Consider the following 72089-nt stretch of genomic DNA (forward strand, 5'->3'; position numbering starts at 1 on the left):
TGGTGTATTTGAACCCATGGATCCAAGGAAATGGAAATTCATGACAATTAGGGTTTACCCGAATTGTAACACTATATAAAGATCTTATTCTTGACAAAATCTGTGACTAGTATCATCTAGAGAGGGCTAGCAGATTTTCATGAAGTGTAGAATTCTCTCAAGTTATTCGAAGTGTATTTGGTGTTGTGTGAACCATTTGAGGTGTCACACTTGGGGCACTAGGCACTCAAGCTTCATGAAGACTTTCTACATCAAAGAGGTATGTATTCTATCTTGTTATATTTATTGTTTTGTATGCTAGATTAGGATAATACCTTGGAAGTTCTTATTTGCATGTATAATAGAGAAAACATAGATCCAAGGTATTTAGAGTTGCATGTACACTTAGGAGTGTTAGAATGCTCAAAACCCAATAGTGGTATCAGAGCCTAGGCTTGTTTTCTTGTTATACTTGCAAAAAGAAGCTGGAAAATCGAGTTTTGATGCTGTCTGCCTAGTAGACTCGCCGAGTCCAAGGCAAAAAGCATCCAACTCGCCGAGTTTGTTCGTGCACTCGACGAGTTGGACCCCCAGACAGCATAAATTCGACTTTTTTGGCTGGAATTGGACTAGGAACATTACCCTAAGATGTTTTTGAACTTATAAACTTGTTTTTGATGTGGTAATGTTCATGCTAATCCAATTTCAAAGATAATTGTCAATAGATTCATGTTTTGTATTAGTTTAAGGTTTAGACTAATTACATGAAAAAGTTTGATTTGCATTATCTTATTCTTATGAGTTGCTTAGATTAATAGAAAAGTTGAGTGAAATAGTTGTTTTCAATCCAAATTAATCTAAGAGTTGATTCTAAAATGTGTTTTTGTAACTTGTCCTCAAGTTATATGAAAAGTCACATTTAAGTTTCATAAAACTCATAAAAGTTGGCAAAGGTTACAAAATGAAGAGTCTAGTTCTAATTAAATGGTGTTATGACTCCATAATTTGTCCTCAAGTTATGGAGGACCAAGAGTCTCTTCATTAAATAATAAATTAAAAAAAAAGTGTAACCTTAATTAATTCCATAAGTTATAAAATAAAGAAAAGTTAATTCTTTTATTAGTTTAAAGTCTTCCATAACTTGTCCTCAAGTTATGGAACTTGAAGAGTTTTTGGATTAAAACTACTTTAAACACATAAGTGATGGAATTAATTAGTTTTGAATAGTTTCAAAACTTGCCCTCAAGTTTTGGAATTTGTAAAGTTTTCTCTTATGAATACTTTAATTCCAAGTTAGCCCTTAGAATTTTAAAGAGTTAAAATTCAACCCTTATACTTTATAATATTATAAGTTAATAATATATATATATATATATGTATAAGAGTAAAGTCAGTCTTACCGCTAGTACGCCTCATTCACGAAGCCGGTCTATAAGGTGGGTATAAGGTTATTGCCTATAAAATGGCAACTTAATGGGTGTCCACTCTCACCCACCGCTTGCTTGACTGGTGGAGGGTCGTTAGCCGAACGGGTTTGACAGGACTAGAATTCTCCCTTCATTAAAAGTATTAATGATAAATACTAAGTAACTAAACTCTTAATAATACCCAATCTTAGTTACTTAGGAAAATGTGAATAAGGTGCTAATCCATGAAATTACACTTTGCACTTTGTTTAAGTCGGTTAGTGGAGCGTGTGTGGTTAACCGGCACACTAACTTGTATTTAACAAGGTAGTCAAAGGGTAACTTAATGTTTATCATAGTATCGATGGAGCGTGTGTGGTTAACCGGCACATCGATTGAGGGGTAAACACTTAAGGGTACCAAGTAATTTGCATGGTTACTTCACACCTTGTTTTGTGATCCTCGACATCCTAGTCACAAAACCTGAAGGGCACACTCGAGATTGAAACATGCCATTGAACAGTTCAATGAATCTCAAAAGATCTAGGAGTTTCAAAACCAATTAAAACCTAATAATACATTTCGTTTATCTTGGTGGAAATTGGTGAATCGTCATTCACCCACCTTCAAATATTTTATAGCTTAGATTACGGCATACCTCTTCTAAGTTATAAAATAGTTTGTTGGGTCCTAGCCTTAATATTTCATATTGGGTGTCATATTAAGGACTTAAGATCAACTATCTTGAATATCTCCCAAAAGATGTCTGGTTTAGACATTTGTGATCTTCCCAAATCTCTTGAAACAAGCTTTCCTAATGAAGATGATGTCCCATGGATATCATACTTCTTCACCTCTTCAAATTATTCTCCCTAACCCACAAGTTCTTGAAAAGTTTAAGGTCACTCAGGCCCTATTGGCAAGGCAAGGTCTAGGTGTGGTCACATCTTGGAGATGTAGTCACATATTGACAAGCCGGGAGAGTTGGGTGTCAAAGTCTTGAGAAAGTTGGTGGTTCAACTACTTTCTAAGTCACATAGTGAGTTCCTTTGGGACACCTATGAACCAGACTATGACAAGACCCTTAATGATCTTATATATTTGTTAAGATCAACTTTCTTAAAACTTGATGGACATTGACAATAGTGACACAGGAAATCCAGAAAAGCATTCTCTTCCCAATGGAAATGGATCGGCCATAGTCAACTCGGTTGACCAAATGGTAAAGAGAAAAGCTAAGTCAGTGATAGTCCCGTGTACCATTATCAAAAGGTCCATATGTTTATATTGCCAAAGAAAGGGGCATTGGTTGTGAAGCTGCTAAATTTACCTAAGGATGTTAAAGTCAATAAGATTGACTCTACTTCGGGTAAAGTCCTCTATCTAACTCTGTTAAGTTTCCATTCTGAGATTCTTGATACATGATGTGACTGGGTCACATGGTGATGTTTTATGAATCAAAGAAAAGTAAAGGAACTTAAAGAAAGAATATGTTGAATCTGATCGCATAGATGGATATCTATCGCGTAGTTTGAAGATCGGATTCTTGAGCTACTTCTTAGGAGTTATGATATATTGCTTAGGAATAGATAACAACAAGTTTTCATATGGATTGTAAGGATAAATTTTTTTTCGCAAAGTTTTAAAATAAAAGAAAAATTTTGATTTTATTTATTATAAAATATCCTTACAATGGCATTTGAGGAAAAATTGTTGCTTATATGATTTCATTAATAGCAAGAGTGGAAATATGAAATTAATTCTTTCATTTGCGGTAATGTCTAAATTTACCAAATAAGGAAAGATTCCCATCACCCAAGTTTCAATTGGACCAGAACTTGGAATCATGGAAGTTGTATAGCATGATGAATGAGAACTTTCAAGTATTGGAAAAATTAAGACTAATTACTTGTTCACATGGATGTGTGAGTCAAGTGAAGGACTAAGGGATCGAGTACACATTCTTGTGCACTGATTAAGTCCACCACAAAAGATTGATAAGACTATTCGTCATGATTTACTTAATTTCAGTAAATATGATTATACTTACAAGCTTAAGTGTAACTCTGAGACATTGGAAAAGGTTCCAATGTAAGGCAGAGCGAATAAGAAGAATCAACTTAGGCAGAAAGATAAAAGTTTCTCAAATCTGAAAAGATGGGAGAGAACTTTAGTATCAGTTTTTGTGATCATCTTAATGATTAAGAAACCATATCAAAATTATTTCTCTAAGGAAATCTTAGTGCATTCTTATGACTAAGAAGAAGAACTTGAATTGTTGAAATGGTTAAATCAAGAAGATGAGTCATACTTTGTTCCAAAAAACAATTCTTAGAGTTATACTCTAAGATTGTAACTTGAGTGACATGACTTAAAGAAGGTTTAAAACACTTGTCAAATGTAAGAGTAAAAGTTTTCTACTCTTGTACATTTGAAATTGGTAAGTTGTGATGTTTTGGATAAAACAAAGACCAACTAAGGCCAATTGTGTGAAGTATTTGTCTTGATTAGAATCCACACTATCCTTTGAATATTTGACAAGGAAGTCTTATATGTCAAGACGACAGTGGGAGTCTTAAAGGTCTTGAAAGTCTCAAGAACTAATCAAGAATAGAACCTGAAGTTCTTCACTAGCACACGACTTGAGGTTTATAAGCTATCGTGTTGACATATTATGTACCCATTCCAGTTAAAGTTGGCTTTGCATATGAGTTCTTAGAGTTCTCAATGTGTTGCACAACAACTTGGAAGCTATGGAAGGCCCTTGAGCTGCCAGGTGGCAAGAAGTTAAGATTGAGTTCAATCCATATGAGTTTGGATTTGTCATTATCCCTGTCTTGTAACTATGGTTTTGACAATTCACATGGATAAGAACACATACACCAGTAAATCTAAGTGTCATAAGGTTTCTCTCTGATTCATGAAAATGATGGTGAGGAAACACTTTCACTAAGTAGATTTTAGCTAAATAACAATTGTGATATTTGCATTCTCAAAGTCGTTAGTGGAGCGTGTGTGGTTTACCGGCACACTAACCTGGACTTGTGAAAAGTGGCAAAAAAGTCTAACCATTATGATTACGGCATCCCTCTTCATAATTGTTTAGACACACAAGTGTGCTATCTAAGGGAAAGTGTATGATTTTGATAAAGTTTTATCAAAACAATCTACTATCAGAAATCTGAACTTTGGTAAGGAAGTCAGCTGATTTCTGAGTACATGTCAAAGCTAGTGGGAGCATAAGTGTTATGCTAATAATCATCATGTTAGTGGGAGCATGATAATTATGATAAGTATTACAAGTTAGCAATGTTAATTATAGAAAGCAAAAGTTTCAATTGGGAAAGAGTTGTTTTGCTATTATTAAGGGAGAGGAAATTATACTTCATCTCAAATCTATAAGCTTAGATCGTGAGGTTATTATACTTCATCTCAAATCTATAAGCTTAGATCATGAGGTTTTAATCATTTAGTCAAGAATATATATATATATATATGAATTTCATGTTGGAATGGCTCAACATAAGGAAATTATGTATATGGGTCCATTATTTGCGTTTTAGAATTCGATTATGATTACAGCATCCCTTTTCATAATCTGAATTATGAGAACTTGGCAAATAGAAATGGAAATGTTATAGCAAAAGACTGGTTTAGTCTTTATGTGAGACATCATGAATCGTGTCCCATATGCTTCGGATATAGGATCGATTACATGTGCTATATTCATCCTTTCTAAAATTTTCCAAATGCCTGGGGCATTAAGAAGGGAAAAGGTTTAGAACTGGATATGACTAAAAGGATTAAACAATTGTCGAGGACAATCTAAGGTTTACCAAAGATTGGGTGCTTAAGGAAAGTTGGAAGTATAGTGATAATTTTGGAAGGACCATATTGACATAATCTGTAAGGAGGCACCTCCTGTTCAGAAGTGATAGTCAAAATGGAATATGGAAATGTTTCAAAGTTAGAAATTATTCAATCTGTATAAGATTAGGAAACTCAATGCAAGAAGGATGTTTCCAAGGAGCTGATCTCCTTTGGAATACTCTGTAATGATTGTTGTCAAGTCTTTTTGACTTTGTGCATAATCATTACAAGACGATCAATGCATATAAGTTTAGAATCTAACAGATTTCAGTAAATGACATGAATTTGGAATTCTTTTATTTGCAGTAAGGATTTGGGAGTGTGAAAAGAGAATCATTGAAGTTATGTTCAATGGATCTAGTTCACAAAGTAAAGATCATAGACAAACATAGTATGCATACTTGGTGTATGGCATGACTAGTGTTTAGAAAACATAGTGTACATGCTTGGAGCATGGGACAACTATTGTTTTAAATTCAAGAATAAAGTTGATAGCTGAAACAGTATACAATGAATAATGTGTAATCATATGGTGATAAATAAAAGGTGTTTTATTTATGTTCATAGGTTTTGATACCATATTGGATTCAATTATTATTGTGTTTCACTTTGCATGTTTTGACTTCCCAAATAAACTGGGTTATTCTTCCTGAATGACTAAGTTATTCAAACCATCCACAGTCGGTCATATGTTGGAAGTAGATATGAATTAAGACTGTCATGGGTTGGCTTGTAGAGGTCTAAGATGTTGGACAAAGGGCTACAACACTCATGAGTGCTCATAAGTTCTGAGTATTGGATTCAACCCGCGCTCATTGGAATCACTTCATGGATTTTATGACGAGTGATCATGAGACGATAATATCTTATATTCTTCAAACCCAGAGATATGAGTTGTTACTATGAGTTGGTTGTACATTGATTGCACGAAAACGCATTTGGTAACTCGGTGCTATAAAACGTGCCTTTGTGTATGATTCAACAAGTAGTAGAACAAGCCATATGAGTCGAAGTTTATCCATTCCTTTTACCTTCGGGATAAAAGCGATATCTGTGGGCCCCTCGATGATTTGATGATGATAAATGGAAGTGCTCGACCGGGCCAGGACTGATTTGATATGTTCAATTAGTCAGTCATCATAAATCAGAAATCGGGAAACAACAAATGGATAGAGAGAATGATTATAATCCATGTCTTAGTCCATATGATATCTAGAATGGAGGAATATATGATCCCTTATCTAATGGACAAGTCACTGACAAAGGTCAGAGTTCATCTACAAGGTCAGAGTTCGACAGAAGCTTTTGAGAGCTATGATTGCCAGTCGGTTCCTGAACTCACACGCAATATTAGTTTTAGACTTATCCAAGCGGGAGACTGTTGGATTAATGTCTAAGTCCATAACTATAATTGGTAAGACTTGACCCGACCCGGCATGGTCCATTTGGGTTGCATGGCATCATGCACTTGGATAGACTATAATGAGAGAAATAAGACACTTATGGTTATTAATATATTATAAGTTCTAGTATATTAATAATAAGAATAATAAGATTATTTAATTAGTATTGATCAGGAATTAATCTAGGATTAATTAAGTGATCAAAATAAGACTAATTAAATATATGGGTTGATTGTGTAAATCATCCATACTTGTATAGTGGGCTAATGCTCCATGGATAATCAAGTTGGGCTAAAACCCATAGGATGGTCCATGGATGCTCCATGGTGTATTTGAACCCATAGATCCAAGGAAATGGAAATTCATGACAATTAGGGTTTACCCGAATTGTAACACTATATAAAGATCTTATTCTTGACAAAATCTGTGACTAGTATCATCTAGAGAGGGCTAGCCGATTTTCATGAAGTGTAGAATTCTCTCAAGTTATTCGAAGTGTATTTGGTGTTGTGTGAACCATTTGAGGTGTCACACTTGGGGCACTAGGCACTCAAGCTTCATGAAGACTTTCTACATCAAAGAGGTATGTAATCTATCTTGTTATATTTATTGTTTTGTATGCTAGATTAGGATAATACCTTGGAAGTTCTTATTTGCATGTATAATAGAGAAAACATAGATCCAAGGTATTTAGGGTTGCATGTACACTTAGGAGTGTTAGAATGCTCAAAACCCAATAGTGGTATCAGAGCCTAGGCTTGTTTCCTTGTTATACTTGCAAAAAGAAGCTGGAAAATCGAGTTTTGATGCTGTCTGCCTAGCAGACTCGCCGAGTCCAAGGCAAGCATCTATATATAATAAACCCTAAACAAAACTCATGGATGGACAGGCCCATACCGGAGACAAAACTTGGACTAGCTAACGAGCCCAAAGGACGCAACACTAAACTGGACCTAACAGTCATATAAGAACGGATTAAGTTCAATGATCATATTTTGGTTAGGTATAATGGTGAGCAAGGATGATGATGCCGTGTGTTCATGTACTGAAGAGGAAGTCACCATTGATGAATGAAGAAGATGATGAACATTGTTTACTCGTCGTTTGAGAGACTTGAATGCTGGTAAGTCTGAGAGAATTGAATGCTGATAAAAGACAAATAAGATGTTCAACCCTTTATATACCATTGCCTGGAGAGAGAAAACAGTGATGATTATGATGAGATCACTAAACGTCGCCTGAAAAAACGCGATGTGACAGTGTGGTTACTCCCAGATATATGTCAGCACGCATGGCTTTAGAAACCATTCAAATTCACACGCCTAAATCTTATCTTCAATCGTCGTTTAAAATTCCACATTAGCCCCTTGTTTGGTTACAATTAATAACCCAAAACTCAAACCAAACAGTAACCAGAATGTTGGAAAATAAAAATTTCCGTGCATAAGAGTGACAAAGATAAAGAAATAAATCAAATGTGTATGGGATGTGAGTGATGTCTTATAATTAGACAGAAAGCAGAGGATTCCGGGCAAGAATCACTTCCTTCAAAGTCAACAGAGACTTGAAGTGCTTGTGTGGTTTCCCAAAAAATACGATCAACTGTTTGTTAATAAACATTGAAAGGTTTCTTTTAATCATAGTCTTGGGGTAGCTTATCTTCAACCGAACTTCGAGTTTCAACATAAAACCGAACGTTGGAAGAAGTACCTGTGAGACTAATGTGGTCTATAGAACAGGTAGGTGGGTTTTGTTGTTTTAGTGACTATAGAGAAATCATAAATCTCAAAAAAATTAAATTGGATCTCTTTGGGAAGAAATGCCTTGGTAGTAGACAATTTCATAAAAGATCACACAAAAATAAAAAGAGAGATTTCTTCAGGTAACCAGTAAGTTCTTGAATATATAATTCACCGTCAATTCAATTTTGGTGTTGGATATTGGGTTTCACTCAGCACGTGGTAAACGTATCTAAGATCACAAACACAAATGTTGTGTAACCATAAACCTCAGTGGTAAAGACCGAGAGTCTTAAGGGTTACGTTGGTGAACCAAAAGTAGATGGAGAATATAAGGAGGTGGCTAAAGAACCGAATGTACCTTCTGCTAGATAATCATGACAAAGCAGAGAAATTCTTTACTCATATGAGAAGAGTAAGGTAGCTCTAGACCGAGTAATATATATTAGCCTGATTTGGAAGAAACGATGGGTGTTAATCGAATCATTAAGGCTTGCTCAAGATCGTAGAGGCTTAAGACAACATGCAGCAACATGCTTCTAGGGACCCTTAACTAGTTCATTTTGAAATTGAATCTTACCTTCCTTAGATCCACAGTCAATTATATGGGTATTCATATCACCTGTGAAAAGTAAAGAAACACACCAAACAAGCCAAACAGACAAACATACGAGATAAAAAAAATAAAAAATAAGAAAAATAAAACAGAAAGATAAAATATTTTTGAAAATTTTGAAATGTTCTGAAAAAGAATAAAAACAGAAAGATAAAATATTCTTGGAATTTTTGAAATTTTCTGAAAAAGAATAAAAACAAAAAGATAAAATATTTTTGGAATTTTTGAAATTTTCTGAAAAAGAATAAAAAGAGAAAGATAAAATAATTAAGTTTAAATCAAAAGAGAGATATGCACAAAATATACAACCGAAACCTTATTTTAAATGAGTGAAGCGAAATAGACCGAGCGTTCGGTTCATTTTGGTTCCAGAAAATTACGGAGCCGAGATAGACCAAGCGGTCTGTCCATTTCGGTTCCCTAAAAGTCTAGAGCCGAAATAGACCGAGCGGTCTGTCCATTTCGGTTGTCTAATTTTAATGAGAGTTTAGAGGATTCGGTATCGACTCTCCTTCCATCATGCCCAAGCCTTGTAAGATTTTGTTAAAGGTTGCTTCTGGTAAGGCTTTGGTAAAGATGTCAGCCAGTTGATCAGCAGATCATACAAAGTGTACTTCCACGTTCCCATCTTCTACATGATCCTTGATGAAATGATACCGAAGTGCAATATGCTTGGTTTTTGAGTGTTGCACTGGATTAAGACAAATCCTAATTGCACTTTCAGAGTCGCAATAGAGAGGAAGCTTCTTCATACTTAGCCCATAATCTCTTAGTTGACTTTGAATCCAAACCACTTGGGACGTGCACGATGCTACAACAATATATTTAGCTTCGGTTGTGGATAACGAAACACACGTTTGTTTCTTGGACTGCCAACTAACAAGTTTCCCGTCAAGAAATTGGCATCCACCTGTAGTACTCTTTCTATCCAGTCCACATCCTCCTAGATCAACATCAGAGAAGGCTTGGATGAAGAATCCAGATCTTGCAGGATACCAGAGACCGAGAGATGAAGTTTTCTTCAGATATCGAAAAACGTTCTTCACAGCAAGCATGTGAGGTTCTCTTGGATTGGCTTGAAACCTGGCACAGTAACAAACAGAAAACATAATATCTTGCCTACTAGCTGTTAGCTACATAAGGGACCCGATCATTTGACGATAAAGTGTTATATCCACAACAGGTTTCTCCAAAGATGGGGTTAGCTTAGTGCCAAATGCCATAAGAACCTTCACTTTTGAGTCACCCTTCATTCCAAATTTTGTCAGTAAGTTCTTGTTGTATGCTTCCTGGTTTATAAAGATACATTCTGGTCCCTGTCTAATATTCAAACCAAGGAAAAAGTTAATTGGACCCATTGTGCTCATTTCAAATTTAGTCTCCATCAACTTCCTGAATTCAACTGTTAAGCTAGGATTCGTGGAGCCGAAGATGATATCATCAACATAAATCTGAACAATCATCAAATGTTCGCCTTCCTTCTTACGAAAGAAGGTTGGGTCATCCGAACCTTGTTTAAATTTTGACAATTTCAAGAAGCGAGTTAGCGTTTCATACCAGGCTCTCGGTTCTTGTTTTAGCCCATAGACAGCTTTATCCAGGACATAGCAATGATCAGGGTATTTTTCATTCACAAAACCAGGCGGTTGCTCAACATAAACGGTTTCTTCTAATTCTCCATTTAAGAAAGCGCATTTGACATCCATTTGGAAAACTTCGAAGTTCTTGTGAGCAGCATATGCAAGAAAGATTCTGACAGATTCTAACCTAGCTACTGGAGCAAAGGATTCTTCATAATCTATCCCTTCTTCTTGACAATAACCTTTTACAACCAACCGAGCCTTGTTACGAATGACATTCCCTTCTTTGTCCAGCTTATTTCTAAACACCCATTTCAGGCCGACAACAGACACATCTTTCGGTGTAGGAATCAACCTCCAAACTCTGTTGCGTTCGAACTCATGGAGCTCATCTTGCATTGCTTGAACCCACTCTGAATGATCAAGTGAAACATTTACAGTTTTCTACTTTAGAGAATAATGCAGTTTGTTTCGCGTTCAGTTGGGATCGAGTAAGAACACTTTCTGAGGTCTCACCAATAATTTGTTCTTTGGGATGGTCTTTTGTCCATTTTACTAATGGAGGATAGCTTGGATCATATTCTGGATTCAATTCCGCTTCTACTTCTATGTCAACATGTGACAGATCATCCTCACCTTCGTCAGTAGAACTATCACTTTCTTTCTCCTTCTCCCCCTCGACTGGCGAAGTGATATCTCTCTCAGCATCAGAGTCTATATTTATTGTGGAAGTTGGTTTCTCCCCCTCGATTTGACTATCACTAGTTTGTTTTGGATTAGTGTTTTCCCTATCATCTGAACCTTTAGATGTAGGAGATGGACTTGGATTCTCCCCCTCAACAAAAACTTTGGTTGTCTTGGAAGTGGTAGTGCTCTCCCCCCTGGAACGTTGAATCTTTGATTGGAGAGCCTGTTGAGTACTTAGTACTTGGGGGTTCGCTTTCCATCTCTTTAGTAGCTTCGTCTATGATCTTCTTGAGATTATCGAGTTTGTTATCTGCTGCCGTTGCCTCTGAATGAATTGCCTTTTCTGGTTCGTCGAATAGCCGAATGTATTCCTCAAACAGGTTGGATATTGGAACCGAGACCTGTCCAGATTCTGGGAATATGTCTCCTAAGGCACTTTCAGTCCTTTGAACCTTCTACATATAATTTGTTAGGTCCAGTTAGTGTTGCGTCTTGGGCTCGTTAGCCAGTCTAGTTTAGTCTCCAGTATTGGCCTGTCCATCCGCGAGTTATTTTGTGGGGTTTATTATTTATAGATGCTTGCATGCATTCTTGAACGTAAGATTTTGATAGAGTTTTTCATAGCGTTCACAGTTCTTATCTTTTGCAACCCTAATATCCTCTACAGCGGAAGTTCTTCATCGAGCTCTGCTGAGGATTGAGTTAATTGAATCATTCGACTCTTTCAGATCCATTCTTGTGTTTTTATCTTACTGTTATTACTTTCTTGATTCGCCTGTTATAAGATCTAATCAATCAAAAGTTTAATAAACTTATCAATTAGTATCAGAGCAGGAGGCTGTGTAATTCATACACATCTCTTTTGTGAAAGAAGTGATTAGGGTTTGTTCCACATTAACTGATATTTATTGAGCCGTCACTCCATAATTGACGTAGTTCATTATTTATTCGTTTTACCCTAATATTACATATTACAAGTCTGATCTTGCAACAGGTTAAACGATCAAGCACAGACGATTCTCAATCTAATCCTATCAACATCTCAAACAGTATTGGATCTACAACAAAAATTCCAATTCTTTACACTCAAGATTACGAGGTTTGGGTGCATCATTTCGAAGACTACGTCATCGCATCTGAAGATAATGGGTATCTAATATGGGAAGCCATTGTGTCTGGACCATTTGCTCATTCAGGAACATACATAATTATTAAAACTCAGAAAGAGTATAATGATCTGTTAAAAGATGTGAAAGACGTTCCTCAAGACGTAAAGGAGAAGTTTCAGTGCAACATCAAAGCATTGAGACTGATCCGATTCGCTCTTCAATCTGACACGTTTAGGTTGGTGAGTTCCTGCAGTACAGCTAAAGAAATCTGGGATCGGCTGTGAGAGCTGTATTCTACAGACCTTGCTTTTGTCTGAGTTTGGTGAGTTCAAGCAAAACTCGGATGAGTCTGTTACACAGACGTTTGATCGCTTCAATCATCTTCTCAGCAAGATGATCAAACATGATATCGAAAGGAAGCTGATTGAACAGAAGGTCACCTTTCTGAATAGCTTAAGATCCGAATGGAGAGCTGTTATGTCTACAGTTAAAGCTCACGAGCAGTTCAAGTCATATTCGCTGGCGAAACTGGTGGGAATTCTAAAATCCCAAGAAAAGATAGTGATGTAAGAGAAGAGTGTGGTCTCAAATTTGGGGTCCTTGGCCCTCCTGTCTAAAAGCAAGAATGTAGTAGAAGATGAAGATCTGAACCTGGAGGACTACAATCTAACTTCAGAAGATTATGTTATGATGGTGTCCAATCCCAAGAGATTCATCAAGAAGAAGTTTCCTACCAATAAAAATAGAAATTGGCAAGGAAGCTACAGTTTAGAAAAAGTAAGGGAGGAGCCGAAGACTGAAGAACCAAAGAAAGAGGTGAAGGTTGAAGCAGATTTTGGTGTCAGCTGCTATTACTGTGGAGGAAAAAATCATTATGCCAAAGACTGTGTTTTGAAGAAAATGGCAGAGAAAGATGAGGAGAAAGATGAAGAAGCAATCCTGATGAAAAAGCTAGAAGAGATTCAGAGAAAGAAAGCTGCTACTAATCCTTATATGAATGCTCTTATTGTACAGGGTTCGGCAGAGGATGACGAGTTTGGTGGCATACAGGTGTGGTCGACCGACTCAGAAGATGATGAGGTGAGAAAGCCTTCTCATGTAAAAGCGTATGTAGCAAGAGGTGGTGAAAGTAGTGGAAAGTGTCTGATGTTGACTGACGTATCTCACATGAGGGGATACAATACAGATGGTGGAAATGAGGACACCAAGGAGCGAGAGGACTTATGCTTCACAGTAAAACCTCTCAGTGTGCAGATTAATGAACTTGATGAATTGATCAAGAAGGTACAATCTCTTTTTATTTCGTTCAAAATTCCACAGAAATCATATGAAAAGGAATTAAATAACTTAAATTCAAGAATCTTAAATCTGGATAGTTGTTTAACTCAAACACGGGTCACCAATTCTAACCTAACTGACCAACTAAGTAGGGTGTCATCCAAGAGTGAGGAGCGAAGGATGTGGATTGAGCAGAAGGAGTCGGAGCTGATTAAGTCTAAGGATGAAAACATTTATTTGCAAAGAGACAATTTGAAACTTTTAAAACAAAGAAATGTTTTTTGTTTGATTGCTAAAAGACTTTATGCTAACATTACTCAACTGCATCTGAACTGTGAAATAGGGCAGAAAATACATCGCATGATTTTACCCTTCCTTGAGTTTAAGGAGGATGAAATCGATGCTAAAGCATACAACTGTGAAAGTGTTGTATCATCTGATGATGTGAATCCTACTTATATGTACGGTCTGGACAAAATAGAATATTTTATAAAGTCCAAAGACCATAAGGACATGCTGAAAAATCTTTTGGATGAAAACGATAAGCTGAAACTAAGGACCGAAACCATACAAAAATTCGACTAATTGAGTGCCAATTTAAGTTCAGAAAATAAAATTGATGTTGAAAACGCATCTGAACTTAATGAGGACGATGATATGAGTGAAATTTTTGTAGAGGTTGAAGTTGACTGTTCTGAGTTTTTCAAGAGCGAACCCGAAAATCACAAAAATCTAATTTCTGAAAATTCTGTGGAATTTGCTCGTTTGTCCAAAAATAAGTCCCCGGTCCTCAAAGAAAAAGCTCTTGTGTTTCAGAAGGTGAGAACTACTCCAAATCAGGTATATAAAGTCACAGGAGTAACCGAACATCAAACAGCCGAACTCACTGCGATAGTGAACGAAGATAACGCAGATGGCTGTGATGAGTTCTTCTGGTCAGCTCCTATAGATAATGCAGACGAAACGGTCGGTCTGTCCGAGCGAACGTCCTGGAAAACCAAAGGAAGATATGTACCAGAGCCGCTGAATAAGCCTGACAATTTTGACTTGCCAAGTACAAGCGGCACGAAAGAAATACCTGTAGAAGAAGTCACCTCCACAAGCGAAACCTCATCTATGAAGAGTCAACTGGCTGTCAAGAAACTAAAACAAAAGGCTAATATCCATAGACAACCGAAACAGGTGAAAAATCAAAAGCAGCAAAGAAACCTAAGATACAAAAAGAATCTCTTAGAGCGAAAGCAGTTTTGGCGCTCTCAAAACACTCATTTCTCTTATCCTGATAAAAATTCAAAGTCAGAGAAAAAGGCTTTCAGGACGCATGAGGAACAGAACCGAAAGGACAGGTTCGGTCCCGAGAGCAACAACAACCGAAAGGATAGGTTCGGTTCCGAAGGCAAAAGCTACCGAAGGTCCAGGTTCAGTCCCTCAAATGACCAAAAACAAAAGGGTCATTTAGAACCTCAAGCCAAGAAAAACTCCTAGTCTAAATTCACTCGTTCTGATTCCTCTCATTCTCAATTCTCTTCTAAACCCAATTCTGTTCCTGCACAAAATTCAAAATCATCAACGAACTTGAAAGGAAAATCGAAGATTTCCTCAGTCCAGGAAGACCGAAAGAAGACTAATGCCCAAACACCAAAATCTGAAACCAAAACGTCTGTAACTAACACTAACAAAATCAAAGTTTTCACTATTAAGAGGAAAGATGAAACAACATTAATAAAAAGAACATATCTTTTTGATGTTTCTCTTACTATTCCTGTTCCTGTGAAAGGCTCACGTGGACCCAAGAAAATTTGGGTTCCTAAATTTGCTTAATTTTTGCATGTTATAAATGACGAGCAGTTCGACGAAGAATGGTACATTGACAGTGGCTGCTCATGTCACATGACAGGAAGGAAGGAAGAGCTAAGGGAGTTTCGATCTCTTCAAAATGGTGGGAATGTCAAGTTCGGCAACAACTCTTATGGAACGATAAAGGGTTATGGGACGATAACCAATGGAGACTTTACAATAAGAAAGGTGGCGTACGTTGAAGGGTTGCAGCAGAATCTCATCAGTGTATCTCAACTGGTGGGCGGTACCGGTCTCAAGGTTTCATTCGACGACGAAGGTTCAGAGATTATAGAGAAGAAATCCAACAAGGTCATTCTCAAATCAGACCGAAAAGGCGAAATGTTTCCTCTCAATCTCAAACCAATCAAAGGAAATCTAGCTATATGTCTTTTGTCCAAAGCTCATTCTAACGAAAGCTAGTTGTGGCACCGAAGGCTCTCACATCTCAACTTCAAAGACATCAACAAGCTTGTCACCGGAGGACATGTTCGGGGTCTTCCATTGCTCAACTTTGATCGAGAACACTTGTGCGCTGCATGTGAAATGGGGAAACAAAATCGTCAAAGTCACCCATCAATCATAAACACAAAAGTTGTTGAACCACTTGAGTTGCTTCACATTGACTTGTGTGGTCCATCATCAATCGAAAGCATTGGTGGCAGCAAGTATATTCTTGTTATTGTTGATGATTTCTCATGTTTTACATGGGTGTTCTTTCTGAAGCACAAATCTGAGGCTACTCCTAAGCTAAAGATGTTCATCAAGCAGGTTGAAGTGCAACTAAGAAAAGTCGTTCGCAACATTAGGAGCGACAATGGATTGGAGTTCAAGAACAGAGAATTTGAAGACTTTTTGGCAGAAAAAGGAACCAGTCACAACTTCTCAGCCCCCTACATGCCTCAACAGAATGGAATTGTCGAAAGACGAAACCGATCCTTGTGTGAGGCGGCCCAAACTATGCTAAGTTTTGCTTCTCTTCCTTTATATTTCTAGGCTGATCCTATTGCCGCAACATGTTTTACGCAGAACAGGTCTTATCTCAAGAAGCATTTCTCTCTTACTCCTTATTAGATTATCAATAACAGGGAGCCGAACGTAAAATTCTTCCATGTGTTCGGCTCACGATGTTTCATCTTCAACTCCAAAGAACATCGTAACAAGTTTGACATTAAAGCTGATGAAGGAATTTTTCTGGGATATTCTCTTACTTCAAAAGCATACCGGGTCTTAAATAAGCGTTCTAGGAAGATCGAAGAAACATATTATGTGACTTTCGATGATAACTACGTCAAGAAGCTAAAGGCTACTGAAGAAGCAATTGGAGACATTTTCTCTCAAACAGGTCAGGTCACGACCACCATTGCTAATTTGTTTGATCAGTTTGTGGAATTATTCGATGAACCTGAGAAAGCTACTCTCTCAGAAGCCAAGGCAGCAGACAACAAAATCGACCATCTAAAGATAATCGTCGAAGATGCAGCCAAACAAATGGGTGAAGGAGAACAAGTTCCAAACGAACCTCCTTAGCAAGGTACTTTAGTCGAGGGGGAGAATCCATTTCCTTCAAATCAACCGAACTCACACTTTCAGGGGGAGAATTCTATTCCTGCTATACCCGAAAGTCCTGTAGCACCCGAAAGCTCTGCTACACCCGAAAGTTTTGTAGCACCAGAAAGTCCAGCCACACCTGAGAGTTCTGTTGCACCCGAAGGTATGAACCAACCTGAATACCAAAGATATTCATCAGTCGAGGGGGAGATTCCGACATGTTTTACGATGACGACAGTCAATCTGAAATGGAAGAAATGGTCAACGCTGAATTGGATCCATCTTATGATCCAAATTATCCTCCTCTTATTAAATGGAACAGAGATGATCCTGTATCTCAGATAGTGGGTAATGTCTTTGAAAAGGTCCTGACCCGATCTCAACTGAAGACAAAGCAATCATCTCTATTCTCCAAAGTAGAGTTCTGCATGTATAATTCTTTCGTATCCAAAATTGAGCCTAAGACTGTTAACACAGCTCTTGATCATTCCGATTGGGTACAAGCTATGCAAGATGAACTCAATGAGTTTGAAAGAAACAAAGTATGGCGCCTTATTCGAACTCCTAAAGATGCCTCAGTCGTTGGTCTCAAATGGGTTTTCAGAAACAAAATGGACAAGGAAGGCAATGTAATACGAAACAAAGCTCGTCTCGTGGTAAAAGGATACTGCCAGGAAGAAGGAATTGATTACAAAGAAACTTTTGCTCCGGTAGCTAGGGTGGAATCTGTTCGAATATTTCTGGCCTATGTTGCACACAAGAACTTCAAGGTCTACCAAATGGACGTAAAATGCGCCTTTCTGAATGGAGAACTTGAAGAAACGGTTTACGTAGAGCAACCTCCAGGTTTTGTCAATGAAAAGTACCCAAATCACTATTATATTCTGGACAAAGCAGTTTATGGTCTGAAACAAGCACCTAAGGCATGGTATGAAACGCTAATTAAGTTCTTAAAGATGTCAAAATTCAAACAAGGTTCGGTTGACCCAACCTTATTTCGTAAGAAGGAAGGTAGCCACCTTATGATAGTTCAAATCTATGTCGATGATATCATCTTTGGCTCAACGAATCCTAGCTTAACAGCTGAATTCAGAAAGCTGATGGAGACTAAATTTGAAATGAGCTCAATGGGTCCGATTAACTTTTTCCTTGGTTTAAATATTAGACAGGGACCCGAAGGCATCTTTATCAACCAGGAAGCATACACCAAGACTCTACTTGCTAAATTTGGCATGATGGGAGACTCAAAGGTTAAAGTTCCAATGGCGTTTGGTACCAAGCTCACACCATCCTTGGAAAAACCGGCACTCGATATAACGTTATACCGCTAGATGATTGGGTCCTTAATGTTCCTCACTGCTAGCAGGCCTAATATAATGTTCTCTGTGTGTTACTGTCCTGGGTTTCAGGCGAATCCTCGTGAACCACATATGCTTATAGTGAAAAACATACTCCGGTATCTGAAACGAACCACCTCCCTCGGTCTATGGTATCCATCAAACTCAGGTTTCTTCGTTCAAGCCTACTCCGATGCAGACCTTGGAGGATGTGGTTTAGACAGGAAAAGCACCACTGGAGGCTGTCAATTCCTATACGGGAAGTTGGTTAGCTGGCAATCAAAGAAACAAACATGTGTTTCTCTGTCTACAGCCGAAGCAGAGTACATTGCAGCTGCCTCTTGTACATCTCAAGTGATTTGGATCCAAAGCTAGCTCCGTGATTATGGACTCAATATGAAAAAGATCCCACTTTATTGCGATTCAGAAAGTGCAATTAGGATCTGTCATAACCCAGTGCAACACTCCAAGACCAAGCATATAGCACTGAGGTATCACTTTATAAAGGATCATGTGGAAGATGGAAATGTCGAAATTCACTTTGTTCGAACCACTGATCAACTGGCCGATATCTTCACCAAAGCTCTTCCTGAAGCGAGTTTCAATAAAATTTTACAAGGGCTAGGAATGATGGAATCGGAGTCAGTGCCAAAAACTACTTCTCAAAACTAAAAGTTGGAAGCGAAATGAACCGAACGTTCGGGTTCGGTTCACGAGTGTGCCGAAATGAACTGAACGCTCGGGTTCGATCCTATTCTCTTATCTTTGCTTATCACTCAAAGGTAGTTTCTTTGGCTATAAACCTTTTGTATCTTTTTCAAATTTCATCTCTCTTATTTTCAAATTTCTTTTCTTTTTCAAAAAAAAATTTTCAACCGAAATAGACCGAACGCTCGGGTTCGGCTCCACATTTTTTTTCTCATTTTTTTTCTTTCTCTCTTTAAATCAAAAATTCCAAAATCTTTTTCTTATTTTTTTAAAAATCAAAACTCCAAAATCCTTTTTTTATTTTTTATTTTTATTTGTACGATATTTTTTTTGATCTCATATTTTTGTGTGGCTATTTGTGTGGAAATTCTTTCATTAGTTAAGTGTCCCTAGAAGCATGCTGCTGTATGTGTCCAAAGCCTCACCCGATTCTGAATAATAACCTTACTGACTTGGTATATACAAACCTTGTCTTCCCAATTAGGCTTTTATATTTATTCTAATCATGAGCTACCTTACTCTGTTCTCATATGAGATAAGAGTTTTCTGCTTGGTCCTTATTTTAGTAGCAGAGGTACTTTGGTTTCTTTACACCATCTGCACTACTTTTCTCCATCTCATTCGCTTCATAAACATAACCCTTAAGACTCTTAGAAATTACCACTGAGGTTTATGGTTACATAATTTCTGTATTCATGATCTTAGCTTCGTGCCACTATGTGCTAAGTGAAATCCACAATTCAATGCCTACTATGCATTGACGGTGAACAATCAACTTTGTTCTAGCTTTCACTAATGAATTGACGAACTTATCCATGGGGATGTACCATGAAATCTCTAATTTCTTTTTGTGTGATTCCTATGAAATTGTTAAATCCCATAACATTTCTTCCCTTGGAATCCAATTTTATTTTTCTTTGAGATTTCACATAAAATATTTTCACGATGCCACTTAGATTCTTTTCAAACATACTTGTTCAACAGACTACATTGGTCTCACAAGTACTTCGGTAGATTTCTGTCTTATGTCAAGATCAGGAATTCTAAGCTGAAGAGAAAGCCACCCAAATTAGCCTGATTAAAAGAAGCCTTTCAACACTTCTCAATAAATGTCTGATCGTTATTCAACGGGAAACCAAACAAACACTTTAAGGTCTCTCTTGACTTTGAAGGAAGCGATTCGTGCCTGGGATCTATTGTTTTGTGTCTTTATTGACATCACAATTTCCCACATATGTGTTGCTTTATTTCTTTTTCTTTTACACACTAAGCACGAAAATCTTTTTGATTTTCCATAATTCTGGTTTCATTACATACAAGGCAATTTTTTTTGAAAGAGGTGTGGCTCACATTCTTACACGTGGTCATTTTGCTTTAAGATGGCGTTCCCTCTAAAGGGATAAGATGCTGACTCAGGTGGGAGTCCAATCGCTTTGATTTTCAAATGACGCTTGAATGACAGGCGTGCGAAGTGGAACTGTTTTTTTTTCAAATGGCGCTTGAATGACAGTTGTTCTCTCTCCTGCGTAATCATCGGGGATACCAACTGTCACACATCAATCACCTCCGAAAAACCCTTCGTATTTCCTTCGAAGATTTGGGAACGAATTCTTTTCTCTCCTTTCGCCACAGTATAAAAGGTAACTTCGACCATTATTTACCTCTTTACTGCACCCAAAATTCAGAGAGCAAGAAACGCTTTGAGTATTCTACTGTTCATCATCTCTCCCAACTTCTTCACTTCAATGGCAGATTCATCTTCTGTTCATGCCACTTCCCACATCCTGCCGATTTGTCCTCAACAGAGTCTGATCATCGATCTTACTCCACATGTTTATGATGCCTTCATGTTCCCGATCATCGAATGCCTCAAATAGTCGCCGCTTGCTCCCGCTCTCACCAAAGCTGAAGCTATTCCAATGGATTGTTTATCCCAAATCTTTGCCACTGCTCATTATGATAAGTTTGTCGACAAAATTTTCTTCGACATTCTTGATCACAAGGCATCCATCTCCAAGCAGCGATTCTGTTCGCTTTTAGGGTTTGAACCTAATTCATCTAGGGTTAACCCTGAATCCATTCCAATAGGTCACTTGTTTTCCATGTTCTATAACATGGGGTACACAGAGGTTCTGACGACGGTCACCAAGTTCAGGAAATCGTGCTTGCCTCCTCAATGGAACGGGTTATTTACCGTGTTATTCAAGGGGTTATCGGAACGCAGTGCCAGTTCAGACGGAGCGAGTCGTCTGTTCATCACGATTCTTTATGGGGTATACAACGGTATCAACCTCGACTATGGGTCGGTGTTATGGCAGCAGCTGATTCAGAGTCTTGCCTCCACACCTCGACACTCAGAGATTTCCTACGCTCGCTTCTGGAATCTAGTCACAAAATGGGTGATGGACAAGTATTACGTCCCCATTGTTGCTAATTCTCCACTCTCTTCGATAGGTACTTTCCATACCACGAAGATAATAGTCTCCGATGCATCAAAATTTTAGTTTATTGGCTCCATCCCTCAGTCAATGTTTGGAGACGTTCCTGCCGAAAGCCATATCATTCATACTTACAAGGAGTTTCGTCGCTCTGGTCCTAGAGAGCTCACTCCTGATATGATCAAATCAATCCATGAAGCTGATAAGCCCGCTCCAAGGGGAAAGAAAAATGAAAAGGGCAAAGACAAGCAAGTTGGCAAGGGAGCAAAAGGCCCTTCTTCGAAGAAACGAAAACCCACCAAGGCTGATCAATCTCCTCCACTGAAGAAGAGGAAAACCCAACCTAGGCGAAAGCTGATACTTGCTTCCTCCTCAAGCGAATCTAAGGAAGAAAATTCAGACTCCGACGAGTCTCCCCGCGGTAACACTCCTCCATGATCGCCTACCCCAGAAGTACATTTTTCCAGTTCACCTGTCTCTTCTCCACCAATCACCATTCCTATTTCCATTCCCCTCATAACCTCCACCACTCAAATACTTCCTACCTCTATCCCAGTTACCCCTCCCATTTTCACTGAAACTACCACAACAACCGCTGAAGTAAGAACCAACGTATCTGATACGGGGGCTCCTAGTAAAGCACCCGAACCCACTCCCACTACCGAACACACATCCAAACCCAAACCTACTTCCACAACCGAGCCTCCACCATCCCCTCCACCCTCATCTCCTGCTCAGTCTGCATAGGATGAAGAACCTTTTCTAGGTGGGGAGGACATGACATTTGATTCGGTCTATTACAGTTCGTATCAGGTGCAAAGTGACGATGATGATGATGCTCCTGTCACCAAAAAGCATCTCAAGGAGCTTCACGAGAAGATTGATCCGCTGATTGCTTCCTCCTCTTCTTCATCATAGTCTACCATTTCTGAAGCTGCTATTCAGAAGATTGTTGATGCTTTCTCTAAAGCTCATGAAGTCTCCCTCAACTTAGCCACTGCCGCTATTGATGCCTCCACCAAGGCTTGTGCTGCTGCGACCGAAAAAGTCGAAAAACTATTTACTGATGCTTTTTCTCTCTTGCAGTCTTTATAGGAAACTGCCGATGCCAATAAAACGAAGCTTGACCCCATTGTTAACAAGCTGGCTACCTCAGTTGCCTCAGAACTGTAGTCCTTCGCCGCTCTTCGTCAATCTCTCATTGAGGACAACTCAGCGTTTAAGGCGACTATTGAGGAGCGCCTTACTAAGCTACAAGAAGATCTAGCTGCCGAGAACTCCCTCATGGACGCTCTCGCTTGAAAGACCACTTCTCTCAAGATCAAGAATCTTCAACTCTCCAGTTCTCAAAAGGAGATTGATTCTCTTCGATCTGAACGAGAGATTGTGTCTTCATGTGTTTCGGATGTCCACACCACCCTTTCCAACATCCTTGAATCACATGATCCAATATTAAACTATTCAGCGAGGCGTACTCTTGCGCAAAAGCTTGCTCCTGCCCTTTCTCTCCTGAGCAAAACTGAAGGGCTCCTTGAGTTCGTGTCCATTCTGAAACAAGGGGGAGAGAATGTATCTCAACCGCATCGTACTTCTACAGCAACAAAAACAACCGAACCTCCTCCAATAGGCCAAGCCTCAGGTTCGGGTGTCAAAGACAAGGGGAAGAAAATTGCTGAAGAGAGCGATGATGATAAAGAGACTATTGCAGATCTCTTAAAGAAGCAAGGTCGAGATAAGGATGCTGATATGAGCGCTCGGGTTGCTAGAGAGGCTGAGGAAGCTGAAAGAAAGATGAAAGAGGCTCACGACCTTCTTGAGAGTAGGAAAACCCTTTTTCCTCCATGGACTCTTGAGAAGTTGCTGAAAGAAGCGATTGAAACCCCAAGCATCTTGTGGCTCGAACCGGTGATTTCACTGGATCGCATCAATTCTGTCGACTCTCAGTTCGACATGCCACTGACCCGAAAGGCCTTCATTTTCCATGCCTTTGACAACATTGCCAATATCCCTCATCCTCATCCAATGGTTGACAGGGATCTTGTCAAGTTCTATCTGAGAGCTGCTCAACCACAGTATCAAACCTGGAGCGCTTAGAAGATTATCAACGTTCGAGTCCTCAAGCCGTATCGGGAAGGGAACTTCACGAACGTTCGCTTCAAGGTGCTGAGGGGTTCCGCCAAGACCGAACATGCCATTTCGCTAGCTGATCTTCCCAATTTGAATCCACATGATTGGATAATCTTGCACAACATCCTTCTCACAAATGAAGCAGAATATGGTCCGATCACTGACCACTTCAAGAGGATGCTTGTTTGCTACATAATGGAAGTTTCCAAGATGGATCAGGAGATCGCTAGTGTCTTCAAGAAAAAGCCCACTATTTCACCTGTTGGCTCAGCAAGTGATCTGAACATGATGCAGATGGGGAAGATAGACCCGAAAAGAAATTATGTTATGTTTACCAGAAACGAAGGCCAAAAATGCCTGTTCGCTCTGGCAGATAAACATTTATACACCACTGCATGCCTGGAACATGTTTTAGGTATCATTCATCGTTGCAAGCAAAACTCAGCAGATGACAAGAAGTACTTCTATGACATGATTCAGTGGTACATTCGCTTCATACAGACAATCCTTGCTCTTATCCCTCATCTGTTTGATACCACTAAGAAGGTTCCGGCAGCTGGACCCAGCAAGAAGAAGTGATAGTCTCACTCCAATTGACACAAAGGGAGAGATTGTTAGGTCCAGTTAGTGTTGCGTTTTGGGCTCGTTAGCTAGTCCAGTTTAGTCTCCGGTATGGGTCTGTCCATCCGTGAGTTATTTTGTAGGGTTTATTATTTATAGATGCTTGCATGCATTCTTGAACATAAGATTTTGATAGAGTTTTTCATAGCGTTCACAGTTCTTATCTTTTGTAACCCTAATATCCTCTACACCGGAAGTTCTTCATCGAGCTCTGCTGAGGATTGAGTTAATTGAATCATTCGACTCTTTCAGATCCATTCTTGTGTTTTTATCTTACTGTTATTACTTTCTTGATTCGCCTGTTATAAGATCTAATCGATCAAAAGTTTAATAAACTTATCATAATAGTCATCAAAGGTGACATAATAAGTCTCTTCAATTGTTTTGGAACGCTTATTCAACACCCTGTATGCTTTTGATGACAGAGAGTAACCCAGAAATATGCCCTCGTCGGCTTTAACATCAAACTTATTTCGGTTCTCTTTGGAATTAAAAATGAAGCACCTTGAACCGAAGATATGGAAAAATTTGACATTCGGCTTCCTATGGTTTATGATCTCATAAGGAGTTATGGAGAATCTCTTGTTGAGCAAGGACCGATTCTGAGTATAGCATGCAGCGGCAATTGCATCAGCCCAGAAGTATAAAGGTAGGGACGCGAAACTTAACATGGTTCTGGCTGCTTCACATAACGAGCGGTTTCGTCTTTCAACAATCCCATTCTGCTGTGGTGTATAAGGGGCCGAAAAATTATGAGTTATCCCCTTATCAGCCAGAAAGTCCTCAAAATTCTTGTTCTTGAATTCCGGACCATTGTCACTTCTGATGTTTCTGATCGTTTTCTTTAGTTGTACTTCTATTTTCTTGATGAATGCCTTCAGCTTGGGAGTAGCATCTGATTTCTGCTTAAGAAAGAAAACCCAAGTGAAGCAAGAAAAATCATCTACAATAACAAGAATGTACTTACTTCTACCGATACTCTTTATAGTAGAAGGTCCACATAAATCAATGTGTAATAGTTCAAGTGCTTCCACTATCTTAGTATTGATGCATGTAGGGTGGCTTCTTCTGCTCTGTTTACTCATCTCACATGCTACACATAAATGCTCCTTTTTGAACTTGAGAAAAGGAAGGCCTCGAACGTGATCACCAATCACTAATTTGTTGATGTCTTTGAAATTCAGGTGTGATAGACGTCTATGCCATAACCAAATTTCATCGGTGTTTGCCTTTGACAACAGACAAATAGCTGGTGTCCCTCGGATTGGGTTAAGATTCAGAGGGTACATCTCTCCCTTTCGTGCAGATTTCAGCAGTACCTTCTTGGATTGTTTTTCCACTATCTTAGACCCTTCATCATCGAATGATACCTTCAAACCCGTGCCAACAACTAATTGTGACACGCTGATGAGATTGTGTTGCAATCCTTCTACATAAGCCACCTTTCTGATCGAGAAGTCTCCATTAGTTATCATGTAGTATCCTTTGATTGTTCCATAGGAATTGTTTCCAAACTTCACAGACCCACCATCTTTCAGGGACCGAAACTCTCTTAGCTCTTCCTTCCTTCCTGTCATGTGACGCGAGCAGCCACTGTCTATATACCATTCGTCCTCAAACTGATCGTCACTGATTACCTACAAATTCAAGCAGATTTAGGAACCCAAAGTTTCTTGGGTCCTGGTGAGTTTTTCACAGAGAAAGGAATAACTGCAGAAACATTAACTAAAAAGGTTTGTTTAATGAGAGTGGTTTGATATTTTCTTTTAATGGTATACACCTTGATTTTTGTTTTATCTTCTTTAAATTTTAGTGTATCAGTTGGGGTTATTTTTGATGGTTTAGGACTTTTCGTTTGATTCCTAGGTTTAGTAGAGGATTTCTTATTTTCCTTCTCAAAGTCTGATTCCAACTTTCCTTTTCCTTTGATGTCATTTAAAGAATTTGTTTCAACTTGGGACTTGGAGGATCCATTACTAGGATTGGGACTGAATCTGCTTTGAGGACCGAATCTAGGTCGAGGTCCAAAAGTGGGTTCAGGACCGAGACACGACTTTCGGTTCTGGGATTTGGAATAGTAAGAATTTGGACTGAAATTTTCCTTCAACTTTTCCTTTCTCTTGTCCACGGATCCTTTCCTGAAAGGCTCATAGTTGGGATTTTGAGAATTCCAATGCTTTTTCCTTTCATTCAGATTTGTGGCATATCTCTGATTTCTCAAGCGTTTCTGTTCATCTAGCTCCTTCTGAGATTTGTGAATATTGAAGCTGGACTTTGGTTTCTCCTTCTGAGTTGCAGTTGTCTTACCTTTATTTTTAGATTTTGTACTCTTCTTAGTTTGAGCTTTCGGTTCTTCCCTTTTGATTGGAACATCAGGTTCAACCACTGGTTCCTCAGGAACATATTTGGTTCCACTTGAGCTTGGAATATCGAAACTGGAGGGTTTATTGATGGGCTCTGGTATGTATCTACCTTTGACTCTCCATGTGGTTTTATCAGATAGTCCCACAGTTTCGTCTGTGTTGTCAATAGGAGCAGACCAGAAATAGTCTTTGCATCCTTCAGCGTTATCTTCGTCAACTAAGATTCTTAATTCCGCCGTTTGCCTTTGAGTGACCCCAGTCACAACATAAACCTGATTTGGCACGGTCTGAACCTTTTGATAGACCAAGGCCTTTTCCTTGAGTTTTGGTTTTTGTTCTTTTGACGGACGAGCAAACTCAATGGAGTTTTCTGATATAAGAGGTTTTTCATTCTCGGTTTCATGGTTCATAAACTTCGAGCAATCAACTTCATCTTCTATTGAGATTTCACTCATCTCGCTTTCCGCATCAAATTCAGACGAATTATCTAAGTTTATTTTATTATCTTGAACAATTTTGGCATTTGACAGATCGAAAGTTTGTATAGTTTCAGTTTTAATCTTTTGCCTATCATTTTCATCTAAGATATTTTTTAACATACTCTTATTTTCCTTAGAATCGATGAAGGTTTCTATCTTATCTAAACCTAGCCTATACGAACTTGATGTCTCTTCAGAGGACACCTCTGATTCACATTCTGCTACAACTTCATCTTCCTTAAATTCAAGAAAGGGCAAAATCATTTTATGAATTTTCTTGCCAATTTCACAGCTTAAATGTAATTGAGAAATGTTAGTATAAAGACGCTTCGCAATTAAACAGAAAACATTTCTTTGTTTTAATAACTTTAAATTGTCTCTTTGCAAATAAATACATTCATCCCTAGTTCTAACTAACTCCGCTTCCTTCAGCTTAATCCACATTCTCCTTTCCTCACTTTTTGAAGACACCCTGCCGAGTTGGTCAGTTAGGTTAGAATTTGCTAAGCGGGTTTGCATGAGGCAACTACTTAGGTTAGAAAATTTAAAGCTTAATTCACTTAATTCTTCTTGATAATCAGTTTTTGTGATTTTAAGAGACTCAAGAATAGAATGTACCTTTTTGATCAATCGATCGCAGTCGTTGATCTTCTCACTCACCGGCTTGGCCGCAAAACACTTGTCTTCTGTCAGGTTCGGTTCCGTATCTGCACTTTCGGTTGATGGACCAGCAGTGACGATAAAGCACTTTCCACCCGAACCATCATTCTTTGCCACATATTCCTTTCCATGAGTGGGTCTTCTAACCTCTTCATCTTCAGAATCGGTTGACCAGACTTCTACGCTACCGAACTCATCTCCCCCAACATTCTCCTGTATGATTAAGGCATTCATTGAGCTGTTGGACGCCTTTTTCTTCTTTACCTCTTCTAATTTTCGCATATAATACGCCTCATCATCTTCACCCTCTCTTTTCTCAGCCATCTTTCTCAACATGCAATCTTTGGCAAAATGGTTCTTGCCGTGACAATAGTTGCAGTCGTATCCAGAGTCTCCCGCAAGCTTGCTATCCTTTTTCTCTTCATCCTTTTGAGAGGAGACTTTCGACTCATCCTTCATCTTTTCAGAACTATAACTTCCCTGCCAGTTTCGGTTCTTGCTGACGGGAAATTTTCTCCTTGCAAATTTCTTTGGATTTGTGACCATCAAGGCATACTCCTCACTTGTAAGGTCGCATTCTGACATGTCTGTCTCTTCTTCTTCTTCTTCTGCAATACCTTTTCCTTTAGAAACAAGAGCCAACGATCCCACAGCAGATATCACTTTCGCTTCCTTGGTTACAACACTTTCATGAGACTTTAGTATACCTACTAGTTTCGCCAGTGAGTATGTTTTGAACTGTTCACGCGCATTCACAGTGGAAACCACAGCCATCCATTCTGGTCTCAGCCCGTTCATGAACGTTACTTTCTGCTCGATCAGCTTTCTCTCTATCCCATGCTTGATCATCTTACTGAGGAGATGATTGAACCGATCAAAGGTCTGTACAAGCTTCTCTTCAGGTTTCTGTTCGAAAACTCCAAATTCTGACAGCAACAGAGTTTGAATGGAGTGTTCCAGGTCTTCATCAGTTGAGTAAAGTTCCTTCAACCTATCCCAGATCTCTTTAGCAGTTGTGCATGAACCTACTAGCCGAAAGGTGTCAGATTGCAGGGCAAATCTTATCATTCGCATGGCTTTAACGTTGCACAAGACCTTGTCCTTCTCATCCTGTGGAATCTTCTCAACATCCATCACCAGCTTGTTGTAATCCGTTTGCGACTTAACAGTCGTGTTTGTCCCCGAATGTACAAATGGTCCACGAGTGATAGCTTCCCAGATGAGATAGCCATTGTCTTCAGATCCAACCACGTAATCTTCAAAGTGATGAGCCCATACTTCGTAGTCTTGAGTATAGAGTATGGGTACTCTCGTTGTTGATCCGATGTTGTTTGAGATGTTTATGGGGTTTGTATGCGAATCATCATGAGACATCGTGAGCTGTTAGAATCAAACCTGTAAACTTGAGATTAGGGTTTTATCAAAAACAGAGTTGTCGTTGATATGAAGACGACGACTTCTATTTCTACGATAAAAGCGGAAACCCTAAAGTATTATGAATACAGAAGTAATGTGTATTGATCACACAATCTCCTGCTCTGATACCAATTGTTAGAACAAAGTTCTTTTAGGATCGTATGATTCTAAGCAGGATATTAAATAAGAACGTAACAAAGAACACAAGTATGGCACTGAATATGTCGTATGATTAATGTGATAACACCTCAGAAGAGCTCGATAAAGAACTTCAATCTGTAGAGGTGTTTAGGGTTACAAGAATCTACGTAATTAACCACCATTCTCAATATACGCATACATGCATGCATATATATACTATAACCCTAACAGCTAATCTAGATAAGAACGAAACTAATCTAGATAGACACGGATGGACAGGCCCAATCCGGATACAAAATATATGTGGCCCAAGACGCAACACAAATGGACTCAACAACTCTAAACTTTCAAATAAAATTTTCAATTTTAATTCCACACAAAACACAGTTTAACATCTCACATACTCAATTTATAATTGTGTTAAAATACAAAACATAAAAACTATTTGTCACATATCCCAGAATCCTCAAAAACATAAGTCAACAGGCTGGTGTGTACAATCATGCCGACGCCTTCCCGCGATCCTGAGATGTACCTGAAACACATTTCACACAACAGTGTAAGCACAAAGCTTAGTGAGTTCCCTAAGATACCACACACAAAATTTGCCTCTCATGGCTATATCTTAAATAAGCACCCTCCAGTCATGTGTCTCAAGGAAGATCCTCCGGTCTCACGACTCGGGTTGGACCCTCCAGTGCTGTGTGTCAGTGAAGAACCTCCAATCTCACAACTCGGTTTGGACCCTCCGGTTCCATCTCAATAAATACTCAGAATAATATACAGCGTAGATCACAAAGACAAGATGCATAATATCACATAACTCAGTATAAGAAAATAAGACCCTCCGGTTAATAGCATAGATAAGATCCTCTTGTCGCACAGTAATTACCAATTAGTTAAATATAGTGAGAAGACTCACCTCGTAAGTAAATTAAGTATGTCTCGCACTCGAACTGTCGGCCTAGATTCCGACTAACATATATCACAATCATCTCTAATTAACAATTTATATTAACAACCCAAAAAATGATAGGCTAACCCCTCTACTAAATCTCGAAAAGGGTGAAAGATCATTTTTCCCCTCCATGGTCTCCAAAGTCCACAACTTGACCAAACCCTAAAAGTGAATAGACGTCAACACTCAAGTGAACATTCCATGTTGACTCAACTCATCAAGTTCCTTCTGTTCTCAGAAAATCAGGAAAAATCCGAGTCAACTCGCCAAGTTGTCTCATTAACTCATCGAGTTTTTATAGTGTCCAGAATATTGGGGAAAACCCTAACCAACTCGTCGATTTCCTTTAGCCCTTTCTCTCATTCAGACGCTTTGAAGCGAGACCAAGGATCCAAACTCTAGATCTGGCCTTCTAGGGCTGGGATACCACGTAAAGCTGCAAGCTTTACGTCCATGCATCTCATTTAGGGGCTAACTCTGCCAAAACAAGGCTCAACAAGGGGTTTAAGGCATGAAGGTTGGCCAAAGCTTGAGTTCTTTGGCCTAAAGGGCCTAGTAGTTTCTAGATCTGAAGTCTTAGCTTCAAAGCATGCTCAAAACCAATAATGACTCAAGAAGAAGCTAGAAATGGCCATAAACTCTCTAACGGAGAGATCTAACAAACAAGTGATCAAGGTAATGGATTTTTACCTTCATATGGTTGCTACAACTGAAAGGATGTTGGATCTATAGACTCCCTTGGGTTCCAAGCTATTTACTCTTCAAGAAATGCACCAAAAAACACACTTTTAGCCTTACACACTCTCAAAATGGAAGGTAACTCGATTAGGGTATGTATCTGGATGATAAGGTGACGAGGGAGGCGACATAGAGGACTTAAGGTCCTATAAATAGGGTGAAAATCCTAAAAATTAGGGGTTTCACCCTCATCTCCAACTTGTTGAGTTGGGTCCTCCAACTCGTCGAGTTGGTTTTAAATCACGCGGCCATCTCATTCTCTACTCGACGAGTTGGGGCCTACAACTCGTCGAGTTTCCCTACCAAAATGAATATAATAAACATTTAAATTCATACTTGGGAGTGGGATGTTACAATTCTCCCCCACTAGAATCAGACTTCGCCCTCAAAGTCATTCTCTGGAAATAGCTCTGGGTGCTGCTCACGCATCTCAGACTCCGGTGCCCAAGTCCACTCCGATCCCCTCCGATGCTACCATTGAACCTTAACCAAGGGCACCTCCTTATTTCTCAATGTAGTTGAGGCGATCATCAACCTGAATGTCCTCTAAAGGGACCACTAATGTCTCGTCGGCTGCACACTTCCTCAGCTGGGATACATGGAAGGTGCCATGAATCTGGCTCAACTCCGCAGGTAGCTCTAACCAATAAGCTACCTTCCCCACTCGAGCAATAACTCTAAAGGAACCAATGTATCTAGGGCCAAGCTTGCCCTTCTTCCTGAATCAGATCACCCTTTTCCATAGGAATACCTTCAGGAGGACTAAATCACCAACCTGGAACTCTAGCTCGGAACGTCTCTAATTTGCGTAACTCTTCTAACGACTCTGGGCGGTCCGCAACCTCTGTCTAACCTATTGGATTTGCTCTGTCGTCTTGATCACTATCTTAGTGCTCCCCATCACTCTCTGCCCAACCTCCCCCAACAGATAGGAGTCCGGTACCTCCTCCTGTATAACAGCTCAAAGGGAGGCATCCCAATACTGGAATGATGGTTGTTATTGTATGAAAGCTCAATCAAGGGCAAGGAGGAATCCAAACTCCCACCAAAATCCAACTCCTTGTGAAATTTCTTCCAGAACCTGGAAGTAAAATGGACATCATGATCTCACACTATCGATGTTGGCATCCCATGTCATGCCACTGCCTCTCGAACGTAGACCTCGACCACTTTCTCTGAAGAAGAGTTCTCAATTATAGCCAAGAAGTGAGCACTCTTTTTCAACCGATCTACAATCACCCATATCACGTCGACACCCCTTGCAATCCTCGGTAATTTGGTAATAAAATCCATGGAGATATGTTCCTACTTCCACAGGGGAATCTCCAAAGGCTGCAATTCGCCATGGGGACGCTGGTGCTCTGCCTTGACCTGACGATAGGTTAAACATCTCTCGACTACCTATACCACATCTCTCTTCGTTCAGGGCCACTAATAATCCTTTTCCAAGTCCAAATATATTTTGGTGGCCCGAGGATGGATCGAGAATCTGCACCTATGGGCCTCCTCCATCAAAATCCGTTGGGCTCCACCTGTATATGGCACCTATACTCACCCATGAAAAGTAGTAAGCCCCTGACTATCCGTCTCAAACTCAGAAATCTGCCCGATCACCCGTACTCTTTTGTAGTTTTCTGGTCTAATAGCCACCACTTGGGCCTCTCGAATGGTATCCAGGATGGGATTCATCACCTTCATCCTGATACACACATCTCTAATCGGAGGACTCACCACTCTACAACTCAAGGCATTAACTAGCACATTAGCTTTGCACGGATGATAAAACATTTCACAGTCGTAGTCTTTCACTACATCCAACCACCTCCTCTGTCTCATACTCAGGATGGGCTGATCCATAAGGTATCTCAAGCTCTTATGGCCTGCGTATATGGTACATCGGACACCATAAAGATAGTGGTGCCAAATCTTGAGGGTGAATACCACTACCCCCAACTCCAAATCATGGGTGGGATATCTCGTCGCATGAGGCTTCAGTTGCCTCGACGCTTATGCTATAACGTGCCCTCCCTGCATCAACACAACACCCATTCCCAATATGTATGCATCACAGTAGACTACGAAGTCCTCTACTCCCTCCAGAAGGGCTTACACTGGAGATTCACACAATCTATGGCGAAGTGTCTCCAATGATGCCTGCTGCTCAGGCCCCCATGCAAAGATAACACCCTTCCTGGTCAATTTGGTGAGAGGAACAACAATCTTGGAGAAATCCACTACTAGAAAAACAGCCTTTTACGACGCTCATTGCGCGTCGTAAAACGCTTAGACGACGCGCAAATGCACGTCAAGGAAGGCCCTGTCATAACGAAAGACGACGCGCATTTACGACGCGCATTTATGACACACAATGCGTATCATTAAAGCCGATGTCAAGAAAGGCCATGCCATAAATGAAGATGACACACATTTTTGCGTATCGTAATTTTTTTTTAAATTATTTATATATTTACTAATTTTCAAATTAAATTTGCATTTCATGTCTCATAATAGAAAATAAATTACCATATACAAAAAATACAATCCATTGCACAAAAGTTAATGTCATACAAAATACAAAATAAAATACAATAAATACGAAAGATAATTCATTGGACTAACATGTCAAATACAAATAATCATCCCTAACTATATAACCTAATACTGCATTGCTATTAAGGGACATCATCATAACTCATTGAAGGTCTTGGAACAATATTCTCGTCATCAACTCATACACCAACCTTGCTTTAGTAGATGTTGTTGGAACAATTTTCTCGTCATCAACTTGTATATCTGCCAAAAACTTGAAAAAACAACTATTTAATGTTTATATATATAACAAGAACATATTGAATACATAAAATAACAAGAGCTAATAGAAAGTCATAATATAAAAGGTCAAAATGCAACTTTCATGGTTTGATTGGGAAAAAGAAAAGTATTAGTGGTTCTCTTGTAGCCTACTCATAAAAGTACAAGTTAATTAATGTTTATGATAAATACATAAAAAAGAAAAACAACCGAAAACAATGATAAAAAATGAGAACTTACAGCAGCTTCTAGCAACGCAAAAAGAAGTTCACGATCTGTACCCAACTTAGATAGTATATGCAACACAGGCAGCTTGATATCTTCTGGTGAATTGACAATTAAGTCCTTTTGACGGGAAAGAAATGATGCGTGGAAACTACTGCAAGAGTAGACCCTCTATCAAAAAACAATAAGTTGCACGATCAGAATGAATAGCAACTATTAATAATAGGAGTGCAAAAACACATATACCTCAACAAATGATAACCCTTCCAATATATTTGACTTGTATGGTCCAAAATACCCCTAAATTCTTATCACTTTAGTTATTTGGTTTCGAACAGATCTCTTAACATTGCTAAAAACAAACTGCCTTAGGCAACTTTCCACATCCTCTCCTAGCTTTTTCCTGCAAAAATAATAATTAGAGTTCATATAATAGAAATTTACAAGGAAAATGTTGAATACTTTATAACTTTATCAAGGAGTAAAAATTAATAAACAATAAAAGGACACAATTATGTTCTATCTTTTCATGTGCTTGAATACTTTAGACAGTCATTTATAATGGAGAAAAGAAGTTACCAACTCTTTCATGGTCTCCCAAATCAGAATAACAATTAGCTGATATGGTCAAAACAAGACCCTTTCACTCTTATAAATGTCCTTATAAATGTGAGAGTGTGTGAAAGAAATGATAAGATAGTGATCACCTAAAACTCAAGACCCTTTCACTCTTCTATGGTCAAAACAAGAGCAAATGACCTTATCATAGAGCAAAAAAGGATGTTTTATTTGCCTATAAAGACTATGACTTGATCACCGATTATAAGTGTAAAAATAGAACATTAAAACTACAATAAAGTATTAAAGTACCTTGCCTTCAACCTCTCTAGGACTTTGATGGTTACAAGTTGTGAGGCCATGCAAGCATCGAGATTTACAAATACCAGACAGTTTCCACAGAAAACATCACACGAAAGTGTATGTATGTATCTCTCACCTGTGACTTCTTTATGAACATGTGTCCTTTTTTAGTGTTGCACCAAATTCTTCGATGAGGTGTGTAGAAATAATTACTTGAACAGTGAATGCGGTATCCCAAAGTTGACTGCCATTGTAACCCTGTATTAGATAATGAAAAATCATATACATATGCACTCTGATACTAATATGTGCACACAAAAGAAATCAAATATAATGAAAGAAGAATGGGAAAGTGTCATCTTAAAACCTGCATTTTCATTCCATATTCAGCAAACCAAAGATAATCATGTATCCCTGGGAGGTGTAGCTTGAAAGCCTCTGAGTTTGGATCTTCTGCCTAACAGCAGAGCATATTTAACACCTGAAGAAAAGGTTTTGGTTTAGACTATAGAAAAGGAATGCTTCAGATATAGGATATGAACTTTTCCATTTTCCAATATAAGGATTAGATAGATTATAATGGTATTGTTTACCATGTTTACAGGCCCTATGCATATATAGCGAGTATTATCATCCTCATAATGGATGTGTTCCATGGCAGTGCTAAGAGCCTTCTCTCTTTACTTCTTCCTGGGCCATCTCATCAGTATAAGAATAATAAAAAAAACTAAAAATATAATTTAAGAACTAACATTAACCCCCCATTGAAGTATGGCCTTTTCTGTTGGTGATCCAGAAACCTCAATTTCTTGTCCTCCCTATTAAACACCAACCATAATCAGGTATCATTTAATGACAATTATTATAGAAAAATATTTACTATATTTGAAAATACCTACCTCATGTAAAAAGACATTGCCAGTTGTATTTTGAGCTACGTATACTTCACCAATAAGATACATCATCTCTATTTCTTCCTTAACTACCCTTTCAGCAACCTCTTTACTAACAACCAAAACTATCCCAATTCCCATATTAAAAGTCCTCTTCATTTCACCATCTTCAACCCTTCCGGCCAAAAAAGGGGCAAACCTGGAAACATCATTAGAAAAAAACAAATAACCAACTTTTTATTAGTGCTATAATGAACTTCTAAGCTCAAAAGTATACCATTTGTGAATAGGATCACATAATTTACAGAAGAATGGTCTAGAAGAAGGAAAAAGACATCTACTCAGGGACTCAACAAGACAAACAAACAGTCTAAATTTAACAACAAGAATACGTAAGAGAAAACACAGACTATAATAAAGAGTAAATGGAATTACTATGCGAAGTAACTTTGCACCAAATACAGAGGATCATTAATGAAAAATAAACCAAGATTTGAGAAGGTGAAGTGATGTGCTGTTTACCTAATTGAATTTTGGAGAAGATAAAGATGAACACAGATAACTGAGAGATAAGAGACCAGATGCAGTTTGTGCAGAAGTTTACGAAGAGATAATGTCAACACGTGTTCTTATTAAGGCGTTTAATCGGGATGAAATCCTTTGTTGATTCCATGGCAATAGGAAAAGGAAATAAATATTTAATGGGTAGCAACATAGATCCGACCAAGCAAAACCAATCCATCCACAACTCCCAAATCAAGACGATGACAAACCTGGTGGGCGGTGGAGGCGCTGCTTAAGGCGACGACTTAGGGTGTCCACCGGAAGGGTTTTTTTTTACTGGCGGGAAGGGTTTTTGACTGACTTAGGTGTTAACACGTGAACACATAGAAACACACTTCTTCCTTCCTTGTATAATTCCTGATGGGATGTCACCATTAACATCGTCTCAATTATGCTCCAGTAAGTCAACACCACTCCTTTGCTCAATCCGGTTGTACCGGAAGAATAAAGTATCGCAGTGTCATCGGATTGAGAAACAGAGGGAGACAGAGCAGCATGGTTACACGATTTCTCTATCAAATCTGAGAAGTTTCGCAGATCAATTATCGGTAGATTGAAGCCATTGACCTTAGAGAATGGTTGTTCAACCCTGATAATCAGCTTAGGTTTTGAATTGCTGATTTGGTGGGAAAGTATAGGGGATTAGCGGTGGTAGCGATGGCGCCAATGGATGTAACGGTGAGAAAGGCAAGGCTACAGGGAAGAGGATGGATTTTAGGTTATAAAGAGAGAAAGGAAGACGAAGACCCTAGGCTTCTTTCTTGCTGATTAGAAGGGGGGTTTAATTTTTCACATAGGGGGGTTTTAATTTTTGGGGATTTCATTTCCCGCTCAAAACGCGTGTTTCATTAAAACAATATAAAGCGACACACTTACATGACACCCATTTTATAATATGCGTCCTCCGTATTTCTTTTTCTTTTTTGTTTTCAGACACTAATTCCAGGGCACGCACAAATGCGTGTCCTCTATCCTTCAAATTTTATAAGAGATGGCATTATTTTTGGACGCACGCTTTTGTGTATCGTAAATCACTGCGTGTCATTGTTTGCGCGTCATTAAAGGTTGTTTTTTCTAGTACTGATCTATGATAAACCTCCGATAGTAGCCTGCCAGACCCAAAAAACTCCTGATCTCAGATGGGGACCTCGGCACCTCCCACTACATAACTGCCTCAATCTTGGCCGGGTTGACCAAAATCCCATTCGGGTTAACGAGGTGTCCCAAAAACTGGACACCTCGTAACCAGAAATCAAACTTGGAAAATTTGGCATAAAGCCTCTCCATCCTCAATACCCCAAGAACCTCTCGAAGATGCTACTTGTGCTATTCCCTAGACCTCGAGTATACCAAGATATCATTGACGAATACGATCACCGACCGATCCAACATGGGCCTACACACCCGGTTCATGAGATCCATGAACGCTACCGGTGCATTGGTGAGTCGGAATGGCATCACCACAAACTCATAATGCCCATAAAGGGTCCGAAAGGCCGTCTTCTAGATATCCTCCTCGTAGACCCTCATATGATGATACCCAGATCTTAAAACCAAGATGCTCCCTACAGCCGATCAAACAAATCGTCGGTCTACGGTAGTGGATAACGGTTTTTGACCGTCAACTTGTCCAAGTCCTGGTAGTCGATGGACATCCAGTGTGAACCATCATTTTTCTTGATAAAAAGGATCGGCACTCCCTATGGAGAGCTACTTGGTCTAATGAAACCCTTCCCCAACAGCTCCTGGAGTTGCAAGGATAACTCCTGCATATCGAGTGGCGCAAGACGATATGGTGCCTTGGCAATAGGCACCGCCCCCAGAATCAGATTGATCCAGAACTATACCTATCTCTCAGAAGGAACACCCGAAAATTCCTCAGGGAAAACATCCTAGAACTCACATACCACTGGAACATCGGATACAAAAATCAACCTCTCAGTGACAACATGCATATCCACCGCATACGCTAAAAAGCCCATGCATACTTGCTGTAGACTCTGCCTTGCCCTAGCGGTAGAGCAGAAAGTTAATCCCGATCTAGTCCCCTCACCATAGACTATAAGCACTCCCCCACTAGGGTCTCTAATCATCACCATCTGACGCTTGCAGTCAATCACGACTCCAAACCGGCTCAACCAACCCATGCGCACTATGACACATACATCTCCTATCGCGATCGACACCAGATCTATCGGAAATTCAATTCTGAAAATCTCCAAAACACATCACTAGAAAACATCAGTGGCAAAAACTACATGCTCATCGGCAATAGAAACCCTCAACGGTCGACTCAAAGCCTCACGTCTAACACTAAAGCGACGAAAAAAGGATAAAAACACGAAGGATCGACACATACCCAAGTCGAATAACACCAAAGCAGGAACATAATTCACAAGAAAAGTACCAATATGAAACATAGTATAAGCATAAAAAAATATCAAAATAATATGAATAAGGAGATACAAACCAACAACAAAGTCAGGTGTTGCATGGAGCTCCTCCGCAGTCAGCTGGAAGGCTCTACCACGAGCTCTCGGAGCCTCGGCCTTCCTCGAACGGCCGTCAGTAATGCGTAGAGAAGCAGGAGTAGAAGCTTGGGTTGGTCCCTGAGTGAGCTGAGGACACTCGGCCTTCCGGTGGCCAATCTGGTTGCAATGAAAGCAAACCAAAAATCCCTTGGGGCGGTCCTTCACCATATGCCCTTGCTTGCTGCATTTGTAGCAAATCCCATATCGACAAGATCCATCATGAATCTTGCCACACATGGAACAAGTGCGACCCTTCTAGCCTCCTACTCTCATATCAGCAGGCTTAGCCCGCTTGGTCGCCGGCTAGAACTGCACTAGTCTGCTGTCTCTCCCCTGAGACTCTCCTTTATCTCTAGTCTGTATCTCCAGCTCAATCTCCCTCCTACTATTATTAGACTATAGATCCGCCGATGTCCAATATGATGAGATCACCACTAACTCCCAAATATCTCGCCATAAAATGCTCAAATACCGGCTCGCACGTGCCTGCTCTGTAGACACGTACTTAGGGCAGAACAACTCATTTTCATGAAACATCATCATAATGCGTGTCATTGTTTCTTTCTTCTGCTTGAGAGATAGAAACTCCTGGGCTAATCATTCCCTCTCCACCTGGGGAACGTACTCATCTTAGAATAACTGGGTAAACCTCTCCCAAGTCATTGCAGCATGGTCTGCAGGAGAATAATCAGTCGTTACAAACATCCACCAGTCCTTCGCTCCCAAGTAAAGCTGGTTCAGCGTAAATCGAACCTTTAGGTTATCAGGGCATGAAAAAGTACAGAAACACCCCTCGATATCAAAAATCTATCTCATAACAGAAATCAGGTCCCGGGTCCCATCAAGCTACGGTGGCTTCGTGTTGCTGAACTCTCAAAACAATAACAAATCACCCCCTGTGACCTCGTAGCTGCAAGTACTGCGGTGGCTGCGGCAGCAATAGCCTTTGTGACAGTAGCTTAATGCTCATCAAAAGTCTCAATCAACATGGTATTAATAGACCCGAACATCTATGAATGGTCTCCCTGATAGCTATGGCCACCTCCTCAACAGTGATCCTACAGATCTCCTCGTCACTGGTACCCCCCCCCCCCTGAGGGTTGCTGCGGGTAATCACCATAGTCTCTCTAAAACACAAAACATAAACCATCAGGGACTGGTTAAAGAGAATACACAATTACCTACCCATACATGCTTCTTAGTATCCTAAGGTTCTTACTTGGGTTGCGTATAGATCCGGTGCTTTTAGTAGTACGGTCCCAATACTACCTTCCACACTAACCCGTAGTTGTCTCAAGTCCTCCCCTCAGGATCCAAATTCACAAGTACTTTATCCCTCATGGATATCTAACTACTCTCTTAGTAGATTTCTCAAAATGAACATCTAGGTATCCTTCCTAGATTACTTGTCAACTAAAATCTATCTCTTAAAGATTTCCTGCCATGTACCCCTACTCATCACACTCACAAAGAAAATAGTAGATAATATCAATCAATAACATCCTCCTAAGCTAAGGCATCATGAACCAGGAAACTCTTGCTCTAAATTCCTGAAATAACTAGCCTACCGTCTAACATGCAGCGGTAATATCTCAAAAGTATCTCATCACATAATATAAACAAAAAAGGGTATTTTGGGAAATCACTGTTTGCGCTCTGGCTGAATGTACACACTACTTTGTCTCATTTCCTTCTAAAATCTTTTGCTCATTTAGAAAATTATTTTTCATTGAAACTTTTCTCAAACCCTCAGTTGAGTCCAGACATCCTCGAGGGTACATCCGAATCCCTTAAACCATGGCTATGATACCAACTTGTAACACTCTAAATTTTCAAATAAAATTTCATTTTTAATTCCGCACAAAACATAGTTTAACATCTCACATACTCGATTTATAATTGTCTCAAAACACAAAACATAAAAAACTATTTGTCATATATCCCAAAATCCTCAAAAACATAAGTCAACAAGCTGGTGTGTACAATCATGACGGCGCCTTCCTGCGATCCTGAGATGTACCTGAAACACATTTCACACAACAGTGTAAGCACAAAGCTTAGTGAGTTCCCAAAGATACCACACACACACACACAATTTGCCTCTCATGGCTATATCTCAAATAATGATGCTCCGGTCATGTGTCTCAGTGAAGACCCTCCGGTCTCATGGCTCGGGTTGGACCCTCCAGTCCTGTGTCTCAGTGAAGACCTTCCGTTCTCACAATTCGGTTTGGACCCTCCGGTCCTATCTCAATAAATACTCATAATATTATACAACATAGATCAGAAAGACAAGATGCACAATATAACATAACTCAGGTAAGTATAGTTAGAAGAATCACCTCGTAAGTAAAGCAAGTATGTCGCGCACTCGAACTATCGGCCTAGACTCCAACTAACATATAACACAATCATCTCTAATTAACAATTTATATTAACAACCCAAAAGATGATAGGCTAACCCCTCTACTAAATCTCGGAAAGGGTGAAAGATCATTTACCCCTCTATGGTCTCCGAAGTCCACAATAAGACCAAACCCTAAAAGTCAATGGAAGTCAACACTCAGGTCAACAATCCATGTTGACTCAACTCATCGAGTGCATCTATGGGACTCATAGAGTTCCTTCTGTTCTCAGAAAATCGGGAAAAATCCGAGTCAACTCGCCAAGTTGTCTCACCAACTCATCGAGTTTGTACAGTGTCCAGAATATTGGGGAAAACCCTAACCAACTCGTCGAGTTGGCAAACCAACTCATCAAGTTCCTTTCGCCCTTTCTCTCATTCAGACACTTTTAAGCGAGACCAAGGCTCCAAACTCTAGATCTAGCCTTCTAGGGCTGGGATACCACGTAAAGCTACAAGCTTTACGTCCATGCTTGTCATTTAGGGGCTAACTCTGCCAAAACAAGGCTCAACAAGGGGTTTAAGGCATGAAGGCTGGCCAAAGCTTGATAAATCTTGAGTCCTTTGGCATAAAGGGCCTAGTAGTGTCCATATCTGAAGTCTTAGATTCAAAGCATGCTCAAAACCAATAATGACTCAAGAAGAAGCTAGAAATGGCCATACACTCTCTAATGGGGAGATCTAACAAACAAGTGATTAAGGTACTGGCTTTTTACCTTCAAATGGATACTACAACTGAATGGATGCCGGATCTATAGACTCCCTCTGGTTCCAAGCTCTTTACTCTTCAAGGAATGCATCAAAACACACACTCTTAGCCTTACCTGCTCTCAAAAAATGAAAGTTAACTCGATTAGGGTTTGTCTCTGGATGATAAGGTGATGAGGGAGGTGGGATAGAGGACTTAAGGTCCTCAAAATAGGGTCCAAAACCTAAAAATTAGGGTTTTTACACTCAGCTCCAACTCATCGAGTTGGTTCAAATGATTGAAGATTACTTAAGTGAATTATTTGATTTTTTATCCTAGAATGAAACTGATCGCTCTATTCATACTCATTTGAAACTTGCTTGTGATAAGCTTTGGGAAGTCGCCTACCATAACATGATCTGTTGAATCGAAGATAATGTTGTCCACGTATATTTTCTCAAGCATTAAAAACTTTTCACTTGACCATTTGAAGAGGGTTGGTTCAATAACCCTACACTTGAATTCAGAGTTGATAAGAAATGTCGAGAGATTTTCATACCAAGCTCTGGGAGCCTGTTTTTGTAAACATAAATAGATTTCTCCAATTTATAGCAGTAATAGGGGAGCTCAATATTTTCAAATCTTGGAGGTTTATGTAAATATACCTCTTCTTTTAGCTCGCCACTGAGGAAAGCACTTTTGACATCCATTTTATGTATTGTAACATTATTGTGTTCCGCATATAATAGAAAGATGTGTATGGCCTCTAGTGTAACAACCTGAAATTTCATGTTACTTTTTGTACCACAACTTGTAATCCAATCCGATCAACCAAACGTCATTTTCAAATTTGTTTTTAATTTCACCATTTTATTAAGTCATTAGTTTATATCGACCTAAAATGAATTAATGGGTGTCTCAATACATTTAGAAATCATTTTAACTCCCCACTTTAGTGATCGGAATAATTATAGAATCGGCCATATCGAGTCACGACAATTTGGTCGGGTATGACCAAAAGCCTCACTTAACGTCGGTATCGGGTAGAATTCCGACGTGTTCAATTCCCGAACACTATATAAAGTGTTTTAAGACTTCATTTGAAGCCTTTGGCCAATTTTTCACTAAACTTTAACAACCTCTCTCCTCAACCCAAAATCAAGGTCCAAAACAAAGAATTAAGGCTTGAAATCAAAGAGGTAACACCCCTAACTTGTTATTCAACCTCTTTAGCCTTCAATTTTGTGTTTAATTTGTGATTTGGGACCAAGAACATGAGTTTACGGCCAAGGAACTAGCTTGGGCCGTAAACTCCTATCAATGGGGTTTTTAAGCCCTAAAACCCCCTCCTAAGCAATGTTAGACAGTAGTAATGACTTAATGACTTAATGGAAGGGACTTACAACAATTAAAACATTGATTTTAAGTGACAAAAGTGAGTTTACGTCCAAGACACATTCTTGGGCCGTAAACTCATATTCAAAGGGTTTTTGAGCCAATTAACCCTTCCAAATCATAGTTGGGACTTAGATATGACTTGTTGGACATTGGTTTTAGCATCTAAACACCTTAAACATGATTTTTGGGGGACAAAAGAGAGTTTACGGCCAAGACATATTCTTGGGCCGTAAACTCCTCTTAATTGGGGATTTAGAGCCTTAAAACTTGTCCAAATGCCTTGAAACTCAACCAATGGCCTTGTGGTAAAATCTTGATGCATCTAAAAATAGTTTAATGGTTTGAATCATATCAAAAGTATCATTTACAAGAGTTTATGGCCTAGGAGCATACCCTTGGCCGTAAACTCATAAAACCTTGTCAAATGATGCATTAAACCACCCCAAATGGCATGTTCAAATTTTTAGAATCACGTGTGATTGTTTTAAACATCAAAAACTAACTTTTCTTGAAGTATCATAGAGTTTACGGCCTTAGAACATGCCTCTAGGCCGTAAACTCCAAAATGTATGCAAAATGATTTTTAAATTCATTTCAAAGCTTGGAAAATTAGTTAAACTCACATGTGATTGTCCTTTGAAGCTCAAATCAATTTTTCCTTGGCCATAGGTGAGTTTACGGCCGTAAACTCCTATGGTATGGCCGTAAACTCCCTTTTAAGTGTTATAATTTCATTCAATTAATTCCAAGGCATTTTAGAAATCCATTCCAACAATCCCCATGTCCATTTAAGCCATTTAAACACCCAAAACCACACCCACATGAGTTTACGGCCGTAAACTCATGTATGTGTGTATTTTGTAGTTGTAAACTCATTTAAATGTTTACTTATGGAGAGTAAACTCAAGTCCCAAGTCCCTAGTGCCTTTACACGTCCGAAGATGTCACCCGGGTCACTTCAAACGCTCATTTCGAGGTGTTTAACCTTGTTGGAGTGTAATGTTCCATATGATTAGTGAATGTATCCCCAATTGTATATATGTGGACATTATTTCATTTTACATAGGGTCATCGCAAGTAAACAATCCCCGGATCAACGTCTAGTATCCAAAATCGACACATTTCCGAGTCCGGTGAGTTCATACCCCTACCTTTTTCACTGTTTTTCACTGTTTTCAGGGGGGAACACAAGCAAAGTACAAGGGTTTTCTTGTACTCAAAGCTTATTTTCGTGTGTGTGTGTTTGACATTCCATATGCTTTTAATACTGATATACGTAACTGATAACCAGTAGAACATACAACTCACTAAAACATTTATTTGTGAAATGGATTTTTATAAACGGTTATGTTTTATATATTTCACAAATGGTTTCTACATTTTATCAGTTAAAAGCATGACATTATAACACATGAACAATATAATTCGTACACTGTCTTGTCCTCGGTAACATTCCACAGAGATACGCGAATGGAGGATTATCCTATTATTACTAGTAAATTTGTTATTCCGTATGATTGGAGACACGTCCTCAGCGAACACTCCACGGAGATACGCGAGTGGAGGACTACACCCGTAACTAGAATCTCTGGGATTTAGAGAGCGTGACTTGAGTGTATAGATCTATACGGGGCTGACTACCCCACACCTGGCTGCTAGCTACAGCCGAACCGAAATGGTTCAAGGGTGACGAAAGTCATAAGGATTGTGGACTACTTATTGCCACAAGGCTGTGGACTACTTATTGCCACAGGTTCAGTCTTTAGTATGGTTATGGAACTCGCAATTAGGATAACAGAGATTTACTTATAGTAATAATGAACCACATACTACATTTTACAGATAACCAGGATTCAGTTTACATCTTTTACATCTTTTACATCTTTCACATCTTATACGAATGTTAACCAACATTCAGGAAGGTATGGGACCTTTCTGGGGAAAACTTTGTACATAACCAGGTTTAATAGAATACATTTTTCACATTGAAAACCAACATACAGGAAAGCATGGGGCATTCCTGGGTAACATACACATAACCAGAAAAGTGTAACCAATTGTATATTATTACATCTTTTACAATAACTAACTATTTAGGAAAGTATAGGACTTTCCTGGAAATACACTGGTACATAAAAGCAATAGAACAAAGAATGGGATAATCAAACTATACTTTACTTTTATGATACAACAACCAACTTTTAAGAAAATATGGGATTTTCTTGGCGTGTGTTACATTTCAGAAACAGAAAGGAAACATAAACATTTTCACAAAACAAAACTACTTATGAACTCACCAGCGTTATGCTGATTTTCAAACTGCTTGTGTTCTCAGGTCAAGGATAGTACAGGTACTCGAAGACTTGCTTAATTCAGGATCGTGTGCGTGCAAGGCTCGTTCGTTTTGTTTATATCTATATTATGTATCACAACAGTATAAACTGTGTCTTTTGAAACAAATTGTAAAACTTTTAATATGTAATGTAATGTTTGTTTCACTTTACTTACTATGTACATTGGATTTGATACTCAACGTGGAGTCAACCCCGAAAATGTTTCCGCCTTGGGTTTTCGGGGTGTGACATCTAGCCTCGCAATTGGAGTATATGTTTTGCCGTGTCTAATTCTTTATAATTGACTGTATCCTTTAGCTATCATTCGGCCTTTGTTTTTTATTACTACACCTATATCATCCAATTTGATGTAAAATGCCCAACTAGTTCCAACTATATTATGTCCCTTTGGCTTTGGAACAAGTTTCCAAAATTTAAATCTCTCGAAATTTTCAAGCTTGTCTTGCATTGCAAAAATCCAGTTATCTTAGAGTAGTGCATCTTGGATCATTTTGGTTCAATGGACGACATGAATGATACACAGTGAAATTGTTTGGTCAGATCGTCAGGTGATCAAGTTTGAATAACAGCAGAATGAAGAATCGTTTGGTGATTATGCTTATGTTCTGAACAAAATAAGTTGTTGCAACTGCTGCGGTCCAGAAGTAGAGAGGCAAGTTTGAAAAGATAAGCATATATCTCATATCTTCTACTACGGTCCTAGTTCTTCTTTCCACCATACCATTCTGCTGTGACATGTAGGGTGCCAAGAACTTGTGATTGATGCCTTTGGACACCAAGAAGTCATTCAGGAGTGAATTAGTGAACTCCATTCCATCATTGCTTTATATATATATATATATATATATATATATATATATATATATATATATATTTGAAGCTTGATCAGTAGCTCAATTTCCTTGATGAAGTTTATCAATGTCTACAGTGTCTTTGATTTCTATCTTAAAGAGAAAACCCATGTGAAATGGTGTAGTCATCAACGATGACTAAGATATACTTTTTGTGATGAAGGCTTGCAACAGTTGATGGAATGCACAATTCAACATGAATGAGTTCTAAGGGTTGGAGAATTGAGGGATCTATGATTCGAAGATTACTTCACCTTACTTGTCTTCCACACTTACAAGCAAGGCATAAAATGTCATTGCCAAATTTGAGGAGATGCAATCCTTGAACCATCTCTCTGGTAACTAGGTTGTTGATGTACGAAAAGTTGAGGATAACAAGTTTCTGTTGCCATTGCCAACTAACCTTGAAAGCTGCTTTTGACAGAAAACAAAGTTGTAGCTTTCCAATGACTAGACAGATATCCAAGGGAAAATCATTTCGACAACTTTGGATTTGATAAGACATCTCTCCTATCTTTCATCATGATTTAGCTATATTCATAATGAAAATCTACGTGATGACTAGCTTTGTAGAGTTTCCCAACACTTATTAAGTTGTGTTTTTAACCTTCCACATAGGAAACTCTTAAGATTAATAAGTTCCCATTAGTAAGAACACTATAGCCTTTAGTTGTTTCCAAAAGTTACATGTCCAAAACTTGTGATTTCCATATGGTCAAGAAGGTATTCTAACTTCCCGTCATGTGCAAGGAACATGCACTATCAATTAACCATTTAATTTCATGATCTTCCTTTCACATTTATTGCATAATCACCCAGTTAATTTGGGTACCCAACCTTTTTTTGGGGCCCTCAATAAAGTAAAAAATTTCCTAACAAATCTATGATAAAAGTATGCATTTTTGGGTGTTGTTATGGTGTACATGCTCCTAGTTTTTGATGTCAATGTGTTCTTAACTATTATGGGATTCCAAACAATTTTTAATTTAGATTCTAAGGATTTTAGTTTTTGTTTTGATTCGACCTAGGATCCAAGGACATTTTTCTTCGCAGGAGGGTAAAATCCAAAAGTAAGTTTCTTTTCATTTATCCACATGACATATGTTGGTTTGGTTTTTGGAACATGGTCAACAAACTTTGTAAGATTTTTATTTATTTGAAGTTTTTCATTTGTCTTACATTGAAGAAGGAAAACTACGATGTTCTATGTTTTAGTGACTTTGGTACTTTTAGTCTTTTGTTATGTTTCAACTGTTTGCAGAAATTTTATCCGCAAGGAGTTTTCTAAAAACTTAATCTTTCTCGAAAATTTAGATATTTTGTTCTCTGTGGTTTCGTTTTGGGTCTAGACTCACTATTCCTGATTTTTACGCGAGATTTGATTTCTTCTTTCAAGACTTTTCTTGTTTCATCCTTGGGTGATAGGATGTCACAAGTTTTCAACTTTGGTCTTATACTTTTGAAAACTTTACTTTTTTTGAGAAATAGGTATAGGAGATGATTCACCCTAACTGTAATGTTCATGACATCTTGAGTACTGTCCAATTTCAAAGTTGTCAATTCTTACTCCTTTAGAAGAGTTTTAGTCGCTTTAGAAATGGGTATAAGTTTGTTTTTAACTGAATTCATAGAGGATACGTTGGTCTTGGACAAAGTATGAGACATTTCAATTGATGAAAATGCGACATATTATAATAGTGACAATTTTTGGGAATAAATATAGACTTTCTATAATAGTTTTTTTCTAATATTCATATCATGATCCAATAATTTGTATTAACTGATGATTTTTAGAGACTGCCGGTGTTTCTGGGATAATCTCTTCAATCACACACTTGTTTCTTAATCCATGCAATTTACCAAGGTGACATTGAATATCTTCTGGACATGTTCTGTTATTGATTGGAAAGAAGTAGGGTCTATTTGGTGGGACATAGGGATAGTCGACATCAAACCTCTGTGGAGCTTTCGCTCTGGTGTTGAAACCATTTAACCAACCCTAGTTATAGGTATTATCAGTGGACTCATTATTAACAAGATTTTTTATTGCTTCTCTTTTAGTGAAAAAAATTTCTATTAAAAGATCTAAACGCATATTTTTGCTTTTGGGAAAAATCCCGTTGATTGAACGCAACATCTAATTTAATTTCATTAAGTAACCTAACATATTTTTCCTAAACACTGTAACCTTAAGCTTCTTGTCTTCTAGATGGCCTCTCAAGTGATACAATTCTTTGTCGGTATGTTCTTTTCATCTAAGGATTTTTTTATAATTAGAAAGGATGTCAACACACATTTATGAAATTTTTTCTAGGTGTGCTTCAAAATCTTTCAAATTATAAGGGTTCGATGAGATCATGAATTTTACAAGTTTAGTGCTACCGGTGCTTCCTTCTATCAGCATGAAGCAATAATTCCTATTCAACTTTGTTGATCCATCTTCGATATCATGTACTTTCCTCACAAACAAAAACATTTTTCCTCTATTCCTTTTTTATCATATTCATCATCTTCATCCTACGAAGATCAAACGTAGTGGTATCGTTGCACATGAGCAACAAATGCTTTCTCTTTCTCCCTATACTTTGCCTGCTAAGCCATTATCAGATATTATTCCATAGAATTCACTATGTTGGCTTTGAAATCCCTTTCAAAGGGGTTTTCTTTGTCACATTTGTGACATATGAGAATGACGTATTTCTTCTCTTCAGTAGTGATCGAATAATATGAAGGTTTGTCATCATGTGAGACTTTATTGGAGTTTGTGAGAATTAAGGGTGTTTTTTGATATTGAGGTTTATAGAGTGCGTTTCTTGGGTATTTGGTGGGTTGAGTAAAGTGATGATATGTGTTGTTTTGTGGGTTGTAGTTTATATTGAAGGGAGGTCATGCAAACTGCTGATTTTTATGGTAAGCGAGAGGATGGAGTCGGCTGAACTATTAACTTATGAGGGCTAGGGCTTTTTAAAAAGCTTCTTCATCATCTATATCCATCTCTTTTCATATGATAGCTAAGATTTGTCATATGAAGGCTGATATGGGAGTTGATATTAGGATTCATTAGTAGGAGGATTTATGAAATCGAGGTTTCGTTTCATTGATTAAGTAAATATTTTGTTCTTGAAATTTGATTGCAGAGAATGGAGTAAAACCTCTGATAAATAGAAAAGGACTTAAAAAAGGAAAAACATAAATTAAGGCAAAAAATCAGGAGATAAAAAAGGAGGGGATAATATCGAATATTGAAAACCAGTACTCCCCCTCAAGGTGGAGCATGTAAATTAACAATGCCCAGGTTGTCAAGAAGGAAACGAAGTTGAGCAGCTCCGAGACCCTTCATAAGAAGATCAGCAAGTTAAAGCTTCGACTTGATCGGCATAGGGCAAATTTCTTTCGATTCAACACGTTCACGAACGAAGTAGCAGTCCATTTCAACGTGCTTAGTGCGTTCGTGAAAGACGGGATTATTAGCAATGTGTCGAGCTGCTTGATTGTCATAGAAAATTGTGGTGGATGCAAGTTGGGGAAAGCCGAGTTCCTTCAAGAGCCATCACATCCAAATAAGTTCGCTAACGGTGGCAGCCATGGCCCGATATTCGGCCTCAGCGGAAAAGCGTGAAACAACGGACTGCTTCTTTTCCAAGAAATGGGGGCGCCACCGAGAAGAAGCAAGTAACCCGTTCGAGAGTGCGGTGTGAGAGGACAACCAAGCCAATCTGAGTCAGAGTAGGCAACTAAATTCACGCCACCTTCTTTTGGTAAAAGAATACCTTGACCGGGTGTAGCCTTGAGGTATCGTAAAATTCTGAACAAGGCATCCATATGATTTTTGCGAGGATCTGAAACGAATTGACTAAGGATGTTAACCGAGTAAGCAATGTCTGGACGGGTGGCCTGAAGATAGAGTAATCGTCCAATGAGTCGCCGGTAATGAGTGGTATCGACCTTGGGATCTTTGTCATCCATAGCAAGTTTGATGTTTTGTTCGATGGGAAAAGAGCTCGGGCGACACCCTTCCATGCCACAATCCTCCAAAATGTCAAGAGTGTACTTTCGTTGGCTCAAAACAAGACCACTCAAAGTCTTTGCGACTTCAATCCCAATGAAATACTTTAACTCACTGAGATCTTTTATGCTAAACTGGTCATGCAGGCTTTGTTTGATTTCTTGTATCTTTTTAGAATCATTTCCCATAATGATGACATTATCAACATATATGAGGCTAGCAATGAAAATGCCATCTTTTCGGTAGATAAAAAGGGAATGATCTGATTTGGATGAACAAAAACCAAGACCAAGAAGAGCGGTGGTGAACTTTTGATACCAGTTTCGAGAGGCTTGTTTGAGGCCGTAGAGAGATTTTCGTAGCCGACATACCCGAGTCTCGTTTTCCTTGGAAAAACCTTGCGGTATTTTCATGTATACTTCTTCATGTAGGTCGTCGTGTAGAAAGGCGTTGTTTACGTCGAGTTGGTGGATGAGCCAATTGTTCTTGGTGGCCACGACAAGTAACGTACGAACAGTGACGAGTTTTGCTACCGGAGCAAACGTGTCATGAAAATTTTCTCCTTCAATTTGCGCAAATCCTTTAGCCACGAGTCTTGCCTTGTATCTTTCGACATCTCCATTTGGTTTGTATTTGATTTTGTAGACCCATTTTTTGTCTATGGCTCGTTTTCCCTTCGGCAGCGTCTCGAGGGTCCACGTGTCGTTTTGTTCAAGAGCTTGGATTTCCTTCTTCATAGCTTCAATCCATTTTGGATCCTGTATAGCTTGCTTGAAGTGTTTCGGCTCATCATTTGTAGTGATGGCCGCCAAAATAACTTTATGAGCATTAGAAAAATTATCGTAAGAAAGATAATTTGTAATGGGATGTACTGTTGAGGTGTCTTGAGTTGGTGGGGTGTGTGCATGGTCGACCGAAGGGGGAAGGTTAACGACGTAATCATTTAATCACTTGGGTTGACATCGGTCCCTTTTTGGTCGTGAGTTTTGGAATTCACGATTTTGGTGGAGATTATCTCCATTTTGATTAAAAAATTCCTCACTGTTGGTCGTTTCCCCATTTTCATTATTGTTTTCTTGTGGTTCATTCCCATTATTATTATCAAAATCTTGTGGACTAGAATTAGCCTCACTGTTTGTTGTTTTATGCAAAGTGTCATGGGCTTCATGATAAGGACTTTCGACACTTTGGTTTGGAATGGGACTAAAAATATCTTGATCAATTTGAGTTTGTGGAGAACCCGAGAAAGGAAAATTGTCTTCATGAAATTTGACATCCCGTGACACAACGATTTTTTTGTTTTCGATGTCAAATATTTTTGAACCCTTTTTTCCGTGGCGATACCCCAAGAAAACCCCGGGTCTCCCCCTCACTTCAAATTTATCACCCTTTGTTTCGATGCTCCAAAAGTACGTTAAGCAACCGAAAACCATTATATGATCATATTCGGGTTTTTGATTGTATAACAACTCATATGGAGTTTTATGGTCGAGGGTTTTAGAAGGCAATCGATTTATGATGTAGGCTGCCGTGAGAACACATTCCCCCCAAAACATCTTGGGAAGATTGGCTTCAAAACGTAAGGCACGAGCCGTGTCAAGTAAGTGCCTATGCTTACGCTCAATGACTCCATTTTGTTGGGGTGTGTGTGGACATGTTGTTTCCAACAAAATGCCTTGCTTGGCATAAAAATCAATCATGAGGTTGGAAGTAAATTCTCCACCATTGTCACATCTTATTCTCTTGACGGTTTTACTAAATTGATTTTCTATCATTTTGCAAAAATTGACCAAGCAGGTACTAGCATCACTTTTGTGTTTAATGAGAAAAACCCAAACAGTTCTACTAAAATCATCTACAACAGTCAAAAAATAATTGGCTCCAGAAAAAGATGGAAAACGATATTTGCCCCATACATCACAATGTAATAATTCAAAACATCCTTTTGTTTTAATGTCACTTAAAAGAAAAGGTGACCTTGTATGTTTTGCCTTTGAACAAGAATCACAGAACGTATCTCTAATATTAAAAGAAACTCCTTTAAGAAAGTCAACTTTAGCAAGTTTCTCTTGAGATGTGTGACCTAACCTCTTGTGCCATCTTCCGATAGTAACTGACATAACCTTTCTTCCCTTTTCAGAGAGCCTTATTCGGTATAGACCTCTTTTGCACTCACTCGCACCAATCAAGGTCCTCGTACAAAGATCCTGCATGACACAGAAATCCGGAAAAAAAATTATGACACATTGAAGCTTTTTAGTTAATCGGCTAACAGATAGAAGGTTGCATTTAAACTTGGGAACGTGCAATATTCCTTTTATTTTAATTCCTCCAGGCAAGGTACAGTCACCCCTTCCCTCGACTGGAATGGCATCACCATTGGGGATGATAACAGGTGGTTCATAAAAGCTTTTCCTTTTGTTCACAAGGATATCGGCACGATAAGTTGTGTGTTTGGTAGCTCCCGTATCCACAACCCAATCGTCCTCGTCATAATCGTTACCTGTCATGTTAGCAACACGTTTTATTCCTTCATCACCTGTAGTAACACCATCTTCAAAGTGCTTCAAGAATGCGTTGTATTGGTCCACAGTGAGACCCGGAACAGGACTCGACCCACCTTCGACACATGAAGCTTTCGGTTTGCCTTTATCACTTTTGGTTTTTCCTGGCCACCATTCAGGGTAACCAACCAGTTTGAAGCAACCGTCCCGATTGTGTCCATCTCTATCGCAAAAGGTGCAATGTTGAGCCTCTTCCTCTCGTTTCGGGGTCATTGAATGTGTCTTCGCCTTCTGCTGGTTCGAGGAGAGGTTTTCACGTTTTGGAACGAAGGCTTTAAATGCAGCGGCTTCCATGGTGGGTTTCTTCTCCTCTGTTATCATTCTCTGTCATTCATCTTCTACAACAAGATGGTAGGCGGTCCCGAGACCTGGTGTCGGTTTGATGGCGAGGATCTGAGTTTTGATAACCCCAAAATCATTGTCAAGATCCATGAGGAACTCATACATATTCTCTTTCTGTTGATGCTCAACGAGTCTCTTACCAATGTCATAAGTGCACCCATTACATGTGCACCGTGGCATAGGAAAAATCGATTGAATTTCATCCCACAGAGAATGAAGTTTTGTGTAGTAGGCTGAAACAGTAGTACCGTCTTGGTGTGAAGCAACGATTTTGTTCTTTAACTCGTATGCCCTTGGTGCACTTTCTTTTCCGAATCTTTCACGAAGATCTAACCACATCTCTGATGATGTGCTTGCATACTTCACACTGCTTCGTATTTCCTTCTCCATGGCAGTAGTAAGCCATCCCTTAATCATAGCATCCACCCTCAGCCAAGCCATGTAATCCTTGGATGACTTGTCTGGTTTTTCAATGGATCCATCGACGAACCCGACTTTATTCTTTGCAAACAGGAAATTCTCCATCTCTTGAACCCAATCTGCATAGTTTTTGTCAGACAATGCATCCTTAACCTGCATTTGTCTAGGATAATCAGATGGGTGAAGATAATATGGTGAGTTGTGGTCGACGACGTTGCCGCCGTCCTTCGCCGGTTGATCTGCAACTCCGGCCAAGGTTTTATGTCGAGCAGTAGGATCACTGCTCTGATACCATTATGAAATCGAGGTTTTGTTTCATTGATTAAGTAAATATTTTGTTCTTGAAATTTGATTACAGAGAATGGAGTAAAACCTCCGATAAATAGAAAAGGACTTAAAAAGGGAAAAACATAAACTAAGGCAATAAATCAGGAGATAAAAAAGGAGGGGATAATATCGAATACTGAAAACCAATAGGATTCTATGGTGGTTTGCTAATAGATTGCGGTGAATGAGCAACAAAAGCTAGTAGTCCGCCAAGATCCATGCAGTCTTTCATCACTATAGACGTTGGAGCTTGATGTTCACCATATAGTTTTTACAAATAGAGAGTTTTGATTTTGCTGTCACCTGGAACAGTTATATTTTCCATTGTCCATTGGCTTCATAGACCATTCAAAAACTAAAGATTAGTTTCATTATTATTGTGAATGGTATATGCATTTGAGAGATTGGTGATGATTAGATTAAATATTTTGAAGGAATCATCAAGACTTTCACCAAGAGTATTTTTGATGTTGTTGAAGTCGTTTAGAACAATGCTTAGCTTCTTGTCTTGTGCTGGTTTTGTTCCCTCGTACAAAATTTTGAGAATATACCAAATTTCTTTCTCTGATTGACAGTTAATGATAAGATCATAAGTATTAGGTGGAACACCATAAGATATTTTATGCAAAGCGATTTCATCTTTTCCATCATTTTGATATCACTGACAGTTGGTTTGGAGATGGTGGCTCCACCACCAAGTCTAATTTGATTTTCATCAATGACAAGTGTGAGAACTAGAACGTGAGGTCCTTCAGTAGATTTCCAAACTTATTTTCTAAGTCTTTTTATATTTCTTTCCACGCTTTAATACCAATGATGTTACTTACTTGGATATGTTTAAAGAGTAATATTGTGTCATATTTCTGTAATTTTTTTGAAAGATGAGCTGAGTGGTGTAGAAGGCTTTTTCAATCATAATTTTTCTAAAAAACATTTAGCAATTTCCAAACAAATTAAAAAGTAACCACTATGGATCTAATAAAAATTGTTGAGAGAAGAACTTATGGAAATATTAAGTTGCAAAATTAGTTAATCTTGAGGATCTTCTGTAGCTCAACAATAATTATTACGTAGAATTTAAGAATATATTATATATAGATATTAGAAAAACATAAATTAAATAAACATAAAGTAAGTAAAGAAATTTTGTTTTTGAATCTTAACTAAGCTTGCTTGAAAGTTTGAAGTTAATGAGAGATAAACAACAAGAGCATAAATGGATAAAGATACTTGTATTCATTTAAGTTTTTATTACAAGATATATATTAGATACTTCCAGAAACACTTTTAAACATACACTAAAGCCATTTATTTATAGATGAGAAAAGTACAATCTATTGACCGATCACAACTAAGGTATGGTGTATAGACGACCATGCTCCGACACTGGGAGTGAAAAGATCTCGTCAAGATATCTTTGATAAAATAGATATGTACTTTCTTCTTTGGCGTAGAAAAAGACAAAAAGGGCTTCAAACTTCACATAGTCTCCCTATCCACTTCTTCGTGTAGCACAAATTCAATCTTCGCATCACCATACACGAACATTACTTCGCATCTCCACTATCAAGCTTCACATCGAAATGCACTTAACGAAATTCCTTAGATGGAGTGGGTTACTTCAAGTATCACTAAAATCTAGCACATAACTCAATTTAATCATGGATTTCCTCCTATTTCAGATTTGGGTGTGGATTCCAACATCTAGAGTTCTAATAAACTAACTTGAAGATATATTATACCTTCCCAGCTCCCTATTTATCACGATAAACTTTATTTTTCTCTTAATTATTTTTAGAAATCCATAGATCTCAAACTCTTCTTCAAAAATCGTTCTCCATCCTTTCTTTATAGTCAATCCATGTTCATAAAGAAGAAGGGAATTGGGTATTATTTCCTAATTTTCAGTGTGTAATTTCTGGCACCTAACTTTTGAGTTTCATGCTAATGAAACTATTCAACCCTTTAAAAGTGTTCAAAATTTATATTATTTCACTATAAATTCAAGAGATCAACTTAGAGTTTTCAAATTTGGCTTGTAAATAAGGGTTTCTAAAATTGACTCTAATTTTGAAAATATGTTTTTTTGACATAAAGAAACCTAAAAAGATAGCTTTATCAAAATTTTCAAACCTGTTTAAAATTTAAACTCGCTTGGATTTCCAAGAATCTATTCTCTAACATAAAGTTATTTTGAAAATTATGTTTTTTGGAAGTTTCGAACATAATACTTACTTTTGAGATTTTTTTTTTGGATAAAATGGTTCAGAATTTTCAAACATATCCATTTTTTTAAATATTTTTAGTCTTTTTGAGTTTAGATTTTCAGTATATTTATGAGCAGATTTTATGTGATCCAATGATCATCCTAAATTTCTCATGTGTATAAGTGGCCATCAAAATGTTCTACGTGATGTTTTGGGATGTAGAATAATTGTTTTTGAAATTTCTCCACTAAGAGATTATCAAAATATGATGATGCATCATGTCAAAAAAAGAGGCAACATGTTGTTGCATGTCAATGACACACAACACGTGGTCTATAATATCTAAATCATGATCTATAATGTGAATTCTTGGACTGTAAGAAACTCAGTTAAATGAGTAGGTTGTGTAGAATTAAGATTTATGACTCGGTTCTTACCTGTTATCTTAGAAAGGAAAATTATTTTTGGTTTTGGTAAAAAGTAGCTTAATCTTGGCAGATGGCAGAAGATATAACATCAATAAAAAAGATTTAGGAATTTATATCTACTTATTAGTCCGATGTCAAATCAGGTGACAATGTATCAACGCATAATATTTTATGCAATTTGTCATCATCCAAAAAGTAGCTATGTGTTCATATAATTTTGAAAAAATATTTTTAAGAAAATAGTGCAGATATTCATTTCAATTTGTAATTTGTACGCAAGCATTGCATTAATGGTTTAATATGGTTTTTGTGAGCCATCATTTCCGATATTTGAAGGGAATACAACCATTGTATAATCGTATTTTATATAAAAAAGTTTTTATTTATAAAAAACTTTCATTATATAACAAATTTCCAATATAATAGATAGTATGCTTTAACGAAACTAATAATGCAATCTTTCATTATACAATACATTGCCCATATAATGGATATTATGCTTCAAAGAAACTAGTAATGCATTTTATCTCTTTTTCGAAAAATCTTCACATGGAAGTATAATATTCTGCACACCCAACAAAAACCAAATGATTTCTTCCATTCTGGTAATGTAACCAAGTTCCATGTTTGGTTCTTTTGTAATGTTACCATTTTTTCATATACTGCATCGGTTCGATTTTGATCTTTGAAGGCACCCTCCATGTCTCCTGGAAGTACATCAAGTGAAACTTTTTGTACAAAAGCTCCAGAGTCTTTTGGAAACTGGTTAATTGATACATTTTTGACAAATAGGTACTTTGATTTCCTTTTATATATCTCCAGTTAGTAGCGATTTAAAAGGCTTTCCATGATTAGATCCAGCAGGAAAGTTATAAGAACTACATATATTTATATCGTTTAGAACAAATGAGCTATCATGAGTACATATATCATGAATATGTTTAAGATAAGATCGTTTGAGTGGAACTGTTGAACAGGGAAAGGTTATATTAGCATTTGTACTAGCTGGTAGAATTTATTGATTGTTAGTGATTACAGTTTAGCCCCAAGCTTCAGCTTCTGAGGGTTTATCCATTAGGGTTTAGGTATTATATATATATATATATATATATATATATATATATATATATATATATATATTCCTATATAGTTTCCTTTTGAGTAATCAAGCAATTCATTATCTTACATGGTTTCAGAGCTCTAGGTTAAAAATAGATTGCTAACCACAACCTATAGCCACCACCCTCCACCTTTAGCAACCTTCTCCAATAGTCATTGAAGGTGCCTTCATTATGTTTAGTATTTTTCCCTTTCATCTTTCTTGTAATGTCCCAAATTTCAAACCAACTTTTTATTTTTGAAAACACTTAAACAAATTTTCCAAAACCGTTTTTCATAAGGCACTAAGGTAACGAAACAATTTGACAACATCACACGATATTATAAAATGTATCGGACTCATCATAAAAACAACAACATTATACATTATGAAATTAACAACGATGCATGTGCGGTACAATTAAGTTAGGCACTTCAATCTAATAGTGGAAGTACCTGAAAATATTTAATCCATAAATGTAAACACACATCTTAGCGAGTTCCCTAAAAGACCACATATTGCAATAGTCATACAATGTATACAAACAAACGCTCTCGGCTCTAGTGTTGATCCACCTGAACAGACGACAACTAACAACTCTGGTGCATGTCTAGTCATCAAAAATGATCTAGTTCACGTCTACTCATAAATATGAGTATTCTAGGATCTTGTATCTAGTTCTGATCTACCCTCAACTCCTCAATCTAAGATATCAACATCCCGTATTATCAAGCAATAAACATACAACAGACTATGCTAGCCTAGTTGTATAATCAACATGCTATAGTGCAACTGAATACTATCATGCAAATGATATATATATATATATATATATATATATATATATATATATATATATATATATATATATATATATATATTGTAAGATATATTATAGTGAGGCAACTCCCTTAAGTGATATAGTGGAAAAAGGTTTGATTTTATAATCTGCAAATAAAAATTCGGTTTTAAATTTATAAAATCGAATAATCCAAACTAAAAGTATCTACACCATACAATATACCTGATCATAATTTAGGTAAGTAAGGGTGTTTAATACATGGAGAATAGATATGTACATGCTATTACTAAATCTATTTATTAATCAACCTTAGGATAAAGAAATTTAAAGGATACTAAAAAGTTCCACTTAATTTAGCAATCAAATAAACTAGCGATTAAATAAACAAAAAACGATAACTATATCGGTACCGGATCTAAAGGTACTCATATTTGTATTTAATCATACCTCATAATAGTAATCATTTCATTAAATGTATATTGATATGATATTTACTGATTCCTAAATTAATTAGATCACATAGTCAAGTCATTAATCCTATGATTCTAAGTTCTCTACCAAAAATGATAGCTCCCTTAAATTGATTAGATCAGATAGTCAAGTCATTAATCCTATGATTTGTATTATGAAATACATAATTAGTATGATCAGTCGAAGGGTTTGTAATGACTTTTTAGATTATCTAACCCAATAGCACAATCATGGACATTAAATCAATATTATTCTGCTTTACCTAGGGAAGACTTTACTATTCAGATGTTCCTAGGCCTCAACTGGTGAAGTTCTAATGTCCCAATTATTAACTACAGTTAATTCGAGCAACAAAATATGGGCCTAATCTTAGATCATGCACTCATCTACATAAACATAATAACACTAATATTAACACACATGGATATTTAATGAAGCAATCATAATAAACTAAACAACTTTTAATAACCAATAAAACTTGGGTTTCCTAAATATCAAATACCCACAAAGGGTTTGATCTTAAATCTTAACAATAACACTTAAGAAATCAAAGAGTTGACTAACTATAGACAAAAAAGTAAACAAATAGATAACCTAATAACTTTTTACTTGATATTCATTTATATAAGTCGTATAGTTGATATAGCCTTTAGACCATCAAAACGACCTCATTTGCTCTGGATATTATATATTCTTCTTCTTGTATGATATGTTCTTGCTCTGGACAAATGGGGGGGGGGGGGGGTCTATTTATACTTTTTCATAACCGAGTTAAATCTTGCCAAGATTTAAAAATTGTCAGCGCAAAATAAATTTTTGGTATTTATCTATAGAATCGTTAGATTTCTTTGCATGCTTAAATCCAATCATCTTTCTTATTCAATTCTTCATGAAACTATGTCCAAAATGGTCATTTTCAGCTACAAAATAAAAACATAAAGCACTTAAGAAAATTTTGCTCTATTTTAGTGGTAAAAATGCCTAGAAAAGTATCTAAAATGTCCCATAAAATATGTATAATTTAGGACATATCAAAATACCCTGCACTTAGCTTTTTCTGTTCCCCAAGCAAAACTTTAATCATTTAATTTTATTTATATTCTTATCAGACCGATCATTAAATGAACAATGTATAAAACAATAGCTATCCATAATGTTCAAAAATCAATAATACAAATACAAATATTTTCAATAACCCAAGTATACATTTTCATCGTAAAATATTAAACTTTTAGATAGGACACAAATTATATTTACATAATTTTATTACTAAACCCTTATCTATTTCCTAACTTCAAGGACATGTCGTTAAGTTTCCAAGTTCTTTGATAGTATCCCATAGGGATGAGCATATGGACTGGGAAACCGGCCTGAACCGGCACCGGAACCGTAACCCGATGGAACCGGTCGGGCCGGGACCGAGATGTTATTTTTGTGGATTTTTGGAACCGGGACCTATATAACCGGAACTGGTAGAACTGGCAAAAACCGGAACCATATGACGCTATTTTTCGGGACCGGTTCCAACATTTGAAGACAAGACAAGAACCGGGAACCGGTAGAACCGCCGGGCCGGTTCGGTTCTTTATTTTGGCCAAAGCCAGTTCTCGGGTCCGGCCTGGTTTGGGCCGGTTCTGGCCGGTTCGTTCCTTTTGCTCATCCCTAGTATCCCAAAATGAATGTGATGGAAACATAGTGTTGAAGATCGAGTTTCAAAAACATAAAACTTTTGATTTGGCAACGGAAGACTTAAAAAAAATCTGGAATAACATAAAATCTGACAATTGATCACATTACATGAACATTTAAGATTTAAAAAAAACATAGAAGGGAACTAGATATACAACCTTTGCAGTCGTTTGTTCCTATTTGGAGGTTGATCGTTGATGATGAAGGAAAAAAACCCAAAAGAGAGTTCCTATAGAGATAGTCCACCAAAAATCTTAGATGACACTTGCTTGGAGGCTAGTCCCTCTCTTGTATTCTTTTAGTTCTTAAGGTTAACAAGAGACAAAACAAATTTCCCTTCTAAGAGAACTCTGAAGTCAGTTTTCTTCTAATCCATTAAAGAGAGAAAAAAACTAACATAATTTGTTTATGAATGTCTTCTCTTCTTTTGTGAACATCTCCAACATGAAAAAAACTATAATTACACTTTGAAATGCATTAGGTAGACTTCCCAAGGAGTAATGATGATGGTGGTGTTATGAATTAGAGAGAGAAAGAAAGAGAGATAGAGATAGAGAGAGAGAGAGGAATAGTATCATAAATACTTTTCGCTCTCGACATATGCTAGTGACCTTTTATAAAACATATCTTTTATATTTTATAAAACTTCAACATGTTATATATATATATATATATATATATATATATATATATATATATATATATATATATATATATATATATATATATATCCATGTACTTTACATTTATATATGTATATATAATTTTTATTTTATTTATATATTTAAATAAATAAATAAACTTTACAAAAAATAATATTTAATTCATACAATATGATTTATTTATTATTTTCTCATGAAATAATAAACACAATATATATAATATTTTTATATGAATGAAATCATATGTACTAAATTATTAATTTTAGTTTCTACTTGTTATTGGCGTGACCCTGTAGGATCATACTTTATTGGCATTATTATTTTCTAATCATTCGTGAGCATATAGAACAAACAATCTCCCACTTGCGCAAGATTGAATCATAGAATGATATAGACAGTGGTGAATGTTTAGCAACATTTCGCTGCCCCCAATAACATATTCCGAAGTGCCATTCACCATCATCACATTTCCAAAACTCATAGCTTCAATTGACATAACTAGGTGACATAATAGTTATCCCTTTGTTTCGGATATCGTATTAAGCATGAGTCATGGATCATAATTATTCTCATTTGATGTTCAACTTTAGCCAGACGCCTTAGATGTATCACTGTGAACACATAATAGGAACAAATCTCACTTTGACTAGATATGCCCTTTATGCGAATCATATTGTAGCTAATGATGGCCTTATGATTTTCTGGTTAAAGAGTAGGTAAGAACCATATTAAAGCATAATACTCCTCATACTTGAGTCCCTAATATGTATCTCAGGTCTAAGGATACAAATATACTAACTTGTTCAAGAGTTACTCATGAAAATGACCCACGAAGTGATCTTGAAGTGGGTAATGTCCAACACTTGTTCCCCAATAGGTACCTATGAATTTGGTTGCAACACTTTTTGCAAATTTCATCTTGTGAAATTCAACTAATTGAATTCATATTAGTTTTCCTTCATATTGTTCCCACAAGTATGATCAACTGTGGACCTGTTAGAATAATTAGTTTTATTCAAGGATTAAACATGCTTATATAGAACACAACAAATATTAGTGAAAGTATCATATCTCCATATATACATCTCTTTACATAATTGTTTCTTAGAATGTTCGAACATCCAAACACTAAATTCAAATCAAATCCATTCACTAGAAAAATGAAGCCTTATAGTTCTATCCTGATGCTCATGCTTGGTTGGTAGTAGTGGCTTTGTGAATGGGTCCACCACATTTTAATCTATGTGCCTAGTTTTCTTATGCGATCTGGGTTCCTTAGATAAAGTGAATTTACCCTTATTTTCACAAAATATCTCTAGGGGATCCTAAATGGAAGGGATAATCCCTAGATTTTCAATGAATTTCTTTATCTAGGCTGCTTCATGTGATACTTCTAAAGGGACAATGTATTCTGACTTTGTCGTGGATTGTGTGACTACACTTAGCTTGGTCCTCTTCCAAGAAATCACCCCTCTATTCATAATGAAGACAAAACCATATTGCAGTTTAGAATCATGTACACATGTTTGGAAACTAGCATCAATGTAACACTTTACACTAATATCTTCTTCCAAACCTCTATAGATAAGGAACATTTATTTACTTCTTCATAAGTACTTCAAAAAGTTTTTAATAGCAATCCAATGAGCTTCTCCTAGATTTTGTTGGTATCTACTTGTCATTCTCAAAGAATATAATATATCTGCTATTGTGCATAATGATGGATCCAATTGTAGAAGAATATGAAATTCCATTCATTCTCTCCAGCTCAACTTTTATGCTAGGGAATTCAGACGGGATGTATATAGTTCCATGTGGTATTAGATCGAGTTGCGTAAGTTCTTCGCGTCAAAATCAAGCCATACACTCCATGTGAAGGAGTCTACGGCCGTACACATGTCTATGCGGCCATACACCCATGTTGGCCATACACCCCCTCCTTAAGTATGATATCCTTCCATTTCCAAGTCATTCCTCCAGTTTCCAACTCAAGAACATCGATTTCTCTCTCAACTATCATCACGTTTCTCATCTTGATCTTCAAAAGTGGTAAGTGATTCTTCCATCTTTCTTGATATCCTTCCTAGTCTTGTAATCATCTCATGATTCATCCAAGAAGACATCTCTTTTGGCTAGATCTTCAAATCTTCATCCATTTCACCAAGAACACCAAGAACACACACTTCTTCTTGGTGATTGTGAACCCTTTTGAGCCTCCAAAACATAAGTACTCATTCCCTATGCTTAGTACATGTTAGGATCACTGGATTAACACCTTAAAAACGCCCAGAACACAAGAACATAAGGAGTGTACAGCCGTACACCCATGTGTGTTCGTACACCCCTCAAAACACCCCTAAAGGGTCTTCAAAATGCAAATCTAGCTTCAAGACTTGATGAGCAATAGTCCCACAAACTTCCCCTCATTCAAACACACTTTTGTGCACTTGTTACCATGACTGTACATCCGTACACTCCCTGTCCGTACACCCATGGCCGCACACTCCATTTTGTGGCCGCACACTCCCTTTAGATGAATCACATGTGATTCTAACACTTGGTCCAAGTGTTTTCTAGTCCCTAAAGGTGTTTCCTTGCATGTGGTTGCTTCTAAGCACTATATTCATTCCAATATATGTCATTATATGTCATTTAGGACTCGTTTGTGTCTCGGGACTTCATTCATGGAGCTTCTCATCCTTACGCACATATTCCTTTGAATCACCCACATAAGGTGAGTTCATACCCCTATAATCAATCTTTTAACTGTTTTTAATGCTTTTAAGGGGGGGGGGGGATACAAGTTGAACACAATTGATAATTGTGTAAATATTTTATATAAACATCTTCCAAAGGTTGCTTATGGTTTTATAAGTGATCAAAACATTTCAAAAACTTATTTTAAGTTATGTTACTTTTCTAGATTACAAAACTCTGTTTTTAGAGTATAATCATAACTTAGTAGATAAAATGAGTCTTTTCTTCAAGTCAGTATCAGTTAAAGCAAACATACTAGTAAACTATAATATGTATAGTTTAGGGGTTCAGTTCATACTATAACAAGTAAAGGGAGGACCATACTATAGCAAATACAGGGAGGAATATACCATAACAAGTACAGGGAGGAATATACTATAACAATAACAGACGAACAATTCAAGAATTACACACTTATACGATGTTCCTAGTACTCTAGGAACACATCGTATCGTTAACTCATTGTTCGTAACAAATTAAGGTGTCACACCCCAAAACCAAGAACGGCGGAAACGTTCTGGGGCGGAGGACGTCATGTACAGTATCACAACACAGTAAATGTAAATAAGCAAAAAACATCATCCATTGCATTAAATATATAATTTTAATACAAGCGTGTTCCGTACAGTTTTAGACACCAAAAATATAATGTAAATCAAAATAATATGATGAGTCTTGAATGCGCTCCATCTTCTCAAAAGCTGGCATCGGTACCTGTCTACTGATGACCTGAGAATACAAGTTATTTTGAAAGAGTTTATCAGCATTAAGCTGGTGAGTTCATAAGTATTTTAGTGTCGGTGTTTATTATCAAAACGTTTGAACGTGTCTCAAGTATAAGTTTGTAAAATGTATGTAAGTATTTGTAAAAGTTTGAATCTCTCAGAAAAACCTACATTTTCTATTAAAGTAGCCTTCTACCAGGGCTTAACTGTTTTGTATGCTCGTTTGTTGTAAAAGTGTGTAATTTCCCAAGTGTAACTATCATTTAACAAATATAGTTTGTACATTAATGTTTAAGTGAGGTTATCACTAAAAATATGTAATGGGTAAATCATTGTAGTACTTTAGTTTTGTATTATAGGAACTACTGTCGTACTAACTACCTTAAACCGGATTTATACTAAGGTATAATGTGATAATTGCACCATACTATCGACTGGAAACAACGACATACGAATGGTCGTAATAACGGAATGACGTTTGGCACCCGCAGACCTGTAGGTCCGGCTGTAGCTAGCAGCAAGGTGTTGGATAGTCAATCCAGTGATTAATCACATGTGATTAATCCGATCACATGTGATTGATTTCAATAACTATAAGCATTGAACTTGTATCCCCCCATAAAGTATTTAAAACATTTAAAAGCATTTCAAAGGTTAATTAAAGGGGTATGAACTCACTTGCGGTGAGTGGATTGGATTGTAGTGTCGGATACCGTGCTAGGTGGCAAACGGAGACTTGTTCACACGCACGAGCCTAGTTATCATATAATAAGCATATATATAACTAATTAGCCAAATAATAACTTAATGAAATAAGTTGGGACACTTAGGAACATGTAAACACTTTGTATAAGTGTTATAGGTCCTAATGGTTGCATCTAAGTGTTTTGGGACAAGGCTAAAGGGGTTTAATGCACTAAAGGACCTTGTATAGGAGTTTACTACCCCTAAAACCCCACACAAGGAGTTTATGGTCGTAAACCCTTGAGTTTACGACCGTGAACTCCACTCTTGGTGGTTTTGGGTGTTTTAAGGTGCTAAATGAATTCTAGAATAAGCCTAGCTTGGTGGTTTAATCCTTTGGGTAGTTTAGGGCATAGATAACACTCCTTTGAGGAGTTTACGGCCTAAAGACCATACCCCTTAGAGTTTACGGCCATAAACTCTCATGGGGTGGATGTTTTAATTCTTTTAAGTCTCTTGCACAAGTAGGATAATTTCTAGGCTTTTGATTTAGGCTAAGGGGAACCCTAGGCACACTTTGGTGCCTTTACTTGGAGTTTACGGCCCAAGAGCATTTCTTGGCCGTAAACTCCCTTTTAGGGATGATTTTGATGTGATTTAGTCCCCATTTTAGCTACAAGTATTTGAGGGTAATAGTCTAAAGCCTTAGGGGGTGATTAGGGCTCATTTTGCCCTTGAAAATGGTGTTTACGGTCCAAGAAATTCTCGGGCCGTAAACTCCTAAAACTTGGTGTTCTTGAATGATTTCTAGCCTCAAATGATCCTACATATTATGCTAAACTAGTTGTCTAACAAGGAATTGGGATTAGATAGCCTTAAAGCTCCATTTTGGAGTTTACTCCCCAAGAACGTTCTTGGGCAGTAAACTCCCGGATCTCATATAATAGACATGTAATCTATGTTAATAAGCATAAAACAAACATTATAACACAACTAGAGAAGTGTACTCACGATTTGGGATGAAAACCCGAAGATCCGTGAGGGAGAATATGGCTTTTCTCTAGTTGGAAATGTAAATAATGAATGAATTTAGTTCAGAAATCTATTTATAGTCCTGAAATATTTTGGCAGAAAATATTTTTATTCTGGAATTGGACTCTAACATTATGAAGTGTTGATATGCTCAAGTTTCACAAACCCAAGAGTATCCACTCTCCTGATACCTCCTTAAATGTAAACCCTACTGTACACAAACTTATTCGGAAAAGTCTGAAGTTCATTGAAACTGGACTAGCTTCTATTGAATAGTTAATGTTCGTACAAAATGGAAATTTCGGGTTGTCACATCGTCCCCCCGTTAGAAGGAATTTCGTCCCGAAATTAGAATCTAAGCAAACAAGAAGTTACAAACAATTAAGCGAAAAGATGAGGGTATTTCAGTTTCATCTGGTCCTCGCGTTCCCAAGTGAATTCCGGTCCTCGCATGGCGTTCCAGCGGACCTTCATGATAGGGATACGGCTTTGCTTCGTCTGCTTGACCTCACATTCCATGATCTCTACTGGTTCTTCCACGAAGTTGAGGCTCTCGTTGATCTCGATCTCGTCGAGTGGGATTACAAGAGTCTCGTCGGACATACACTTTTTCAAGTTAGATACATGGAATGTAGAATGTACGTTACGAAGTGCGTCGGGTAGGTCGAGTTTGTAAGCTACGGGGCCGACTCTTGCAAGAATCTCGAAAGGCCCTATGTATCTCGGATTAAGCTTCCCACGCTTTCCGAAGCGTATCAAGCCCTTCCAGGGTGAGACTTTGAGAAGGACTCGGTCTCCCACCTGAAATTCCAAAGGTTTTCTTCGTTTATCAGCGTAGCTCTTCTGTCGGTCTCTAGAGGCTTTTAATCGTTCACGGATCTGAACGATTTTCTCTATCGTTTCCCGAATGATTTCCGGACCGGTGAGAGTACTGTCGGAAGCTTGCCCCCTGGCTAATTGGTTATCACCCACCTCAGCCCAGCATAGCGGAGATCTGCACTTTCGGCCGTAGAGAGCTTCAAATGGAGCAGCCTTGATGCTCGTGTGATAACTGTTATTATAGGAAAACTCGACAAGGGGTAAATGAGTATCCCATGCCTTCTAAAAGTCAATCACGCAGGCTCGCAACATATCTTCCAGTGTTTGGATGGTCCTCTCACTCTATCCGTCGGTCTGTGGATGGTAGGCTGTGCTCATGTCTAGCCTTGTTCCTAAGGAATGTTGTAGTGATTGCCAGAATCTTGAGGTGAACCTACTATCTCTATCGGAGATAATGGACATAGGTACACCATGAAGCCGTACGATTTCCCTAATGTATGTTCTCGTAAGTTTCTCCATCTTGTCAGTTTCTTTGATAGGAAGAAAGTGTGCAGACTTGGTCTATCTATCGACGATGACCCATATGGTATCAAGTCCACCCGTTTTCTTGGGAAACTTGGTTATGAAATCCATAGTGATCCGCTCCCACTTCCATTCTGGAATCTCTGGTTGTTGCAGTAAACCAGAAGGCTTCTGGTACTCGACCTTAACCTTTGCGCAAGTAAGGCATTTACTTATGAAGGTAGCAATCTCTGCTTTCATATTAGGCCACCGGTATAGCTTTTTAAGATCCAGATACATCTTATCTGAACCTGGGTGGACGGAATACCGAGTGTTGTGCGCCTCGGTCATGACCAAGTCTCGGAAACCACCGTGTTTCGGTGTCCAGATTTGGTTCATGAAATATAAGGCTCTGTCACCCTTGGCTTCTAAATTCTTGTCCATTCCTCTAAGGGATTCAGTCATCACATTTTCAGGTTTCATGGCTTCAAGTTGGGCCGCCTGAATTTGCTTAGACAAGTGTGAATGGATGGTTATCGACAATGACTTGACTTTGCGACCAGAATATTCTTTCCGACTTAGGGCGTCTGCTACTACGTTGGCTTTACCCGGATGATAACGAATATCACATTCGTAGTCACTGAGTAGCTCGAACCACCGTTGTTGTCTCCTGTTGAGCTCTTTCTGATCGAAAATGTGTTGTAAACTCTTGTGGTCGGTAAAGATAGTGCTTTTCGTTCCGTCCAAGTAATGTCTCCAGATCTTCAAAGCAAACACCACTGCTCCCATTTCAAGATCGTGGGTCGTGTAGTTAACCTCGTGTGTCTTCAACTGTCTCGAGGCGTAGGCGATGACCTTACCTCGCTGCATCAGAACACACTCAAGCCCTTGATTCGATGCATCACAATAGACTACGAAGTCTTCTATCCCCTCGGGGAGGGACAGTATTGGCGTGGTGCATAAGGCTCATTTGAGTGTTTCAAACGCTCTCTCTTGTTTCTCTTCCCAGTCAAAGGCCACGCCTTTCTGGGTCAGGGTTGTAAGGGGTTTCGCTATTCGGGAGAAGTTCTGAATGAATCTGCGGTAGTAGCCAGCGAGGCCTAGATATTGACAAATTTCAGTAGGCGTCTTCGGTGCTGACCAGTTCTCAATGGCTTTAATTTTGGATGGGTCCACGTGGATTCCCTCTTCGCTTACCACATGTCCTAAGAATTCGACTCTTCGGATCCAAAATTCACATTTTGAGAACTTCGCATAAAGTTTCTCCTTTCGTAATGTCCCTAGAACTTGTCACAGGTGATCGCCATGTTCTTCCTTACTTTGGGAGTAGATCAGGATGTCGTCAATGAAAACGATGACGAACTGATCCAAGTAAGGTCGGCATACTCTATTCATCAGATCCATGAAGACTGCGGGCGCATTGGTCAATCCAAATGGCATCACCACGAACTCGTAATGTCCGTAACGAGTTCGGAAGGTTGTCTTCGGCACATCCTCCTCTAGTACTCGTAACTGGTGATATCCGGATATCAGATCAATTTTGGAAAAATAGTTCGCCCCTTGCAGTTGGTCAAAAAGATCGTCTATGCGAGGCAGAGGGTAACGATTCTTGACCGTCAGTTTGTTGAGTTCTCTGTAGTCAATACACATACGGAATGATCCGCCTTTCTTCTTAACGAACAAAACCGGTGCTCCCCAAGGTGAGAAGCTCGGCCTTATAAAGCCCTTACTGAGCAGTTCATTAAGTTGACCAGAGAGTTCCTACATCTCAGCTGGTGCTAAGCAGTAGGGCGACTTGGCTACTGGGGTAGCTCCTGGGACTAAGTCGATTCGGAACTCGACCTACCGTTGCGGAGGTAAACCAGGTAGGTCTTCTGGGAAAATGTCGGGGAAGTCGCTCACTACTGGGATGTTCTTTAGTTCTTTCGTTTTGAGGCTCGTGTCGACGACGTGAGCAAGGAATGCATGGTATTCTTTACGTAGATACTTATGTGCTTGAATACTTGATATAATGCGAAGATTCGTACTAGGTTTGTCGCCGTAGACTATAAGAGTTTCGTTAGACGGAAGGTTTAGACGGACTGCTTTCTTGTAGCACATGATGTCGGCGCGATGAAGACTTAACCAATCCATGCCGATGATAACGTCGAAGCTTTTTATTGAGACCGGCATGAGGTCGATTGGGAATGAATGGTTATCTAGAGTTAGGGTACAACCTAAGTATATGCTATTCGTACTTTCAGTTTTTCCATTAGCCATTTCTACTGTGAATAGTTCTTTGAATGCGTGTGGTGGTTGTTTAAGCATGCGAGCAAATTTATGGTTTACGAAGCTTCGCTCCGCTCCACTATTGAACATAATGCATGCATAGGAGTTATCGAGGAGGAACGTACCAGTCACCATTGTCGGGTCAGCAACTGCTTCCCTGTGGCCTATAGCTAGTACCCTCCCTGCTCCACCAGCATTCTTTGCTTTGGGGCAGTCCCTCTTATAGTGGCCTGCTTCGCCACATCCATAGCAGGTCGGGCTCGCGCCAGAGCCAGGGACCTAGGTGATCGGTTGTGCCAGGAACTTACAGAAACGGACGGTGTGTCCTTTCCTATTGTAGTTAGAGCACTGCATTTCACGGCAGGGGCCGTTGTGGTGGAAGTTGCATTTGTTGCACTTAGGCAAACTTCCAGCATACTGTTTCCCCGGAGCAGTAGCAGCAGTAGGGGTTACCGCGGCATGCACTGCCACAATTTGCTGCTTTTTGGCAGCTTTCTGCTTCTTCTTTTCATCCCAGAATTACCGCTTAGTGTCAGCGGGTTTCGAGGGTTCCGGGATGGTTAGGGTGGTTGTTGTTGCAGGGGTTTTGACTCCATGGTCAATGAGTCGCTGTGCCAGTCGCTTGGCACTGTCGAAGGTAGCGGGGTTTGATGCTAGGACATTCCCCTGATACGGAGGCACTAGCCCCCATATGTACCTTTCGATCTTTTTCCCCTCAGTGGGAACCATATTGGGGCAGAGGGCCACCAGCTCGCTGAATCGGGCAGTATAAGCAATTACGTTGGTGCCCTTCATAGTCAGGCTCCAAAGTTCCTGCTCCAATTTCTGGACTTCGCCCCTCGGGCAGTATTCCTCAATCATGAGGTCTTTCATCGTTTCCCAGCCCATGTCGTTGGCTATGACGAGGGTTAGTGCCTTAACGTGGCCGTTCCACCACGTCAGGGCTTTTCCTTCAAAGGTGCATGCGGCATAATTGACTTTGCTCGCAGCAGGGCATGAACAGATTTCGAAGACTGATTCAGTCTTCTCGAACCATTGCGAGAGGGCAATGACTCCGCCGGTGCCATAGAAAGGCTTCGGCTTGCAATTGGTGAAATCCTTGTTGGAGCACTCTCTCGAGCGCACAGGGGTTTCAACCGGAATTGATTCCATAGGGGTTCCACCTCTGCTGGCATCAGATGAGTGATACTGAGCCATGGCAGTTGCCACTGCTGCAGTTATGACAGCATTCAGGGCTGCAGTATCGATGACCGGAGGCGGAGGAGGCGGTGGAGGTGCAGGGTTATTCCTGGGAGATTTGCGAGGAGGCATCTTTAAGCTATAAGTTTATAAAGATAAGAAAGATGGTAAAAATCAATTTGTAAGCAACGTGAGAGTGACACATGGACTAACTAACCATAGCCCAACAGTTGAATGGGTGTTTGAGATCACAACAAAGAATATTAGTAGGAAACACAAATGTACAGATTTTTCCCACAGATTCGATAGATATCAATAATACTGGTATTACTAATGTAATAAGTTCAGGGAAAATCGACCTAACAGTAGGTCTTACATCATACCATACAGAAAAGTTTGATAGTTCTAGATTCCTAATTAGAGTACTGAAAGTTAGGAATATTTTACAGACAAGTGCTACATAGAGCACAGATGTTAAAGGCTATTC

This window comes from Lactuca sativa, chromosome 3 (assembly GCF_002870075.4).
Source record: "Lactuca sativa cultivar Salinas chromosome 3, Lsat_Salinas_v11, whole genome shotgun sequence".
In the NCBI taxonomy this organism is placed as follows: Eukaryota; Viridiplantae; Streptophyta; class Magnoliopsida; order Asterales; family Asteraceae; genus Lactuca; species Lactuca sativa.